The sequence below is a fragment of the Lactuca virosa genome, chromosome 7, assembly GCF_052849685.1.
Source record: "Lactuca virosa cultivar CGN04683 chromosome 7, Lactuca_virosa_CGN04683_v6, whole genome shotgun sequence".
In the NCBI taxonomy this organism is placed as follows: domain Eukaryota; kingdom Viridiplantae; phylum Streptophyta; class Magnoliopsida; order Asterales; family Asteraceae; genus Lactuca; species Lactuca virosa.
The window spans coordinates 204,744,428-204,816,516 of NC_136432.1; the positions used below are offsets into that span (position 1 = coordinate 204,744,428).

The following is a 72,089-nucleotide window of genomic DNA, read 5'->3' on the forward strand; positions in this document are numbered from 1 at the left end:
CTTCCACACTATTGGGGCTAAGCTCTTAAAGCTTGAAGACATCAAGCTACATCAAAAGGTATGTCATCTAACTAGAACTTTGTATTATAGGTGCTTCATAATATGCTAGTTAGGATGAAACCTTGGAATATTTAATATTTGCATGTATAATAGAGAAAACATAGATCCAAGGTTTATAGGGTTGCATGTACACCATAGGAGTGTTAGAATGCTCAAAACCCAACAGTGGTATCAGAGCCAGGTTGTTTTCTGTTATATTGATGCAAATGTTTTATTTTCAAAGTTGGAAAAAAAAGGAAAAAAACATGACGTTTGTCAAATTTTAAGATAATTACTTGTTTTTGTGAAAAACTAATTATTTGTATAATTTGAATCATTTGCTATATGAGTTGAATTAGGTCAAATTTAGTAAAAGATAAAATGATATGATTATTTTATTAGTTTTAAAAGTTTGATCTAAAGAGTTTTTTGAAACCTCCATAAGTTATAGATATGAAAAAGTTTTTAAAAAAATTGATTCAAAGTTTTTTATGGAGTTACAAAACTTAGTCTTAATGTTTTAAAGAATTCCATAACTTGTTCTTAAGTTATGGAACATGAAAAGTTTCATCATAAAACAAGTATTTAACTCCATAAGTTATGGAATCCAAAAGTTTTCAAGAGTTACAAAACTTGCCCTCAAGTTTTGGAATTTGGAAAAAGTTTTTTATGATAAAAAAAAAGAATTGAATTCTAAAACTCTTAGGTTCATAACTTAAACAATTAATTAAATGGTTTTAATTTTGAATTTAATAATTGGAATTATGATGTTTTTATTGAATAATTCAATTAACTCTTATGGACTTTATTAATAGATAATTAAAGTGTTTAATTAAAAGAGAATTAATAATTCCATAATGACATGGTTTAAATTTAATTAAATTAAGAGTATAGTTTAATTAATAGATTAAACCACCAAGTATTTTAAATGTCTAAAATACACCCTTATACTATTATAATATTAAAAGTTTAATATATTATATGTATAAGAGCAAGTCGTCTTACCATTAGTAGGCCTCATTCACGAAGCCGGTCTATAAGGGGGTATAAGGTTACTGCCTATAAAATGGCAGTTTAATGGGTGTCCACTCTCACTCACCGCTTCCTTGACCGGTGGAGGGTCGTTAGCCGAACAGGTAGGACAAGGACTATAATTCTCCCTTCATTATAAGTATAATGATAAATACTAAGTAACTAAACACTTATAAATTCCCAATCTTAGTTACTTAGGAAAATGTGAATAAGGTGCTAATCCATGAAATTACACTTTGCACTTTGTTTAAGCTGTTAGTGGAGCGTGTGTGGTTAACCGGCACACTAACCTGGAGTTAACAAGGTAGGCAAAGGGTAACTTAATGTTTATCATAGTATCGTTGGAGCGTGTGTGGTTAACCGGCACATCGATTGAAGGGTAAATATTAAGGGTACCAAGTATATTTGCATGGTTACTTCACACCTTGTTTTGTGATCCTCGGCATCCCATTCACAAAACCTGAAGGGCACACTCGAGATTGAAACATGCCATTGAAAAGTTCAATGAATCTCAAAAGAATCTAGGAGTTTCAAAACCAATTAAAACCTAATAATAAATTTCGTTTATCTTGGTGGAAATTGGTGAATCGTCATTCACCTACCTTCAAATATTTATAGCTTGGATTACGGCATCCCTCTTCCAAGTTATAAAATAGTTTGTTGGGTCCTAGCCTTAATATATCATATTGGGTGTTATATTAAGGACTTAAATCAACTTTACGTGAATTTCTCCCATTGTTGATGTCTGGTTTAGACAACAATGATCTTCCCAAACCAAGCTTTCCTAATGAATATGACTTCCCGAGTTTGGCTCATGGAAGTCATACTTCTCTTCCTCCACCTCCTCCAATTATTCTCCCTAACCCACAAGTTCAAGGTCACTCAAGCCCTAATGGAAAGCAAGGTCTATGTGTGATCACATCTTAGAGATGAAGTCACATATTGACAAGCCGGGACAGTTGGGTGTCAAAGTCTTGAGAAAGTTGGATGTTCAATCACTTTCTAAGTCACATAGTGAGTTCCTTTGGGACTACTATGAAACAGACTATGACATGAACCTTAATGATCATATCTATTTGCTTGGTGCTGCTGAATCAGCAATGATTTGGAACGATAGTAAAGCAAATTTGATTAGAAGATCAACTTCCCAAAAACTTTATGGACAGTGACAATGGTGACACTGGAAATCTAGAAAAAGCATTCTCTTCCCAATGGAAAGGGATTGGCCATAGTCAACCCGGTTGACCAAATGGTAAATAGAAAGGCTAAGTCTGAGATAGTCCCATTACCAAAGGGTCCATATGTTTATTTTGCCAAAGGAAGGGGCTTTGATTGCAAAGCTGCCAAATTTACCTAAGGATGTTAAAGTCAATAAGTTTGACTCTACATCAGGTAGAGCCCATTATCTAACTCTGTTAAGTTCTATTCTGAGATCCTCATTACATGATGTGACTGGGTCACATGTTGATGTTTTAAGAATCAAAGAATAGAGAGAAATCTTAAAGGAAGTATATGTTGATTCTGATTGCGAAGGTGGATTTCGATCGCATCAGAATTTTGAGCAGTTGCTTAAGAAGTTATGATATATTGCTAAGGAATATATAACAACAATTTTCCATGTGGATTGTAAGGATAAGTTTTTCCGCAAAGTTTTAAAATAAAAGAAAATTGTTTAATTTTATTTATTTGAAGTATCCTTACAATGGCATTTGTGGAAAATTGTTGCTTATATGATTCCACTGACAGCAATATTGGAAAATGGATTTGATTCTTTCATTTGTGGTAGTGTCTAAATTTACCAAATCAGGAAAGTTCCTCATCGCCCAAGTTTCAATTGGACCGAAACTTGGAATCATGCAAGTTGAATAGTATGATGAATGAGAACTTTCAAGCATTGGAAAATCAAGACTAATTACTTGTTCACATGGATGTGTGAGTCAAGTGAAGGACTAAAGGGATCGAGTACACATTCTTGTGCACTGGTCATGTCCACCACAAAGCTCGTTAAGACTATTTGATTTACTAAAGTTTAGTAAATATGGTTATACTTACAAGTTTAAGTATAATTCTGAAACATTGGAAAAGTCTCAATGTATGGCAGAACGAATGGGAAGAATCAAATTAGGCAGAAAGATAAAAGTTTCTCAAATCTGAAAAGATGGGAGAGTACTTTAGTATCATGTTTGTGATCATCTTAATGATTTAGAAATCATATCACAATTAGTCCTCTAAAGGTCATCTTAGTGCATTCTTATGACTAAGAAGAGGAGTCATGAATTGTTGAAATGGTTAGATCAGGAAGATGAGTCATACTTCGTTCCAAAACAATTCTTAGAGTCATACTCCAAGATTGTAACTTGAGTGACATATCTTAAAGAAAGGTTTAAAACACTTGTCAAATGTAAGAGTAAAAGTGTCCTACTCTTGTACATTTGAAATTGGTAAGTTGTGATGTTTTGGATAAAACAAAGACCAACTAAGGCCAATTGTGTGAAGTGTTTGTCTTGATAAAGAATCCGCACTATCTCTTGAATATTTGGCAAGATAGTCTTATATGTCAAGAGGATAGTGGGAGTCTTAAAGATCCTAAAAAGAATTTCAAGAACTAATCAAGAATAAAACCTGAGGTTCTTCACTAGCACACGACTTGAGGTTTATAACCTATCGTGTTGACATATTCTATGCCCATTCCAGTTAAAGTTGGCTTTGCATAGGAGTTCTGAAAGTTCTCAATTGGTTGCATAACAACTTGGAAGCAATGGCAGGCCCTGTACTGCCAGGTGGCAAGAAGTTAAGATTGCATAAGTTCAGTCCATATGAGTTTGGATTTGTCATTATCCTTGTCTTGTGACTATGGTTTTGACGATTCACATGGATAAGAACACATACACCATAAAATCTAAGGGTCATAAGGTTTCTCTCCGATTCATGAGAATGATGGTGAGGAAACACTTCCACCAAGTAGATTTGAAGCAGATGGTAAAAGTTCTAAACAATTGAGACTATGATTACGGCATCCCTTTTCATAGTTCTGAAATTGTTTTGACACACATGCATGCTATCTAAGGAAAGGTGTATGATTTTGATAAAGTTTTATCAAAGCATCTCGTATCAGAAATCTGAACTTTGGTAAGAAAGTCAATAAAGTATTGATTTCTAGAAGTCCAGCTGATTTCTGAGTACATGTCAAAGCTAGTGGAGCATAAGTGTTATGCTAATAATCATCATGTTAGTGGGAGCATGATAATTATTGTTAGTGTTGCAAGTTAGCAATGTTAATTATAGAAAACAAAAGTTTCAATTCGTGAGGCTGCAGGGATTGAAAAAGTTGTTTTGCTATAATTAAGGGAAAGGATATACTTCATTTCAGTTCTAAAGGCTTAGATTGAGACCTTAATCATCTTTAGTCAAGAATATATATATGAATTTCATGTTGGATTGGTTCAACTTAAGGAAATTCTATATATTGCGTTCTCAAAATTCGATTATGATTACGGCATCCCTCTTCATAGTCAAATTTTGAAAACATGGAAAATAAAAATATTGTAGCAAAAGACTGGTCTAGAATCATGTATTTATGTGAGACATCATGAATCGTGTACCATTTGCTTTGGGTACAGGATCGATTGCATGTGCTATAATATTTGTCATTTCTAAATTTTTCCAAATGCCCAGAGGCATTAAGAAGGGAAAAGGTCTAGAATTGGATATGACTAAAATGATTAAGCAATTGTCGAGGACAATCTGAGGTTTACCAAAGATTGGTTGCTCAGGGACAGTTGGAAGTATAGTGCTAATTTTGGAAGGACCATATTGACATATTCTGAAAAGAGGCATCTCTTATTCAGAAGTGATAGTCAAAATGAGAATATGGAGTTGTCTCCATAGGTGGAAGTTATCTGTGTAAGATTAGAAAACTTAATGCAAGAAGCATGTCCAAAGCAATGTACTTTGAATATGAGACTTAGTTTCCATGGAGTTGATCTCCATTGGAATACCTTATAATGACTGTTGACAAGTCTTTGTGACTTTGTACATATTCATTAAAGGAGGGTCAGTGCATATAAGTTTAAAATCTAAACAGATTTCGATAAATGATAGGAATTTGAAATTCTCACATTTTTCGATAAGGGTTTGGGAGTGTGAAATTAGAATCATTGAAATTATGTTCAATTGGTTTTTTCACAAAGTAAGGATCATAGACAAACATAGAGTGCATACTTGGTGTATGGCAAAGCTATTGTTTAATAAAAACATAGTGTACATGCTTGGAGCATGGGACAACTAGTGTTTTTAATTCAAGTATAAAGTTGTTAAAACCGAAACAATGAATAATGAGTAATCAGTATGGTGATAAATAAAAGTGTTTATTTATATTCATAGGGTTTGATACCATATTTGATTCATTTATTCTTGTGTTTCACTTTGCATGTTTTGACTTCCAGAATAACTAAGTCACTCTTCCTGAATGATTAAGTTATTCAAACCATCCACAGTCGGTCATATATTGGAAGTAGATATGAATCAAGACTGTCATGGGTTGGTTTGTAGAGGTCCAAGTTGGTGGACAAAGTGGTGCTACAACACTCATGAGTGCTCATAAGTTCTGAGTATTGGATTCAACCCGCGCTCATTTGAATCACTTCATGGATTTTATCACAAGTGATCATGAGACGATAATATCTTATATTCTTCAAACCTAGAGATATGAGTTGTTACTATGAGTTGGTTATACATTGATTGCACGAAAACGCATTGGTAACTCGATGTTATAAAACGTGCCTTTGTGTATGATTCAACAAGTAGTAGAACAAGCCATATGAGTCGAAGTTTATCCATTCCTTTTACCTTCGGGATAAAAGCGATATCTGTGGGCCCCTCGATGATTTAGCGATGACACATGTGAGTGCTTGGCCAAGCCAGGACTGATTTGATTTGTTCAATCAGTCAGTCATCATAAATCAAAAATCGGGAAACAACAAATGGACAGAGAGAATGATTATAATCCATGTCTCAGTCCATATGATATCTAGAATGGAGGAATATATGATCCCTTATCTAATGGACAAGTCATTGACAAAGGTCAGAGTTCATTGACAAGATCAGAGTTCAACAGCGGCTTTAAGAGCTACGATTGCAAGTTGGTTTTTTGAAGTCATACTCAATAATAGTTTTAGACTTATCCAAGTGGGAGACTGTTGGATTAATGTCTAAGTCCATAACTATATTTGGTATGTACTTGACCCGACCCGGCATGGTTCATTTGGGTTGCACTTCACCGACACAATTTATATGGATAGTCTTTTGAGAATAGTATATTTATGATTTATATTAATATATTATAAGTTCTAATATATTAATATATAATCATATTATTTAATTAGTATTGATCAAAAATTAATTTATAATTAATTAAGTGATCAAAAGGAACTAATTAAATATGGACTCTTAGATATATATATATATATATATATATATATATATATATATATATGTGTGTGTGTGTGTGTGTGTGTAGTGGGCCAAGTTCATTTAGGTTGGGCTAAGTCTTCATGGATAGTCCATGGAGCTTTAACCCATGGATCCTAGGAAATGAAAGGTCATGGGTATTAGGGTTTAACCCTAATCCTCCACACTATTTAAAGGGTCTTATGGTTCATGAAATTAGGCTAATGGCTAGTGTAGATACACTAAAGAGGGCAATAACCGATTTCATAGTGTGAGCCAAGTATCCATATTCTCTAAAGGTTTTCCAAGGTGTTTTGGTGATTTGTGATTCCACTTGAGGCTTCCACACTATTGGGGCTAAGCTCTTAAAGCTTGAAGACATCAAGCTACATCAAAAGGTATGTCATCTAACTAGAACTTTGTAGTATAGGTGCTTCATAATATGCTAGTTAGGATGAAACCTTGGAATATTTAATATTTGCATGTATAATAGAGAAAACATAGATCCAAGGTTTATAGGGTTGCATGTACACCATAGGAGTGTTAGAATGCTCAAAACCCAACAGTAAGACCCTGGAGGGTTTCCATGGCTTCCTTATATGTTGTATGCATGTCATATGTGATATGTGTAGCTTTATAGCTAATATGATATGTGTTATGTGGATTTTGTGTGGGTTATGCTCTGGGGGACTCACTAAGCATTAGCTTACAGTTTGTGGATTTATTTCAGGTACATCTGAGCCCAAGGGCAAGGCTTGATGGCGCGACGTGCACTCTCACACGAGCATTTTATGGGACACTATGATATTTTGAAATAAAGTTGTATTTGATATGGTTTTGAAAACAATTGTAACTGGTTTTTGTGGATGATGAAAATGTGATTTGGATAATTAAAAATGAAAATTTTCTTTTGAGAAATTGGGTCGTTACACGTTAAAGAAAAAAAGGCACCAGATGTTGACTATATTTCTGCTTTATTGGATGCAAAGCTTCAAGCCCTATTCTTAAAGCTCTCACTTACTGTGGTGTTAGAAATAGAAATTTTATTTCGTGACAACGGGGATGGGGGTAATGTCAATATTGAGAACCCTTATGTGGTGCCAAATATGCAAAAGAAGCCTGAGGATGTAAAGAAGATTGTTATTGGTCATCAACGTTTGGGAAAACAATTGGAGTGTATTACTCATGTTGTTCTAACTAAAGCTTCAGGATATGCTATTGTGAAGATTGTTAATCAACCGGAAGTCATTCCTAATGATGATAAAGCAAAAGAAAATAATGATGAAGAGGTGGAAAGATTGAAACAATTACATATAGAGATCAATTAGAAATAAGTTGAGAAAAGGGAGAAAGAGGCAACATAACTGATGTTAAAAAATCTATGGCCTAAATGGACTGTAGAAAGAATGAATGACGAGGCCATCAAGAGCGTTGAGAAATACTGGCTCAATCCAAGATCATCATTTGCTTTGGAAAATAAGAGTGATTGTCAATTAGATTTTTTGATGATAGCAAGGGCATTCTTGTTTAGATGTTTCCCAAGTACTTATGGTATCATAATGAACAATGGAGCTTTGAACAAAAAACTTGTTGAATTCTACACTTCGCAATCAAGGCCACAATATGAAGTGTAGAGTTTTATGAAGATATATGTTGTTGTTGAATGCGAAGCTGAGAGCATTATGAATGATGAGTGCATAAACTATAAGTTCAAAGCATTACAAGGGAGCAACAATGAAGATTTCATGTTTTCTTTTGTTAATCTACCTCTCAGGAATCCTTATGATTGGTTTATATTTTTTACAATCTTTCTAAGGACAAGACTAAGTATGTTAATCAGATTTTGCATATGAAGAAGATGATCATATTCTACTTTTTGGAAATGTGCAAAATGGATGAAGTCCTTAAGAAGAAGATATATGTTGGTCCCTGTGATCAACCATCTGGGATTAAAAGTATGAGAGATAGACAGATTCAAAAAGAACCTTGGGGAGTGGTTTACAAAGAGAATATAAACAAAGTGTTGAAAAACCTAATGATGTATCTTCAAGATATACATTGTTACAAGACAACAACTTTGAATGAGATTCTTGCGAAGGTAGAACTCTGTAAGATGAATGCGAAGAATGAACTCAAATGTGTGTCTGACATGCTTAGATGGTGGATAATTGTTTGAACTGTGGTGATTGCTTATGTTCCTCAAGTTTTTGACGACATTAAGTGAAGACTTTCTTTCGCAACTCAACACAAAGGGGAGATTGTTATGTCTTAAAATGTATATGTGTTGTGTTTGAGTTGTAATGTGAAAGGTTTCATAATTGTTATATCATATGTCTTCTTTGTATAGTTGTGAATGTATTGTTTAGTTTCGGTGTTTTTGTAACCTAGGTTTCGTAGTGAAAGGGCTTAACTATTTTACAACTGTCATTGTCTAGGTGTCATGTTTTTATTGTATTTTCTCTAACCGAATCCCTGGGTGTGAACCTATATAAAGGGATGTTAGTTAGATAGAGAGGATACTTTTTGCAAAAGTTCTTACGATCAATATTGTAACGAATGTATTCTCTAATTGAAAAGAAGATCTTATTTACTCTTCATGTGTTCAATAGTTTCATTGTTTAAAGCATGATTTTAATCTTTTAGAATCTATTTGATCCTACAAATCCCTAGAGTAGTCTCGATTACTATGGCGTCGTATCGCCTTGCACCACCTGAGATGCAAGAGTTTTCATCTCAGCTTCAGGAGTTGTTGGACACCGAGCTTATCAGATCGAGTAGTTCACCGTGGGTAGCACCAAATTTTTTGTCAAGAAAAAAGATGGTTCGTACAGGATGTAAGAAGAGAGGTCAAGATCAGATGCACTTATTATATTGTTTTCACTTTGAATTTTTGATCGACAGGGGATCATCTTCTCTGTTCAGGTCTTCAATCCACATAGGAGGTCGAGATGAAGTCGGTGATGACAGTGTACTCCGACGAACGAACTGATGATGAATATGTATACGGACGTGAGAAGAGAGAGAGAGAGAGAGAGAGAGAGAGAGAGAGAGAGATTTGATGAGGAATAGAGAGAGAATATTGTGTGAGAAATCGAAGATCGATTATAAAGAAAGTCATGGAGATTTGAGAGAGAGAGAAATGGTAGGAAAAGCAAAAAAATCATGAGAGAGAGAGTGAGAGTCGGGAGAGAAAACGAGATTTGGTTCAATTAAATTTGGGTTCCCTATAATGTCTTTGCCTTTTTAAGTTAAGATACCCCCACTCTTATAAATTTCTATTTATTTACAAAACTGCCACAAGTGATCTTGGACATCCATTTTTCTGATCTAACGTTCCACTTTTAATTTCTGTAGGGAAATTTAGGGTTTGTGGTGGAGATCTGGATACCAACTTGGATCGTGATATCACTTTCTGAACTGATATTTCTACCCTATGTATGGGTTACAAGAAATTCAGCCTGGGATAATCCAAGTGGACACTTACGATTCTAGGCACAGAAATCGTAAGCCAATATGCTAGAGGATTCTGTGAAAGTATGATGAAAAACGAGAGCTTAAGATCGTATATCTCTTCTGAAAAGAAGAGTCGTTTCTATAATAAACGATATTAGGGTTTTATTAGGGTTGGTCCATTATGGATTCCTTTTGAAACAAGTCAGGGTAATCCGGATTTTAATGAGAATTTAAGGTTACCAAAACTAACGAGTTTCGTTAGTTTTACCATAATCACCCTTAAGAATCGGAATATCCCACTATGTACCCATATGACCTGGCAGCGGGACCCCTGCCAGGGGCTCTGCCCCTTGGACCCCGCTAGGGGTGCTGCCCCTAGACCCCGCCAAAGGGGCGCTGCCCCCGGACCCCCGACTAGTCGTCGAACCGACTACTAATTTGATCTTATACATGCGTGCACTCCGCACCAACCCATACACATATTAGAAAACAAATTAAGAAGCCCCTTAGCTCACATGCTAATTCCAGTTACATAAAATGACATGGTGCCACTAAAATCACCAACAATCCTCCCCCATTTTAGTGTAACCCTTGAATAGACATAACTTTATCAAACAATCCAAACTAGTACATAATGAAAATATCAAAACGACTGAATTTCCAATTAGTATCATACATTTGCAAACACTCAAGAATCAGGGTGTTCTAAGAATTGAACCCATCAACCCATTTGAATACCAGAAAGTAAAATACATACTAGTTTATTGAATTTCTAGCAAATTATAACTTGACACTGTTATAAAGTCATGTGTCCCAATCTTCTCATGATCGTATCAAGGTCAAGTCCACAACCTCTTGAAATACGGCTACAGTTCAAAATCATGTAGGTAACTCCTTTCCATGTATCTGCACATACATTTATCAAAGGAACTATTAAGAAGTAAAACTTCAACCTGGCTAACATGTAGAACCGAACACATACCTGGGAAGAATACTTCATGTGTTCCAATCTATAAGTATGAGCTTTCCACATTGAATTCAACTCCTAACATTATATTAGGAGGGAATTGGGTGTCTCATCATTACAGAATTAAATGGACTTTAATCCCATCCCGATTACAGACTTGAGCACTAAGTCTCTTGTTAGACCTTTAGTCAAGTGATCTGCAAAATTTTGTTGCGATTTCACAAACTCAACCGAAATCACACCATTCATGATTAGTTCTCTAATCATACTAGGTCTAACACCTAAGTGTCTAGACTTGCCATTATAAACCTGGCTATATGCCTTAGCCAAAGCGGCAGCACTATCACAAAGGATAGAAATAGGTGCAATCGGTTTAGACCACAAAGGAATCTCATAGACTAAATTCCTTAGCCACTCTGCTTCTTTACCAGCAGTTGCTAACGCAACAAACTCAGATTCCATTGTCGAGTTTGTAATTCAAGATTACTTCTTGGAAGCCCAAGAAATGGCACCTCCCCCAAGCAAGAATACCCAACCAGAAGTTGAGGAATGGTCCTCCATGTTGGTTATCCAACTTGCATCTAAATGACCTTCTAAAATCGAAGGACTCCCCAAGTAACTCAAACCATAATACATGGTTCCCTTGAGATACTTAAACACTCTATTCACTGCTTGCCAATGTTGAGCACTAGGATTACTAGTGTACCTGCTCAACTTACCCACAACAAAAGCAATATCAGGTCTGGTACTTGTCATGGCATACATCAAGATACCAATAGCCTTAGAGTATTCCAATTGTGAAATGGGAATGCCATTATTTGGCATTAATTTCACACTTGGGTCCATAGGAGTACTCACAGGAGAACAATCGGTAAAATTAAACCGCTTGAGAATTTTCTCAATATAATGACTTTGAGTCATCACCAAACCTTTGTTCATCCTTTTAATTCTTATTCCAAGAATTACATCAGCGTCTCCCAAATCTTTCATGGAAAACTTATATGATAACAATTCTTTGATTCATCTACTTGATTTTGGTCGGTACCAAAAATCAACATGTCATCTACATATAGGCAAATGACCACCCCAGCTTTAGTAGCATCATCAAATCTACTGTAAACACATTTGTCACATTGGTTTGTCTTGAAACCAGAGGACAAAATAACTTTATCAAATTTCTGATGCCATTGTTTAGGCGCTTGTTTCGGCCATACAAAGATTTGACAAGTTACAAACCATATGCTCCTTACCGGGCATAATAAAACCTTCAGGTTGTTTCATGTAAACTCCCTCGTCAAGATCACCATTTAAAAAGGCTGTTTTCACATCCATTTGGTGAATAACCATATTGTGGATACTTTCCAAAGCAATCAACAATCTAATAGTAGCAATACGTGCAACCAGAGCATACGTATCTAAATAGTCAATACCGGGTTTTTGTCTAAAACCTTGAATAACTAACCGGGCTTTGAACTTGTCAATAGTCCCATTAACATTCATTTTCTTTTTGAAAATCCATTTGCCACCAAGTGGTTTAGAACCTGGAGGCAAATCAGACAACACCCATGTGTTGTTCTCAAGAATTGATGACATTTCATCATCAATTGCTTCCTTCCAAAAGGCATTATCATGAGACTCCATGGCCTCTTGATAAGTCTTAGGATCATCTTCAATACTATAGCAATAAAAGTATTCAAGATTAATTTCATCCCTTGAACGTTCCACTAAATACAGTTGGAAGTCAGATCCGAAATTTTTCGCAATATGGCCTCTTTTACTTCTACGAAGCTCTTGTGGTTCTAGCACATTACCACCATCTTGAATTTCTGAATTTTGCTCTTTATGAGCACCAAAATTCAGATCCTTAGGCCTTTGAATCGATGAAAACCACATCTCATCAAAAATTGAATCTCGTGATTCGATAACAGTGTTAACCGAAACCGAATCATTAGGTTATATTACATAAAACCTATATGCCTTGGAATGTTCAGCATATCCAATGAATATACAATCAATTCCACGTTCTCCCAAATTCTTCTTTTTGGGCTCGGTGAGTTTTACAACTGCCCGACATCCCCAAACCCGAAAATAACTTAGATTCGGCTTTTTCTTGAACCAAAGTTCATATGGGACTGTTTTGTTCCTTTTATTTGGAACCCTATTTAATAAATAGCATGCCGTTAACATGGCCTCTCCCCAGAATCCTTCACTCAATCTCGAGTAAGACAACATTGAGTTTACCATTTCCTTTAAAAATCGATTTTTGCGTTCAGCAATACCATTCTGTTGGGGCGTGTAAGGTGTCGTGGTCTCATGAATGATACCCACTGATTGGAAGTATATGGGATCCATATATTCACCTCCCATATCAGTCCTGAGAAACTTAACCGGAATGTTAATTGCAATTCCACCTCGGTTTTGTATATTTTGAATTTATCTAAGGCTTCATCCTTGGAATGTAACAAATACACATAGCAAAACCGATTGCAGTCATCAATAAAAGTGACTACATACTTTTTATTTCCCAAAGAAGGAGTGGAGTGAAAATCACACAGGTCACTGTGTACAAGTTCTAAAACAGCTGAATTTCTAGTGACACTAGGAAAGGGCTGTTTTGTCACTTTTGTAAGCATGCATGTTTTACATTTATCAGATGTCATATCAAAGGCCGGAATTAATCCATCTTTTGACATCTCATGCATCTCATGCAGAATTTTGAACAGGTAATGATTTGTCAACAAGATTTAAACGAAACATTCTATTATTTAAATATCCAAAGCCAATAAACATTCCACCCTTAGAAAAACAAACTTATCTGACTCAATTACTTGTTTAAAACCAGCAGAATTCAAACAACTAGAACTAACAAGATTCTTGCGAATCTTGGGAACAAACAAAACATCAAATAACTTAATTGTCTTTCCAGAAGTAAATTCAAGACACACGACACCTAAACCACATATAGGAATAAAAGAATCGTCTCCCATTTTCAGCACCGACCCATCTTCAAGCGGAGTTAATGATTCAAACATCCGTTTATCCTTGCATACATGGTTCGTTGCTCCGAAGTCGATCCACCAAGCAACATCATCATCCTGCATATAGAATGATTCAGGGATAAATGAAACATAATAAACATAATTCTGATTAGAATTATCAAAGTTAGTCAAAAACTGACCTCCTTTAACTTGGGCCGAAGACCCGTTCACTTTCCCATTGGCTCCACTGCTTCCAGCACCATTGTTGCCCAAATTCACACGACAATCACGCTTGCAATGCACAACCTGATTGCACCTCCAACAAACCAGATCCTTTCTCTTTTTGTTGGAGTTGCTTGGGACATGTTCCTGCTTACGTTTGCCATGTCCTTTGTGGTTCTGGTTCCTTGGTTTGTTTTCAACTATATGAACCGAGGGCTGTCCAGGTTCAACTTTTCCTTTGGGTTTTTCAGATTTGTCACTTTCCTTTGCACGAAGAGATTCTTCAATACGAATGTGACTAGCAAGTTGAACCAAAGACAGTTCCTCCTTTTGATGTTTCAAGCTGTGTTTGAAGTCTTTCCAGGATGGAGGCAGTTTGTCAATGATGGTTGACACATCAATAGACTCATCCATAGTCATATGGTGCAGTTTAAACTGACCGTGTATGCCAAGGAGTTCATTGAATTGTTCAGTAACAGACCTTGAGTCGTCCATCTTATAATTGTTAAAGTCACTGACCATAAACTTCTTGCTAGAAGCATCCTCGGTGATATACTTCAACTCAAGGGTGTCCCACAACTCCTTGGCACACAAGGCTTCACTATGGATATCAAATAAAGCATCAGACATACCGTTCATAATGTGACCTTTGCAGATGTAGTCATCGTTGTCCCACTTCTGTCTCCTTCTTATATCTTCAATAGTCTCAACAGCACCTTCCTCTGGCTCCGCTGGTCTTGGAGTAGTCAGCACGTATGCTGCTTTCAGAGTAGTCAGCATGAAGTGCATCTTCTTCTTCCAGCGCCTGAAGTCGACACCTTCGAACTTCTCTAGCTTTGCAAACTTAGTGGTCATCTCGCGGATTGAGTCACCCATCTCCAGGAACAGTAAATATCAGTTCGATTGTAGGGAAATTTAGGGTTTGTGGTGGAGATCTGGATACCAACTTGGATCGTGATATCACTTTCCGAACTGATATTTCTACCCTATGCCTGGGTTACAATAAATTCAGCCTAGGATAATCCAAGTGGACACTTACGATTCTAGGCACAGAAATCGTAAGCCAATTTGTTAGAGGATTCTGTGAAAGTATGATAAAAAACGAGAGCTTAAGATCGTATATCTCTTCTGAAAAGAAGAGTCGTTTCTATAATAAACGATATTAGGGTTTTATTAGGGTTGGGCCGCTATGGATTCCTTTTGAAGCAAGTCAGGGTAATCCGGATTTTAATGAGGATTTAAGGTTACCAAAACTAACGAGTTTCGTTAGTTTTACCATAATCACCCTCAAGAATCGGAATATCCCACTATGTACCCATATGACCTGGCAGCGGGACCCCAGTCAGGGGCTCTGCCCCTTAGACCCCGCTAGGGGCGGTGCCCCCGGACCCCCGACTAGTCGTCGAATCGACTACTAATTTGATCTTATACATGAGTGCATTCCGCACCAACCCGTACACATATTAGAAAACAAATTAAGAAGCCCCTTAGCTCACATGCTAATTCCAGTTACATAAAATGACATGGTAACACTAAAATCACCAACAGTTTTTAGGTTCTCGGAAAACTATGAGTTCTCAAATGATCATTCCTCTCTCTCTCTCTGTGTGTGTGTATATATATATATATATATATATATATATATATATATATATATATATATATATGTGTGTGTTCTTATTACACATTATAATGGATTTAAACTTAGTAATTAAATCGTACCGAATGACAAAGTGAATGTCATGACAACACCAAATAAACTCAATTAAACAAATTATATGACAAAATGGATATCACTTAATATTCAAAACCACTTTATACGTTTTGAAACTTTGGTGTAATAATAACCCAAAAATTTGTCTATTTTCTATTTATTAGAACTAAAAAATAAATGAGCTAAATAGCAAATTAAATACATTGTTTGTCAGCATCATCAAAATGACTTGGTGTTATTACTCTGTATACAACATTTTAAAATAAAGGTTTAATATTATTATCCTTCATAATAAATAAAAAAAATATGTGCCACATTTCATTATCTAATGAGTTTTGACACTTGTCATTTTGTGATAATTTTTAAATAAATAATATCAACATGTCAATTTATGGTTTTTTTCTAATTTTTAAAATAAAAAAGTCACATAATACTTATAGTTATATATGTAAAGTATAAATGTAATAAATATTATATTAAATTGCAATTAATATGTTTCTTCATTTCTTATTTCAAAATTTTATTTTAAAAAATACTTATTATTTACATTTTAATATTTTTTTAATTAACTCGTGTATTACACGAATTTATATCTAGTTTAGTATAAACAAGTAAAATAAAATTGATTCACATTCAAAAATCTCAAAACTCATAACTTAGTGTTAAAAAAATATAATCCGTTGTCATTATATAAAATTAACCTTTATAGTTAAACAATCAGTCTAAGTTCTTTTAAATGAAAGTGAGATTTGGCATCTTTAACATATAAACAAACCAAATACAATAATTTAGAAACCAATTAGTGATTCGTTGTAGAACGATAATAAAAGGAAATGAAATTTTTAAAAGTGGTGCGTGTGGGTGTTTGGATTTGACACTTGACAGGAAACAGGTTATGGGCAATGGGTCGCACCACCATTTTGTACTTTTGAAATGGGCCATGGCTGCGGCCCAGCCTTTCCAGCTTGATGCAGCCACTCTAACATAGTTTTCTAGTTTTGGTAGGCCTAACGACAAGCATTAGCTTAGTCAAATCATTTTCTTTTTTAAAACATAATATTAAATATTAAAAAACTAGAATATATTTTCGTTTATGTGGTATTGAAATGCAATGGGTTTAATTTTTACAAGGATATAAATTTTATATATCATCTCTTTATAGCTGCAATTATATATTATTTATGGCCCCTCAAATGGATATTGTTAAATTGGAGTTGTTAACATATGGGACACACCTTCTACATTCATTTTCAACCTTGATTTTCTTTATGAATTTTTATTGTATTTTAAATAAGCTCATAAAGCTGAACATGTACATATATTAATATATATTAACATATCAAAATCTTCATTATTATTAAAAACAAACATTAACATTTTTAAGTAAAGACAATAACTAAATTATTTTTAAAATCATGCCTTAATTTTAGTCTGGTTATGCTACTTTTTTTATCGTTTCAGTTTTGATTTGATATTGTTCAACATTCTTTTTAATGATGACACTTGCAAATATATAAAGAAATAAATTCATGCCATCCTTATATTCATTTAAAATTGTTTTAAGTGTATAAGTATGCGAAATAATAACAAAAACATGATTCATAAGCATGTACATAAATAATAAAAAAGGCCATGTTTATAAACATATATAAATAATAATCGACAAAGATTGAGAAAAAAAAAACTAGTTAAATAAGTGGAGATTAGATTGAAATCTAGTCATTCTTTAGGCTTACATAGAGACATTACAACAATCTATTCAAAGTAGGAAAATATATATAAAGGTTATTATATTTTGGTTTTATTTACAAAAAAATAACCCTTGATTTTATTTTATTTTTGTTCCAATTTAACCATTATAACCAGCTATTACTTGCAATTTGACTCAAGTTTTAGGTTATCGCAGACAATAACAAGTTTCGATGGTTAAATTTTAAACAAAATATCAATGATGACTTTTTTGTCAATAGGCTAAAATATAAGTCATTTTTTCCAATGCATCACAATTTTTAACCTCAAGTCTTATTTATTTTAAGATTAAATATAATATATTTTTGCTGAAACAACCATTATCAATGATGATTTTTAATATATAATAATAAAAGCCGAATAAAATATAAAAATATATTGTTATGAAATATATCGTCAGTTCTTTTATGATGAAATTAAATGAAATTTTGATATGAAATACATGCAGGTTCCAATTACTTGGTTGAAAAATCTTCATATATGAGTTGGTGTATATTCATGTAAAATAGTTTTAAGTGTATAAGTATATGAAATAATAACAAAAACATGATTCATAAGCATGTATATAAATAATAAAAAAAAGGCCATTTTTATAAACATATATAAATAATAATTGACAAAGATTAAAAAAAAAAAAAAAAAAAACTAGTTAAGTAAGTGGATATTAGTCTATTAGATTGAAATCTAGTCATTCTTTAGGCTTACATAAAGACATTACAACAATCTATTCAAAGTAGGATATATATATATATATATATATATATATATATATATATATATATATATATATATATATATATATATATATATATATATATATAAAAGTTATTATATTTTGGTTTTATTTAAAAAAAAATAACCCTTGATTTTATTTTACTTTTGTTGCAATTTATCCATTAGAAGCAATTATTACTTGCAATTTGACTCAATTTTTAGGTTATCACAGACAATAACAAGTTTCGATGGTTAAATTTTAAACAAAATATCAATGATAACTTTTTTTGTCAATAGGCTAAAATATAAATCATTTTTTTCAGTGCATAATAATTTTTAACCTCAAGTTTTATTTATTTTAAGATTAAATATAATATATTTTTGCTGAAACAACCATTATAATTTGTTTGATTTTTAATATATGATAATAAATAAATACAATTTTGTAATTATACTTCTATTTAATAATATATAAAAACCAAATAAAATATAAAAATATATTGTTATGAAATGTATCGTCAGTTTTTTATGATGGAATTAAATGAAAATTTGATATGAAATACGTGCACATACCAATTACTTGGTTGAAAAATCTTCATATGAGTTAGTGTATATAAAAAACGATTAAAACGAAGATGATCTACAGATGAATTTTTTTGCGAGTTGCATAAATAGTTTTTTAAATAATTATGAAATATTTGTTGACATTGGTAACCATTATGAAATCCAAGAGAAAAAGACAACCATATGACGTTTGTTGTTTGGATTTTTAAAATCATGGGCAGATTGCTATTAACGTGGTATATTGTAATCTATATATTCTATATAAATTAGAATATTTATTGTTGAGTTATCGCAAGAGTTGAGCTTCTATGTCATGCGGGCAAGACTGTTTTGCATCTTCTCTATCTATCTATGAATGAAGTAACGTATTGTTTTCAACCAAGTACTTGGTATGTGGATGTAAATTTCGTATCAAAGTTTGATTTAGTTCCATCATCAAAAAGTGACAGATACATTTCATAACAATATGTTTTTATATTTTATTAAATAGAAGTATAATTAAAACATGCTCCTATTTAACCCAAGTGAACTATCGTTCTATAAAATTGCGTTCCAAAATATGTACCACGAACATTTCCCAACATCTTTAAAATCATCATAGGGACCCCAAAAGGATAAAATAAATGCACACTTTTACTTTCCAATACCATTTTAAGAAGCAGTATTAGATAAACCCCCAAAGATAAATCTTATACTTTCTATTTAGACAGTTTATGATAATTTTTTTGTTAGAGTAAGTAACCAAGCTTATTTTTTGATATGTTTTTGTTTCTTGGAATCTGCAAGTATGGAAAAGGGAATTTTACCCTCTTTAAAACGCAACACCCTCTCTAATATCATATTCACCTCTATATTGCTAACACTTACTCCAAATATATGCTACTTTTGGATAAGTTAATATGAAGTCACGAAGCTAAGTAAAATAATTGTAAAGATATGAACAATAGTTCGAGCGTTTTCAATAAACCAACCACCTACAACTAACTTGTAATTAGGCCTGGCAATTGGGTTGGGTTCGGGTTGACGGGTCACGAGTTGGCGGGTTGGCAGGTCAGAAAACATAAACTCAACCCAACCCATATAATATATGGGTTGGCGGGTCACGGGTTTGTGGGTTGGAAATTTCAACCCAACCCAACCCATATAATCCGTTTAAGTATATCGGTTCGCGGGTTCACAAGTTAGTGGGTCAAACCCAACTCATATAACCTGTTTAATAAATAAGAAAAACATTTCAAAAAATGAGGTTTTTTCAACATAAAGTTATAAAGTGATTAAAATAATTAACATCAAAAAAGAGGTTTTCAGCATAAATTCATAAAGTCATAAACATCCAAATAAAATTGAAAATTGAAAACATTCATACAAAATGGATGCGTTCTTCATTCGTGACTCGTGAGTATCTAAAAATAACGGCATGTGTTTTTTTATTTTTTGAATAGGGCGCCGCAAATATAGACTAGCGACATACGAATAAGAAATGAATACAATGATATGAAATATTACGAATACGGAAAGAAATCAGATTTCATATATATATATATATATATATATATATATATATATATATATATATATATATATATATATATATATATATATATATATATATGCGGGTTGGCGGGTTGACCCGCGAACCCAAACATGTAACCCAACCCAACCCATAAAATAAACGGGTTGGCGGGTCAAAAATCTCAACCCAAATCCGTCTATTTTCAGGTTGGGTCAGTGTCGGGTTACGGGTTGGATCGAAAGTTGCCACCCTTACTTGTAATCGACAATCGACATAAGTATATGAGAAAACTCTATCTTATTCTAACCCATTAGAAACGCTTTGAGGATTCTCTGATGACATACCTTCTTTATTTTCTTGTGAACCCCCTTCCATCAAAATAAGAAATGGGAAACATAGAAAGATGGTTACTAACCATGCTCGAGAGAAAATTCTTTAAAACGAACATTGTTCACTAGAACAGAAGCCCTTACTGATTTTACACAAGAATCGATTCAACCCCTCCATCTTTTGCCAAATCTTGTAACTTTCATATTATTATTAGGTATATAATCCCAATTGACTATGTCAAAATATTTTTAAATCAATTTTGAAAACTATTGATCTTTTTTTTTCTATGTCCATAGCACTACCTCGTTCACGAGAAACGGGCCATCAAGAATTCCCGATTCTTTAAAAACTTTGATTTGACACATATTAATCGCCAAGGAACCAAAGTAAATGGTTGTTTGATAACCTCTTAATTTGTAAATTAAGAGGTAGGCATTTGTAAATTCAGATTTTTGCCAGCATTTTTTATTAGCATGAATCTTTGCCACCATTTTTATTGGCGCCTAGTTAAGCTAATAGGCCCATAATCTTCATGAACAAAAGATCTTGACATTTTGGGATCAATGCACTAAAAGAAGAGTTATGACCATGAAAAATCTAGAATTAATTTGAAATTATTTGACAAAACTAATGGAATCTTCCTGGAGGTCCATTACAATTTTATAAACTCAAAAGTGAATTCATCTGAGATTTCTCATTTTTTAATTCCAAACTACTTATCTAATTTCATCATATGTGAGCACACTGTCCAAATAATAAATAATCTCAAATGATAATCGTTTGGTCGGCTGATGTCTTAAGAAGTTTTGAGATAGTGTATCACAACAAAGTTCTCCAAATCCACACAAAAAAACAAGTAATTCTTTTTTTTTTTTTTTACTCTTTTGACTTTCACAAAACAAGACTCATCGACCATTATCCCTCGAACCGCTAAATGTCCTCTTCGACGATTAAAGATCCCATAAAAATATCTAGTAGTCTCATCACCATCAATGACACATTACAGTTCATTTTCTTGAACCAAGTTCGCCCTTTTTTTTTTTTTTAATCCTACAATTTTTTAAGAATACCAACCTCTTCTTTCATTTCAGAAGTCGAAAATCTGCCTAAATCAATCTTCCTATCATTATTCTACGATAGACTACATAAATAATTTTCTCTTTCGCCTCCACATTTGCATCTTTTCATCAAGAATTTAAATGTTTCCTAATTAACAATATCTCTAACACCCGATATAGAGGTCCATGAATTGGAAAGAAAAATGGTGCTTGATTGAAATGCGTTGCAACCTCTTTTAATTAGAAGAATGCATACTTAGGTCCAAGATTTTTTTTATCCAAAACAATAACTAATGGATTAGGCTATACCTTATTAATAGAATGAGTAAGAAGGAACATGTCCTACTTGCTCTATTCGCATACAAAAGAAATAACAAAACTTAGTAAATATAATCATGTAACATCCGAAAGTCAAACCATAACATTTATATGAAAGTTACACATCTTTATTTTATCTAAATTTAGTTATGATAACATTTCAAAATAAAATCATGAGATGCGATAAATTCATGATAATATTGTGAATATCATATGAGATAAAAAAATTCACTTAAACATAAATAACTAGAAAATTACACTTAATTGAATTTAATGAAACACATTACGTATTTGTTTTATCATATTGGAACATCCTTATATTGTTCTAAATAGTTTTTTATTGTCATTTATATTTTCCAACTAGTTTATCAATTAGTCTTTATCAGCTAACGATTACATTTTAAACTAGCACTTAATTTTTAGTTATTCTGTCAAACATAGTCTAAAGGTCCAAAATTTTGACAATCTCAATACGGTCAAGATCATTGATTATAAAAAAAATTGTAAGGAAATTTCAAACTAAACAATATTCGTCACTAATCTTTGTGTGAATTTGAATGAATTTAACTAAATTTCAAATAATAGCATTTTTTTTTTAATTTTAAGTAATTATGTTTATTTTAAATTCACAAATCTTCATAAATAGTCCATGTAGTTTTCCAAATTATCAAGTTTAGTCCATAACTTTTCTTCGGTCAGGTCCCTGTGGTTTCAATTTTTATCGTGGTTGGCCCCTCACTCATATGAATAGACTTAAGCCCTTTTTATTTTTTATTTCTTATTTTTTACCTACTTTCAATTTTTTTTTTGGAACGGCGAAATTTTATTAAAAAAACTAGCAAGAAGCTAGAAAAATGAAATTACAATAAATTACAAGCAATGGCAGGATCATGAAGCCATGAAGTCCAAGATATATTAGCTTTACTACACCTATTTGTGACCCAAACATAAGAATTTTTTACCACATCATCAAAAATGACCGATTTCCTAAGTAACACCGTTCCAAAGATAATGGAATTACGGAAATTCCAAATACACCAAGAAGCAGTTATGATCACCGCATCAAAAGCTTTCCGTTGACCACTTCTCCAAGGGAATGAGTTTGACCAAAACAAGATCGAATCCATGGAAAGATGATGAGGAAGCTGAACACCACACCAAATGGCAACCCTAGTCCAAAGATCAATCAATTCACTACATCCTAGAAACAGATGATCGATGGATTCAACTGTAGTGGAACAAACTGGATACAAGATCGAATCCAACAAAATACCCCTATGAGAAAGATTTGCTCGAGTAGGCAGCTCGTTTAATCTTAATCTCCAAATGAAAATATTCAACTTAATTGGAACCCAATTATTCCAATAAGTTACGCCACCACCTGTAGGCAACATACCATTGTCAATAAAAGACCTAGCTGAAGCAACCGTAAAGTGGTCAGACGAATCCAAGAGCCATCCCAACCGGTCAGGACTGGTTAAGTTGTAACCCCTGGCATCATAATCAAAAAAGCCTCCCACTGAGCCTGCTCAATACCACCCTGAGGCAATCTCCTAAGAGACGAAGTATGCCAGCCCATCTCCACCCTATCACAAACTGAAGCAGATTTATGAGAATCTAAAGCAAAGATCCTATGAAAAATCTCTGCAAGTGGCCTATCCCCTTTCCAAGTATCCTGCCAAAAAGAAGTCCTGTAACCATCACCAATCCGAGTCGGACAAAGAGAAAGCAAATCAAAACCACGATCTCGCAGGTAAGACATCATACGGATAACACCATTCCAAGGACCCATCCAATCTTTTTTTTGGGAGTAAAGAACCACAACCTCCATCCGACCCATAGATCACTTTGACTAAGCGAACCCAAATGAGATCAGGGTTGTGAAAAAAGCGCCACCTCCACCTAAAAAGCATAGCCCTATTAAAAGATAAAAGACTACCAACTCCAAGGCCACCTTCTTTTGTACAAGCCAGCACCCTATCCCATTGGATCCAATGCATACACCTGTCATCCAACTCTGCACCCTAGAAAAATCTAGAACGGAGCATCTCTAAAGATTTAAGAACCGAGAGGGGAGCCATGAAGATGGACATTAAATAACTTCCCAGGCTCCCTAGAACAGACTTTATCAAAGTTAAACGACCACCAAAGGAGAGACTTTTCACCTTCCACCCCGATAACTTGGAATGAAAACGGTCAACAATAGGGGACCAAGCCGAGACCCTGGACATACATTGACCTACTGGCACACCCAAGTGAACAAAAGGTAGGCAATCTGGGGCACAACCTAAATTGCAGGCAACCAACTCCACCTGATGATTAGAGATGCCAACCCCAATCAACTTACTTTGTTGCAAATTAATTTTTAGCCCAGAAGCTAGGTAAAAACACCGCAAGATACGAAGAACTGAATTAGCATTTTTAGGATCCCAAGGAGAAACCAATACGACATCATCCGCATAAAAGAGATGTGAGATATCAATCCCACAAATAGAAACACCCCTAAAAACATTTTAGAGATGGGATTTTTGCAAAGCAACGTGTAAGCCCTGCATAGCCAAGATAAAGAGAAAAGGAGACAAAGGATCTCCTTGTCTCAATCCTCTATGAATCTGAAATTCTCCAGTAGGCGAACCATTCACTAAAACCGAAGCTCTAGCCGATCTAAGGAGCTCCAAAATCAAAGAACACCAAATGGACCCAAAACCCATGATTTGCATTATCTCCAAAATATAGTCCCAAGACACCGAGTCAAACGCCTTTTCAAAATCCACTTTAAAAATCATCAGCGGAATTTTCAAAAACTTGCTCCAAGCCACCACCTCATTAAGAAGAAGCCTACCCTCACCCCATTCTTCTCTCCCATAAAACTCACAGGAGCCCTCACTCTTACCCCTTGTCGGTAACTCTCACATCCGGCTACCACCACCACCATAATGATTCATCCTAGTCAGCGACTCTTACATCTGGCTACCACCACTTACATCAATTCAGCCACCACCACCACTACACATTGTCGTCAAAAACAACTTGCATCAGTTCTGTCACCACCACCACTACACACCCTTAATTTCAATCCACACATTCAACCCTATGAAATCATCAAACATACATTTGATAAAATAATAATAATAATAATAATAATAATAATAATAATAATAATAATAATAATAATAATCCATTTTAACCCAAAATAACCCTTATTTCAATCAAGGAAAAAATCCACTTCCGGCAATCATCATCGTTCACCTCCGGCAACCACCACGGTGGCTTGCTCAAACCCAAAAATTATGTAATCATTTCTCAAAACCATGACTTAAACCCAAAAACTATAGATGAATAGGTGTTTAAACAGAAAGCATAGATGAAATCAAACCCTAGAAAATCATGGATAAAATCGAAATCAAACCATTCTAAACCAAATCTAAACATGATGAAATTTAAAGGGAATGAACTAGAATCCAAAAATTAAGTCGATATCAAGAAAGCAGGAAATGATGGTGGTTTTCTAGGGTTTTAGTTGGTGGTTGTGGGAAGAAGAAATATGAATAATAGTGGGTATGTGATGGTGGTTTACAGTAGGAGAATACGGGAGAGGGAGAGAGAGACAGAGATAAACAGAGAGAGTAGAGAGGTGAGAGAAAAATCGAAAGCAACATGGATGGTGACAGAATGCTGACGACCTAAGATTTAAGGGGATACCGACGAGGATCATCAGGAAGAGGATGGTGTTTGTTTGACGACATCAAGGAAAAAGGAGGTAGTTGTTAGTTTCATCATTGTTCATAAAACAGGTGAGTGGAGGTTGTTGATCTCACCAGAGAGAGAAACAAGAAGAGGAGGGAGAGCACTGGTCACGTCGTAGATGGAGATATATGAGGAAGAAAGACATACATGGTGTGGAGTGAGGGGGAATACATAAATGTTTTACTTAGGGTATTTATTTTATTTATTTTTAAATAATTTTTATTAAAGAAAAAAAGGGTATAAAAGTCTTTTTATATAGGCGATGGACCAATCATGTAAGAAATTGAAACCACATGGACCTTCCATAAGACCAAAAAAAATTAAAGACTAAACTTGATATTGTAAAACGCAAACCATTGATAAATATTTGTGCTTTAAATTTGTTATATTCAAATTTTGATCAAATGTGAATAAACTTTCAATAGATGATAATAGCATCAAATCCTAAAATTCAATTAAGTCATAATACATTACTAGTATAAATTAGTTTCACTTTATTGCAATAAAAAAATAAGAAACCATATGAGACTAACCTGCTTGGTAGAAACTTTCCATTTTAGATCGGAGGTCTTGGATTCTATTTCGAGCATTGACGAATTTTACTAACTTAATGATATTAACTTCTAACCACTAATCAACCGTTCAAATATATATATATATATATATATATATATATATATATATATATATATATATATATATATATATAACTTCGAAACATATTTCCAGATAATAAGTAGCATATATATTGTCCATATAATAAGTAGAATATATATTGTCATCTTTATTTGTGATTAGACATATTAACAAGCTTATAAAAATGTTTTTTGGAATATCGTTACAGAACATGAGTGTGTTCAAAGTGACGAATAAATCGGTACACCTGGTAAAGTGGTTCCTACATCTACAATAAATATGTTACCAGTGATGTAGTTCGATGAGTCATGGATTAGGTATCTAACCAACGAGGTCAAAGCAGGGTCGATAGTGCCAAATTCTCTCAATGGTATGATTGTTGAGGCCACGTTCTTAAGCTTTTTATGTTGAAAGAGCACATTTGTAATCTCGGATTTAAAAAGGCCAGGACATATTGAGTTTACCCTTATTTTGTGGTTCCCAAGTTCCATGGACATCAATTGTGTCATGGTATTCAAGGCTGATTTTGAACAAGAATATGCGATACTTCCAGGAAACTGAACACGATTAAGACCCGAAATAGAAGACATGTTGATTATGGATGCTCCTTGATTGAAAGCAAGCATCTGACGAGAAACATACTTCGACACCAACCATGATCCTTTAAGATTTGTTCTAAAGGTTTTTTCCCAATCTTCTTCTGATAAATCCATTGCGCTATCTACCGGGCCTAAACACATGATGCAACATAAAATAAAAAGTAAGTGAAGATTGAGATAAAGATCCTAGAATTTTACTTATGTTACATTAAACATAAATTTATAACTACTTTATAGGGAACTGAAACATCTAATAGATCGAGACAATTCCAATAAGAAAGTGATCTAAATCTCAACCCCATATAATGTTCTTAATTGACATATATAACAAATCTAAACTTAAAACAAAAATGGATATAAATATATCACCGCTATATAATAATCATATTAGATAGTATTAGACATTAATAGAGATTATCATACTTTACATACTTACATTTAGTATAGTTTCCATATTTAAGTATTGTACTCTATAAATACCTTTGAGATCAATGACAAATATAAAATAATATTTTGAATATACTTTCCATATTTAGGTTTAGTTTAGTATAGTTTCCATATTTAAGTATTGTATTTTATAAATACATTTGAGGTCAATGAAAATCATAAAAAAGTATTTTGAACATATTATATGTTATCATCGTATCAAAGCATTACATTAAACCATGTGTCATCGACCACCACGTCCGGCGACATTATTTAGCCATCGCCAAAGGTTCCTTCCCTATTCACCTCCTATCATTTTGTCTCTTAAAAACCTTGTCGAAAATTACTTTTCTCTACAGTGATATATAATTTATATACCTCTCTCTACTTATTGTATCTATCTTTCTCTAAACCAAGCCATCAACCATACACCACACCATATCCTTATCTTTTTGTGGTGTTATTTTCCTTTTAATAATACCACACCCAACCCTCTTATACAAAATTAATAAAGTCCTAACCTTTTGTTCCTTAATCCATCTCCTACTTCTATCAGTTAAACTTCTTTTATTAGTTTCTTTTATTAACATCATGACTACTCCAAAGCCTCCATCTTCCTTTCTTGTTCCTAAGGTCAACACTGATTTGGTTCTTCATCTTTTTATGTTCTCAAATCACGCTTCTTAGTATGTGGTTTCTAAACGAAAAATAAGTTTTTTTTTAATTCTTTCTACCCTTTTTATCCCTCGGTCCATATAAACCCACAGAACAAGCCATTCATATACATGCATTATATATATATATATATATATATATATATATATATATATATATATATAAATCATTCATGAATTCAACAAAATCTCTAATATAATATCTTGCATTGGTGATAAATAAGCCTCCATATGACATTTATGGTGTATATCTCTGCCTTTCACTCTCTAACCTTATCTTCTCTTTCTTTAAGGATAAATCACAACTCAAGAACCAAAAAGTTCATTACAACCTTCAAGGATTAGGTCACTACATCCTAAACATTACAAATACTATCGTTAAAGAGCAAGCTATTATGTTTTTTAGATCCATTTTCTACAATCCAATGATTACATATTCTTTTCAAGATTAAGACAACACAAGAGCCACTTTCAAGCTCAAATTTCAACATCAACAAGCCAATGTAATTTGAATATAGTTGCAATATATGTTCACCTCCTACTTATATATATATATATATATATATATATATATATATATATATATATATATATATATATATATATATATATATATCCAGTAAGAACGAAATATTTGGTAGAAAATATAAGAAGTGCATCATTTGTATGAATTTTGGCGAATCAACAAAATGAATCTTTAGATAATACAAAAACATTCTGATTTGCAAAAACAATTCCCAAAAAACACATCAATGCTTCATTTTTTAGATAAGTCACTAAAGTTGTCTGAAAAGTGAATTAAAACTTGATTTAGTAAAAAAAAAAAGAATCATCAATGTTTTTTTTCGAGATTGTTTTATGAATCATGTTATTTTGTATCATTTAATGATTCATTTCGTTGATTGACCAAAAAACATGCAAATTGTGCACTTTCTTACCCTTTAATATATATATATATATATATATATATATATATATATATATATAGTCAATATTTTTATTGAAACTTTGGTCTCACACAAACAATGAAGAATATATATATATATATATATATATATATATATATATATATATATATATATAGTAATGTGTCAGGTATAAAACCCTAATGTTAGGGTTGTACCCTATATAAGCTTAATGATTAGCCTCCTTCTTCATTTCTAAGTCATCCTCTTCCCTCTAAAACCCTAAAAATCGTCCTTGAGCCTTCATGGTGACATTTTGAGCTAGTGGAGTCCATTTGTGGGCGTGTTGGGTCCATTTCCATGAAGATGGAGCATGGTGCAAGGATAGGAATCAAGGAAGAGCTTATGGATCTTGCTTGTGTGTCTCATTTCCAGTTTGTTGGAGGTATAAAGCTTTGAACTTGATCATTGATGTCTTAGATCTATCATTTATGAGTTTTGGTTCATTTTGGTCCCAAGAATGAGATCTAGTGGTTTTGATTCCATTCCAGGAGCTTTGAGTTGCCCCTCTTAGTGTTTCTGAGGTTCAAGGTCCATAAAGTTGGCACCTTTAGAGTTTAAATCCATCCATGCATGAGTTGGGGCCATTTTCATGACAGTAGAATCTTATATTTTGAGTTTGGGTTCATTTGGGGCATGCAAAGTCACCAAGTAAGTGGCTTTATGGGTCTAGACATTGTTTAGGACTCAGATATGTGGTTTGAACCTTTGGTCTAGGCATTAAGTGCTTAATGGAAAAAGTGGGCTTAAAAGAGGAGTACGTTGAGCGTAGAAGCAAGTACGCGCATCGTACAGCTGGGTATGTCCTGCATACTCAGTCGGAATGGACTTCACATTTGTGGGCCTCGGGCTGGGCCATTTATTGGACTTAGTTGTTGTGGGCCTTCGTGGACCATCTGGAAAACAGGTTTTTGGACCAAGGAAATTATTGGGCTTTAGGATAAGGCACATTGGAGAGGTTTGGGCCCAATTTGGAAAATTAGGCCATAAGTGGGCCATAATTGGGCCTTGGTTGATTATGGGCTAATGGGCCATCGGAATGCCAAGTTTTTTGGACTAGAAAGATGGTTGGGCATTAAGGTAAGGCCCATATAGAGGCTTGGGCCCAATTTGGAAAATTGGGCCATTGATTGATTAATTGGCCTTTGGGCCTTTCAGATTATAGTTTGGGCTATAGTTTTGGACAAGGCCAGGTTAGGGGTAAAATGGTCTTTTTACCCCAAAGTTTGAAGTTATGATTATGGATTAGAATCCAATTGTTAATTGGGTATTGTTTTGTTATTGGTAGTTGACGAGCTGTCGGCCAACAACCAAGGGTTTTATGTGTGATTCAGCAGTGCGATGTGAGTCTTCTCACTATATCCATGGGTCGAAGGCACCAATGCCGGCCCATTATGTGTTATGTGGTATGCTAGTTGTCTCTGTGATACTTGCATGGAAGACCCCGGGGGGAGCCCGTGACAATTGGATGTCAGACCATAGGGGGAAAGCCCATGGCATTCCAGGTAAAGACCATGGGGGGAGCCCATGTCATAATAGATAAAGACCATGGGGGGAGCCCATGGCAACTATATGTATGTGCATGATAATTTGTGGTATGGTATTTTGGGGAACTCATTAAGATTTGAGCTTAAGGTTTCTAGTTTTTGTTTCAGGTACTCCGGTTTTCAAATGGAAGAGCTCGGGAAGATTGCAGAGCACACACCACATGGTTCCGCATTTTGTGAATTACTCTGGTCAAAATATGTTTTGCTAAATATTGGTTACTCTGGTTTTATAGAAACACTCTGTATTAACGATTTATTAATTTTTTTAAAAAAATTTATGTCGTGATTTTCGGGTCGTTACAAGTTGGTATTAGAGCCTTGGTTTGAGGGATTCAGACGTAATCTCGGGTGTGTCTGAACTCAAACTGAGGGCTTGTTAAAGTTTTCAAAAGAAAAGTATTTTAAGAAAAGAGTTTTCTAAGATAAGAAAGGGTGTTGTGGATGCAATCAGCAGGGCTCAAGTAAGTTTTCCCAAAATACCCATACGTGTTATTTGATATGATTTGATTTATGCATCTGTGAATTGCATGCTAGTTAGGACTAAGGATCTGCTCAGTTCTTGCACGATAGAATGCTAGGACATATGCCTTTGTATTTATATCGTATGAGCTGGTAGACTTGCATGCTCGTGTTGATTAGTTAGTAGTAGTCTTATATGATATGTGATACCTTGTTGCTTTGGATGTACTGGATGCTATGTTAGGATAGGAATATCTACGAGAATCAGTAATTGTTAAGTGTATGCTTTAAAAATTGTACACGGTTAGGATCTTATTTCCCTAGAATAATTGATTTGGCCCTATTTCTTGTTCCTTGTCTGGTTGTGGATCTAGGGTAGAGCCTGTTCTTCGACAGTCTATTTGATCATGTTATGTTTATAATTTGCATGCATAAGGCAACCGGTAGTAAGGGTGGAATTTCTAGCATAAGTGGTGGTAAGTGGGTTGATCGTTGTATGATAATTCTATGGATTGGAGCGTTACTGCATGAATGTTGCTTGCTTTGTGCTTTGTGGAACTCTTAGATTATGGGAGTCAACTACTAAGTAAATATGATGGTATTCATGAGGTGGATGAATGACATTATGGGAGTTCCTCAGCAGCTGATGGCAGGGTGAGGTCGAGAGACTAGGAGAGCCTAGGGATTTCTTCAGTAGGTTTTGTTGCATTGTTTAGTGAGCTCTGGTGTATTAGTGGAGTGGGTGACTTAGAGGATTTAGGATGATTCTTAAGGAAAGTATGGATAGGTGTGGAAGGTAGTATTGGCCCATACTACTGAAAGCAAAGGATCCATACTCGAATCAGGGAGAGTCTTGGAGAATCTAAGAAGTTGGGGAAGAGGATTCTTGAGTATGTTTTGAACTTCTGCATGATCGTATTTCAGATTGTTGATGAGTTTCTAGGAAGGAGGTTTAGGTTCTGGTTCCGGCCCATGTAAGGGTATTGGCCGATTAGTGTGTAGATGCGGGAATTCATCTCGTTGAAATCTATCTGCGGTGTTTTGGAGCAGACTCCTGTGATCTTTGGTTCGGTCAAAGAGGGGCTTTGGAGATCGTGGATGAGCATTTGGGAGTGTTCCGTGTTGAGGTTATGGTTATCATTGGAGCTCGCACTTTTTCTTTTAGTGAGTTTCGTGCTTGTGGAGCTCCTGCATTCTATGGGGAGAGGGACCCCATTTCCAGTAGGAGGTGGTTAGTGGGCATGGTTAACGCGTTCGGGACGAGTGTCTGCTCAAGGAGGCGAAGGTCAAATATGCTTCCTGCCTATTGGAGGTCAGAGCGTGAGATTGTTGGAGAGAGATTGGTCATGAAGTGGGTGATGATGATGTGATACTATGTCAGGGGATGATTTCCCGATCAGGTCAGATGTGTATACTGGAGGGTCTCAGGAAGAGATCCAAGACTTCTGATTAGGGTTTGAGAGGCCAGCATGGCTGGGATCAGTGCAGCACGTGCAGGAAACGACACGATGGAGTTGTCGTTCCACGGGTATAAGTTGCTATAAGTGTAGCAGGATGGATCATGTCAGCAGGGATTGTCCTCAGGGGCAAGCCCGTTATGTTTTCTCTGTGACTAAGTGGGCCACAAGAGGGTCGTCTGTTTGAGGAGAAGGGGAGGAGCAGTGAGTGCGCCTGCTCCGACTATTTTGCGGATTTCTGATAGTCGTGAAGATAGGGAAGGAGCCCCAGCAGAGAAGAGTCAGTCATTGCAATGTCAGACAGGGGAGGTCCATGCTTCGTCAGGTGATTTTGCAGGCATGTTATCATTTGCGTTCTTTTCGGTTATTATCAGTTTTCATGTTGCTTGGGATTTGATATTGATTTGGGTAAGCGTTATCTTCGGTTTATTTCTCTGTTATCGTTGGGGTATATTTTCGAGAATTTATTTATATCTTTTGCATGCCACGAAACATTAGTGGGCTATCGAGGGGGTTGTATCTTGTGTAGCGGGTTCCAATGTGTTCGGTTGATATTTTGGGTTTGATCGAGATCAGTTCAGGGGAATTATGTGGAAGGTATATGGTCAGGATTCAGCGAGTTAGTTCTCTAGTAATCGTCAAGGTTCGGTGGTTCTAGTATTTGTTTCGGTAGGAGCGGATTTGCTTATGGAAGAACTTTTGGGTTCAAGAATTTTTGTTGCTAGGAGGGGAGCGGTGGCAAGAAGATGGTAGTGTCATATGTATGGGTTGTTTGGTCATCGGAAGTGTCAGACGAGCTTTATATTCGCCTGGGTTACAGTCAATTAGAATCCAATAATTCTTTGGTATTAGAAGTGGGATAAGATCTGTCGGTTCAAGGCAAGGGTTATAGTTTTAGTCACCACCGTAAGAGATCAGGAATTGGTATAGTATCGTGGGAGGTGATCTGGATTATCAGGTAGGTTGAGATTTCAAGGGTATCCGTCAGGGTTTCAGGAATCGGGTGATCAATGAATTTGGATAGCAATGGAACGCTAGTATTATTTAGCGCAGGGTATGGACGGTTCACACAATTTGAGAAAGATGGGTCGAAAATCCATAGGGATTAAAAGGTGGCAGACCTTCGTTGAGACCAAGTAAGGGAGAGTTAAGTGGCTGTTTAGATTGAGGTTGTGTTGGTTTGAGTATGGTAATACGATGAGTGGTAACCATGGTTGGTAGAAGGTGTTGTAAGACTGCGATGGGATCGTAGCAATCACCAGTTCGAGGGAAACTATTATTAGAGTCGGTCGAGTGTGATGGGGAATCAGTTCGTGCCTTGGGCACGTCGGTCAGGATTGTCGAGGAGTATTCTCTGTTTTGGGTTGAGGACCGTTGGTGTCCGGGTCAGAGTCGGGCCTGTATAGCTTTAGATGAGTAGGACCCATGAGCGAGGCCCGTGTGATTATGATAGATCAGGCGGTCCTGGTAGATACCGTTGGGTCAAGGTATCAGATCTTGAGTTGCAGGATCATGTGGGGGATCAGTGTGTGATGCAGAGGGGTTTTAGGCTGGGTAGCCATGCTGTTTGGACTCTTAGGAACCTGATGGTTGGACTAGGTGCAAAACTGGTAGTCTCAAATGTGGTTTGGGGGTAATTATTTATCGGTCAGGTGAGGGTTCATCGAGAATCAGAAGGGTGTGGTGTGAAATGCAAGTGTAAATTCGTGAATCTCGGGTTATGATTGGAGTGTTAAATTAGTTTTGGGTAAGAACTTGATGTCGGGTATCGCGCATGATTTTCGTTTCAGTGGAATAAGAATTGGGGGTATCTATATGCCTAAGGCATCGCTCGCAGGGTTCAAGGGTAATGAATGAGTTTAGTTTTGATAGCAATTGAGCCGTTGTGTTGTATCTTTAGTTGGTTCTGTCTGCGATAGGGCCTCAGTGTGTTTGGAATCAGGAGAAGGTAGGGCATTGGAGACCGGGTATGTTATGAGACTGTAGTTGGTCTTGTGGCATTCTTTTAGCAGTAGGTTTGGTGTCAATGTGGTTTTGGGTATTATCGCCAGATAAGGTTGCTCTCGGAAGTCGTGTGGGGATACTGTGTGTTTGAGTGTCTTTTAGCTCAGCAACCTGGTAGGAGTCTGATGTTTCTAATAGTTGGCAGACAAGTTGGGACCAGGGAGGTCCCGACTGCCTTTGGAAAGCAGATAGGTGGCAGCAAGGCGAGTCAGAGTGGTCTCAGTGATTTGGGCTTCAAATGAGGAGTCGCTTGTATCTCGGGGTATATGTTAAGTCGCTCGCAGTTGGATTAAATAATATCAGAGTCGTTGATTAGACCCTGTTGCACAGCTCTCGTATGAGTCTAACTGTTGCAGGGAGGAATTTTCTACTCGAAGGATTATCTGAACCTTCTGGCAAGTGCAATTATTTTGCAGTTGTTTACGATCAGTGGTTTTGTTCCATTGGAAGCATCAAGATAATCAGGGTTAGAAGTATTGTGTTAGTATGATAATCATGAGGAAATGGTATGATAGTGTTTCAGCATGGGCGGTTTGTCAGGAAGGCAGATCGATTTGAGGTTTCGAGTTTCGGGAAAGATAGAGGTGGTTTTTTGCAAGGGGTTTAAGGTTCGTTCCTTTTCAGGTTTGGTAAGCTCTGCTAGGGTTGGTTTTGGTTGCCTTTGGATGGTTCGGGTATTCGGTTTGTGTTTTGGAATCAAAGGGGCATTTTGGTAATTTGTCAACTCGGGTTTTATGGAAAGTGGATGTTCGTTCGGGATATCTTATGGTGAGTATGAATTGATATTAGTGTTGAGTGTCTCGGTACCTTTTTGTGGGTACAAGGATGGTCGGATGCGGAATGGTATTAAGAAAGATATGGCCTTCAGAAGAATTAGGGTTTGGGAAGAACCTTAGTACGCGGGGCGTACCAGGGAGGTACACAGGGCGTACTAATGCGAAGCCGGTTACGCAAGGCGTAGTGTAGAGTACGCGCATCGTAGGTGCGAGATTTGGGTCGGGGTGCGAGACCCTGTACGCGGGGCGTGCGAGGAGGTACATTCGTCGTACGTGGGTCAGGTGGAAAACCCTAATGTCAGGGTTGTACCCTATATAAGCTTAATGATTAGCCTCCTTATTCATTTCTAAGTCATCCTCTACCCTTTAAAACCCTAAAAATCGTCCTTGAGCCTTCATGGTGACATTTTGAGCTTGTCGAGTCCATTTGTGGGCGTGTTGGGTCCATTTCCATGAAGATGGAGCTTAGTGCAAGGATGGGAATCAAGGAAGAGCTTATGGATCTTGCTTATGTGTCTCATTTCCAATTTGTTGGAGGTATAAAGCTTTGAACTTGATCATTGATGTCTTAGATGTATCATTTATGAGTTTTGGTTCATTTTGGTCCCAAGAATGAGATCTAGTGGTCTTGATTCCATTCCAGGAGCTTTGAGTTGCCCCACTTAGTGTTTCTGAGGTTCAAGGTCCATAAAGTTGGCACCTTTAAAGTTTAAATCCATCAATGCATGAGTTGGGGCCATTTTCATGATAGTAGAATGTTATATTCTGAGTTTGGGTTCATTTGGGCATGCAAAGTCACCAAGTCAGTGATTTTATGGGTCTAGACATTGTGTAGGACTCAGATTTGTGGTTTGAACCTTTGGGCTAGGCATTAAGTGATTAATGGAAAAAGTGGGCTTAATAGAGGAGTATGCTGGGCGTACAAGCAAGTACGTGCAGCGTACAGTTGAGTACACGTACTCGGTCAAAATGGACTTCACATTTGTGGGCCTCGGGTTTGGCTATTTCTTGGACTTAGTTGCTGTGGGCCTTTATGGACCATCTGGAAAACAGGTTTTTGGACCAAGGAAATTATTGGGCTTTAGGATAAGGCTCATTGGAGAGGTTTGGGCCTAATTTGGAAAATTGGGCCATAAGTGGGGCATAATTGGGCCTTGGATGATTATGGGCTAATGGGCTATCAGAATGCCAAGTTTTTTGGACTAGAAAGATGGTTGGGCCTTAAGGTAAGGCCCATATAGAGGCGTGGGCCCAATTTGGAAAATTGGGCCATTGATTGATTAATTGGCCTTTGGGCCTTTCAGATTACAGTTTGGGCTATAGTTTTGGACAAGGCTAGGTTAAGGGTAAAATGGTCGTTTTACCCCAAGGTTTGAAGTTATGATTATGGATTTTTAATTGGGTCAATTGTTAATTGGGTATTGTTTTGTTATTGGTAGTTGAGGATCTGTCAGCCAACAACCAAGGGTTTTCTGTGAGATTCAGCAGTGCGAGGTGTGTCTTCTCACTATATCCATGGGTCGAAGCACCAATGCCGGCCCATTACGTGTTATGTGGTATGCTAGTTGTCTCTGTGATACTTGTATGGAAGACCCTGGGAGGAGCTCGTGGCAATTGGATGTCAGACCATAGGGGGAAAGGTAATGGCATTCCAGGTAAAGACCATGGGGGGAGCCCATGGCATAATAGATAAAGACCATGGGGAAGCCCATGGCAACTATATGTATGTGCATGATAATTTGTGGTTGTATGTGGTATGGTATTTTGGGGAACTCACTAAGCTTTGAGCATACAGTTTTCAATTTATGTTTCAGGTACTCCGGTTTTCAAATGGAAGAGCTCGGGAAGATTGCAGAGCACACACCACATGGTTCCACATTCTATGAATTACTCTGGTTAAAAGATGTTTTGCTAAATATTAGTTACTCTGGTTTTATAGAAACACTTTGTATTAACGATTTATTAATTTAAAAACAAAAAAATTTATGTCGTGATTTTCGGGTCGTTACAAATGTCGAAAATGATATATCTCACTTTCAAATTTCTTTTACAAGCTTCATCAAAAATCACCATTCCGATAAATCACAATCAACTTTCAAATAACGATATCAAATTTTCCTCTTTTTTATAATCAAAATATGATTATAAAACCTTCAAGTGAGCATGAGAATATGCTCGAATCAGATATATCAATGGTATACTCCACTTCGACAAATGGAATAAATGTGAAGCTTCAAATCCGAAAAAGTCAAAAAAATATGACACCTTTCAAAAGTTTGACTTTCAAAACAGCCTTGACTTGAAACAAAATCCAATATGTACTGTTCACGTAAAATAGGTTTGCGAAAAAATCAGATTTAATCAACCCGAACATCAGCCCTTGAAATCCTCTATAATAAATCAAAATCTTTTTGCCACGGGTTAATGTCATAAAAACCCTTAAGTTTTCAAGTTTTTTTCGGTTTTGCCCAAAGTTGAAATTTATGTTCGTTTTTGCCGCAAACTTCCAATTTTTTTTTTCAGTTTTGCCCCTTTAACATATTAAACCGGTTATTTGTAAATGTGGCAGCCACGTATGCGCTGATTGGGATACTTTTGCTGACGTGTCAGCCACACATTTGTTTTTATATAAAAGGCTTCACAAAAATTCTTTAAAAAAAGGAAATGAGGTGAGCAGGGTTCGAACCTGCCACTTCAAACTCACAAATGCAAAGGTTTACCACTGAGCTACATTGGTCTTCGTGACTTATTACCTGAAGATATAAATATAATGTATATCACGGAAACAAGTTAAATTGCTTTTCATTTAGATTATTATTATTTATTTATTATTTTCAATATAAATAGGTATTTTTTTGAATTTACACTATAAATATTTTTTTTTCGTATTTTCAAAATAAATAGGTATTTTTTAAAATTATCACTATAAATTTTTTTTTCGTATTTTCAATATAAATTCATATATTTTTTTGTATCATAGGTAGTTAAATACATGCATTTATTATTTTCAATATAAATATCTATATTAGAATGTATAATTACTTTTTTAAATATAAATACCTATATATAGGTATTTATATGTATAAAATATAAAAATACCATATAAAATATGTTTAAAAATGTCTATACATTTTATATGTATAAAAAAATATTTTTATACGTATAAATACATTCAAAAATATCTCTATATGTTTATATATGTATAAAAATGTTTTTATACATATAAATAACATTTTTTACATCTAAATAACGATGTTATACATATTTAGATGTATAAAAAAGTTTCTCATACAGATAAACTGCATCGATATGTTTTTATAAAAAATAAATACATATATACCTAATATATATGTTAAAATACATTTTTATGCGATTTATATGTTTTTTTAATAATAATACGGTTTTCAATATATAAAACGCTCGAAAAAATGTAATAATATTAATAATAATAACAAAAACAATAATAATAATAATAATAATAATAATAATAATAATAATAATAATAACAAAAACAATAATAATAATAATAACAAAACAATAATAATAATAATAATAATTTGTTCCAGTGGTAGAAAATATGTATATTAAGTTTGTAAATAAAATGTAAGAATCCTTCTAGCTCGATGGTTGAAGTCTGTGCCGGATGAGTCGAAGGCCCGGGTTCGAAACTTCATGCCCTCAATTTTGTTCAAAATATGCGTTTTTCATTTAAAGGCAGCAACGCTGACGTGGCCAGCCACGTCAGCTCCTATTCAGCATCTTCCCTCCAATCAGTTGAGGATTGACCGGCAATAGAAGGTAAAGGGGCAAAAGTGAACATTTTATCCGGTATTTGAGGCATAAACGAACATAAATTTCAACTTTGGGCAAAACCGAAAAAAACTTAAAAACGTAAGGGTTTTTATGACATTAACCCTTTTGCCACATGTCATCTTTTTATTCATTTGGACACATGACATTTTCTAGAATTTTTGAATTTTCTATTTTCCACTTGTCATTTTATTGTATTTTTCATTTTATTAAATTAAAATTCTACATTTAAATGTAAGGTAATATATATGTAAGGTATTTATTAGAAAGGGTTTATATATGTAATTTATTCAATGTATTAAAACCTCATTAATTTTAATAGTTTAATTTTTTTTTATTTTTATTATAAATTCAAACTTCTCAAATTGTAAAAATTTCATATTTAATTTTTTTTAAATAAACTCGTGTAATACATGTCTCACACCTAGTTTGTAGATATTTCTGAATTTGGATCAAAACTATGACGACCAAAAGTGAAAAATAGTAATCTTCTTCCCCAATTGATCGATTTATGCGAGCAGCAACTGCGAAACCCAGAAGATACAATCTGATGTGAGACATTGTAACTACGAAGCACCAGAAACATTTCAATTGCGAAACACATCTATCAAATTGCGGGATCCAGCAACTACAAAGCATCTGATTACGAGTCTGAACACATACGAAGCACCAAATGCGAGACTGAATCAACTGCGAGACATAGAAATTGTGAAGCATTCATTCCAATTACAAGACCATCATCACTGCGAAGGTATTATTCAAATCTGCAAGACAATTGATTTCAATTAAGAGACCTGCGCTCCAATAGACTATGTTCCGACTTCCGACTGTCTTCATAGCTTCGCACCAACTGCCTTCGCAATTCCGATTGAGGGACAATTGATTTAAATTGTTATGCATCAGATACGAAATTAAGATACTGATTGTGAGAACTTTATTAACTGTGAAGGCTTATTCCAAATGCGAGACCAACAAACAAAATTGCCAGTCCATCGCAACAACTGCCTTCGTTTATTTAATCTGATTTTGACTTTTCTTTCTTTGACCATCGAAGAAAGAAAAGTGATATTCCCTGACTTAAAATTCTAATACGAGTTGAGTTGACCTGATTTGATTGAGTGGGTCTGATTGAGTGGGTGATTTGAGATACATATATCTTTATCATATCAAAGAACTGGCTTGAAATCGAATCAATTATAGATTGACACAGGATCACAACTGAATCTTCAAATCAATTTCCACAATTAAATTTCATAACAAATCAATGAGCTCATGAGATCGACAAAATCAGATCGATCACAAGAATATTAATGTAAACAATTGAGCAAAAGAATGATGAATTTTAACATTCAATTGATGAATCGCAATCCGACGAACAGTTCAAATATATAAAACTGAATCACGATCAGATGAGAGATATGAATGAGATAATTTTAGAGAAAATCAAGCTTTGAATTGAATCGGTAGACAATTTTGATCTTAAACCACATGAAGTCGTGAATCACTTTTGACGGAACAACAGGAAGAAGTAGTCAAGTAGATAGCAAAATTTATTTGATTTTGGGCCTAGAATTGGATTCAATGAACAATAAAAAGATTTAATTGATTTGGACACAAAATAGATCAAATGAAAAGAATAGATCAGAAAATTGGATCGGGCTTTGAATTAAAATAAATCCAATTAGATATGAATGATGAAGAGTATCATGAAAATAAGAATATGATTCAAAAAATCAAGAAACATATCAACATCTTTTGAATTGTGAAGAATTTGTCAAATCATGAATCGATACTCGAAATGATCACCCAGATCTTCAAGCACCACTCTGATACCAATTGTTATGACATTAAACTCGGATTTGACATGCGGAAATTATAAGAACACAATCCGAATGATATGATTTGGTGAACAAGATATTGTAATCAACTATTGAGAGGAAATTAAAAAATAAAAGGAAATTGCAATTTATCTACTCTAGGCTAAAGCATATCAACTCACATAAGGACTATATCTTGCCACACACAGGGAGTACAATATGTCTATTTATAGGCAAATACACAAGTCAAGGTAAATAACACACATAAGTCATAAAGAGGACCCTTGTCATTATCCATATAGAACTTTGCATCAAATATTTGGAATTACTTTAGTTATACTTTTCAAATTTTCTTTCAAAGATTGTTCACCGATAACCATCATTCTTACGAGCTTGGGCTTTTTCTGCATTTCAGGGACTTCATAAGGATTAACAATGTTAATGTTAGACCCCCCCTTCTCCTTCTTGTTGCGAAGTAGCAACGCTACTCGGAACACCTTCAGAAGTATGGGGCTATGACAATAGACACGATGAGGGATGTAATAATCATATGTGAATATAAAATTAAGTATATTTATATATGCATATTACTTGGTATATTCTTATATGTATATTCAAGTGATGATTCATATATGATTATGTTGATTGATGACAAAGATGGCTGTGACAGATGTGTTGGATGTGGTGGCGGAGGAAAAAGGAGGTGGTGACGCTTCTTATCTATAGATGAATATAACATGTCTTTTACAACGTCGAATCACTGGAGCGACTATATATATATATATATATATATATATATATATATATATATATATATATATATATATATATATATATAATCATTGTCATATTATTAAAAACTATATGTGATTGTACAATGCTTTATTATACGAATAAATGCATATATATTTTATATCTTCTAAATTGCTTTTTTTTTCTTAAACTTTATCTATAAAATTATAATGTAAATAAATATCTAACACCATGTTAGTTAGGTAAAATGATATTTTCCATAATTTTACCTTTTTAAAATATCACTTTCACTCATTTATCTTCAACTTTGTAAAATGTCATTTTCACCATTTCATTTTCTAAACTTTTATGTTTATCTTGGTGCTCATAAAATTTATTATAGCTAATAGTACAAGTGGTAATGCACAATATACAATCATATCAATGCTTAAAGTGCACTTCAACTTTGTATAATCTATCACTTTAAACCCCTCTATTTTTTAAATTGATATTTTTCATCCATTTACTTTTTAAAATATCACTTTCACCCTTCCACCTTCAACTTTATAAAATATCACTTTCACCCATTCGTTTTCTGAACCTTCTTATCCCGTAGTATATATAAATACGATTCCCCCCTTTACTTTGTAAAATGCATTTTTCACCCCTCTCTTTTTTAGAATGTTACTTTCACCATCTCAACATGAAAATCACTATAGCTAACACTACAATTGTTATTGTACAATGTACAAGTATGTCAATTCATAAAGTGCAACTTCAATCCCTCAACTTTGTATAATCTGTTACTTACAACCATTCTTTTTGTTAAAAGAATATTTTCTATTCCTTTACTTTTTAAAATATCATTTTCACCCCCTCCACTGTCAACTTTGTAAAATGTCACTTTCACCTATTCATATTTCTTCTTCAACTTTGTATAATCCGTGACTTGCAGCCCCTCTATTTTATAAAATGATACTACCTCCGTCCCAAATTAATTGTCCACATTTGATTTTTGAAATCTTTATTCTTTAACTTTGATCTTAAATATTTTTGTTTTCGATAGATAATAATTGATGCAAAATATATGAATGGTTGTATTTTAAATTTATTTTCATTGTTATAAGTTTTATCAAGTAATATATAACACAAGTAATAATATTTAAAGTCAAAGTTGAAGAAAAAAAACTTCAAAAATCAAAAGTGGATAATTAATTTGGGACGAAATGAGTATATTCGCTCATCTACTTTCCAAATTCGCAACAAAAACACGTAAAAATCCATGATAAAACGCAGACTCAATTACTAGTAATATCTGTAGTACAAATGTTTTATTATATGCATAAATACATAGATATTTAATATCTTTCAAATTATTATTTTTATACTTCGTTTACAATATTCTAATATAAATAAATATCTGATAGTATTTTACTTAGATGAATTTGAGACTTTTAACTTTTAAGTGATTTAACATCTTCCTATATATTTATTATGGTGATACGTTTACTTTTAAAGTTATTGTAAGTTTTTGTATATATATATTTATCAAACAATTTAAGTTTGTCCTTAGTTGTTATAAGATTAGATTAAATAAAATGAACCAAATCATTATTTTATGATAAATATATGCCAAACATTGATTAACACAAGGACATGTATTTTCCAATTGTATATGGTATATATATGTCGTCGAAAGAATCAAAAGAACGAAAAAAGTTTTTTGTGGATTTATTATTAGTTTGTTGATCTAACTGACTTCCATGAGATAATTTTGTTATTTTGTTCGATGTAAAATTTATTATTAATATATGATATTTATAGGACAAATGATGTATTGATGTACTCTATGCATAATACATAGATGTTTTGTATCCTTCAAATTAATTTTTTTCTTAACTTTATTTACAAAAATCTGACGTAAATATACATTTGATAGTATTTTAGTAAGGTGAATTTGAGACTTTAGTGGGTATATATGTATGTCGTTGTAAAAAAAAGCTTATCTTCTGTAATATTCATTACAATGATAAATTTATCTTAAATAGAGTTTTGTGTATATATCCATTAAACAATATAAGTTTGTCATCACTGTTACACGATTAGATTAATGTATCGAATTAACCAAATCATTATTTTTATGACAAATATAGGCCACACATTGGTAACACAAGACTATGTATTTGCCAATTGTATTTAGTATGTGAAACATAATTTCGTCAAAAAAATCAAAAGAACATACAAGTTTTTTATGGGTTTATTATTAGTATTTTAATAAAGTTAACTTTAAAAATATAATTTTGTTATTTTGATCGAACTTGTGATGGAAACTTTATTATTAATAGATGATATATAGGGATGATCGACTTATAAATAATTTTATATATTCAGATTAGATTCAAAGTTTTCAAATTCATCAAGGATAATGCCAAATTTTACCACATATTTAGCTATTCAATAATAGATACGTTTATATAAAGAATTTAAAACTCCATATAAATTGCAAACGAAAACTCACACTTTCTTTATAACTTAATATTTCAAACTAAATTTTGTATTCAAACCCCGTTTCAAATAAAAAAACTTTTGTATCTAAACTCTTCAATAATCACCATTGATATTTGATAAAAGGACGACTATGATTGCCCTTGGGATTAATAATTAGTCTTGCTTAAACATAAATTACGACGAGATATATAAAAACTTAACTCGAGAGAAAAGACTAAAAAGAATTTGAAGTTACCTCTAAAACCGGCGTTGTTGATCAAAGTATGGATGCAGCCAAAAGCCGCCCAAGCCTTTTGCACAACGGCTTCGATGATAGGACCTTTGGCACTGATATCAAGCTCAAGTGCCACCGCCAAGACATCATGTGTAATTGCTTCACCTTCGTTTGCATGAACATTAGAGATTTCCATGTTGTTAATTTCATGGCATAGAGCCTTGAGTTTGTTGGTTCGACGTGCAGCAGCAATGATCTTGCAACCAGCTTTGGCTAAGTCGATACACAACTCCCGGCCAATACCTGAGGATGCACCCGTAACCATCACAATCTTGCCTCTAAGGTCTAGCCATGGTTCAGACACGCTTGTTGCAATTTGTTGAGTAGAAACTGCCATTGATCTTTAAACTTTGATAACTTGTTTCCAAGTTTTAAATGAACTAATAACAAAAACAGGAAACTATAGATTTTATAACGTAGCTATTGGTAGTGTACATGTGTAGTCCAAAACTTTCATGTGTTCGTATTTTTTCGGATGAAAAGTTAACTTTATATCCTTTTGATCATGAATTTAATAATAAGTGTGAATTGTTGGGTAACTCTTAATCTCCTATCATGTGTACTGCACAATAAATTTTGGTCGATTGATTTCCTGATTTTCAACCTCGGACAACTGCAACTTAAATGGTTAAAAAAATTCTTTTTGTATTTTTTGTTCAAATTTTATAAACTTAAATATACAAACACAAATACAAAGAAAAAAGAAATCTAAAACTACAAACATAAAATTGCAAAGGAAAATAAATGAGGATAAAAAAGCTTTTGAAATTTTGAAAAAAACCCAAATCAACAACTACCACAAATCATAAAGAGTCATACCATATTCATTCAAGGTTGTCAAAATCATGATCCTATCTTATATTTTTCGGATAATGCCATAAAAAGCCTTAAGTTTTGTTGAAAATGTTGGTTTTACCCTTCGACAGATGTTTGGTTTGTTAAAATTAAATAGTTTTTTAAAATTTAAATAGTTTTTTAAAATTTAATAAAACTAAATAGTTTTTTAAAATTTGATAAAACTAAATAGTTTTTTAAAACTAAATAGTTTTTTAAAATTTAAATAGCAAACTAATATAATTTTTATCGTACTTATATTATGACAACCAAAATCAAAATATATTTTTATCTTTAAGTACAGTAAATTTTATATTGATTCGATATAAACTTTTGATATTTAAATTTTAAAAAATTATTTAACTTTATCAGGTTTTGAATATATTCCTTAATTAATACTTAAACTTTTCAAAGCAAAATTAAAAAATATTTGTTAGCTAATATATTTGTGTAATAATTTAGACAAATATATTTATATGTTTTATGTTTAAAAGGTTTATGTTTGTGGTTCAAAAATAATAACTTATACAACCATATTTATTTTTATAAAAAAATATACAATATATTAATATTTATGAAACACAAACTTTTTAAACATATAAAAGATTTTTATTTTCCTTTAAAAAGATAAGTGCATGGAAATAATGCCACGACATAGTCTTTATGATCACCTTCAAAATTGTTCTACAAGCCATGGATATATACAACGAATCCAAAAAAACCACATAAATTATGGATAAGAATAAGATTAGATAAGTCTATATCACAAACTCACAGAAAGATATCCGACATGTGCTCACCGAGTGTGATCATAGTCTCTATATGGTTGCATTATTTCCTTGTAATTATTTATTAAAGGAAAATAAAAAATATTTTATATGTTTAAAAGGTTTGTGTTTCATAAATAATAATATATTATATTTTCTTATAAAAATAAATATGGTTTTATATTATTATTTTTGAAGCACAAACATAAACCTTTTAAACATATACAATATAAATATATTTGTCTAAGTTATTATACAAATATATTAATTATCATTTTTTTTTTAAAATTTTGCTTTGAAAAGTTTAAATATTAATTAAAGAATGTATTCAAAATTTCATAAAGCTAAATAATTTTTAAAATTTAAATATCAAAAGTTTATATTGAACCAATATAAAATTTAACGTATTTAAAGGTAAAACTATGTTTCGATTTTGGTTTCATAATATAAGTACGATAAAATTTATATTGATTTGATATAAAATTTTGATATTTAAATTTGAAAAAACTATTTAGTTTTATCAAATTTTGAATATATATATATATATATATATATATATATATATATATATATATATATATAATCTTAAGTGCTTTTTTTGCAAAATATTTGTAAACTCAAGGGCTTTTTTGTAAATAATATTTCATAGTAACCTGGAAACCTGCTATTACAGGTAAAAATGGCAAAACCGACAAAAAAAATGGCAAGTTTGTGGCATAAACGAACCAAAAATCTGTCAAAGGGTAAAACATATATTTATGGCCAAACTTAAGATTTTTTATGGCATTACCCGTATATTTTTTACATATATTAAGATCGTGACCTTAAGATTGAAATGAGATCAGAAAATCCTATTAAAATGAATTAGTCTTCAAATTTCCTCGCAATATCTTGTTTGTGGTGCACCCATAATAGCTTGATGTTGAATAATACATCCATGGTGTAATCAACTTTAACTTCTTAAACATAATGTATAATTGTTATTGCTACAACTGAAAAAAAAAATTATAAGAAAAAAAAAACAAAATCTTAAGCTGTTACGCATAAAAGAAAATAAAAAAAGCATCGTGACCATGATCAAAATAATAATATCACAAAGGGAATAGTATGAGTACGTTCTATATTATAATAGATGAAATGATGATACAATATTAGGCTTCTTTACGACAATGTCGGTTGATTTCATAGTTTAAATTTAGTGGAGGAATTTTGAATATACTCACGAAGGGAAAAGGTTGTCATTATCGCATCCGACCATTATCATTTTGTATAAATTTATATATTATATATTTTCTGACATGGTTCTAATTTTTATTATATAATTACTTTTTTAAGGTGTAATATAAATTAAATTATAAAATAAATTATTTCAATAGTTAACTATTGCATGTAAATTTTGAATAAGAGGATAATAAATAAGAAGGGATATATTGACGGATTAGCCTATTAGATTGGTAGGTTAGATGTTAGCCTATTAGATTAGTAGATTAAATGTTCAAGAAGCGTGGCCTAATATTATATATAACTTTAAAGTAAATTGCAGAATTTGTTAGACTATTAGATTATTAAATGTTCAAGGAGCGTGGCCTAATATATAACTTTAGGAGTAAATTGCAGAATTGATCTATGTAGTTTACCAAAAATGTAGTTTCAGACCATTTTTTTTTCACATACTAATGGTCTAAAATTCTATCGACTTAACTCTTATTAAATTGGTCGCATGCTCTTCATGTAAGGGCATATTTGTCATTTTCGTGGTTTCTCTCCTATTATTTTATTATTTAAAAATATCATCCATTTTCTCTCTCTCTCTCTCTCTCTCTCTCTCTCTATGTGTGTGTGTGCGCGCGTACGCTTGTGTGTGTTGATGTTTTGCCGGAAACCATTATCGCTACTGCCATTTACGGCGGATTCCACCTAGCCACCTGCTCGTTTGCATGTTCGTCCTCCAAATTTTAACATAACTAGTAAAGAACCCGCGGCTATGCCGCTTTTGGGGTAATATGGAAAAAATCGGCAAACTTTAAAAGATATGTGCTGAAATTGTAAATCACCATAACAAGATATTTTTACAAACTCGATTTTTCTATATCTTAAGAACAAGACCATATTTTTCCAGATCTGCAAAATCAAGAACCCTAGAATCATGAACTAACAAACTCGATTTTCTGGACATACAAATGAAAACGAAAACAAATCATTGGGTTTTTGAGATCTACAAACAAAGACTTAGAAACTCGTTTTTCCATTTCTACAAACCTCTAGTAAACAAAAATGAAAACCAACTTGATTATGGTTTTCTAAAAATAAAATTGATGGAGAAGATGATAGATGCTTATGGTTTCCTGATATGGAACATTGCATCTTCTCCCGTTGCAGAAACCTAACCCTAGTGTCGCCTTCATCCTCTTTCAACTATCGCCTTTATTGACTGAGCCGTGGATCGATTTTGCCACCACTTACAATAAATTCCGCCATCACCACTGTAACATCCCAATTTTCAAGACCAAAAATTTTGTTTTTAACATGACGATTTATAAATCAATTTATAAGAAAACATCATTGAGTTACTTCTATTCATAAAACCATAGTCACATGTCTCAACCATATCATCAAAATAGTAATAATGTCAAAGTACAATCCCATGGATCTCAAAATACGGAAATCATATGCGTGCGATGCGCTGCAACCGTGTCGGCTCCTTCCCCTTCGCTGAAGAGGTACCTGAAACAAAACTGAAACTGTAAGCACGAAGCTTAGTGAGTTCCCCCATCATACCACATACCATACAACATACATACTGCCGAGAAATTCTGGGGTGCCCGACCTACCCTGGCAGACATTTATGGGGTGCCCGACCTACCCATGTCAAGCGGTTCTGGGTGCTTGACCTACCCTATCAGGCAATTCTGGGGTACCCGACCTACCCTCAGGCCCTTACGGCCGTGTCACGGGGACTATTCCCCCTACTGCTACTATCACGTATCATCATATCATGCTAGCACATAAAACATATCAGGGAGTAGCAACCTAGATAATTATCACAAAAACAATCATCTAACATACAACTCCTAATAGTAGGCCGACATTGTGGTCGTATACCCACCGTTACTGGAAGGTAACTCACCTCAATGTCGTGAAGTATCCGAACTGTCCTCGATGCTGGGATCAACTCCTCTCAAACTCCTACACATAACAACCTTCCTTAATTAAAATTTCATACTCTTAACCCTTCCAAGGGTCAACTCAAGTCAAGTCAAATTCAAGGTCAACACCCTGGTCAAAGTCAACATCAGGTTGACTCAACTCGCCGAGTTGGTCCACCAACTCGTCGAGTTCCATAATCCACTAACAACCTAGAACTTCGCTCCTACTCGTCGAGCCTTTCAAGAACTCGTCGAGTTCTTCTTCATACGGAATCGGGACCTTTAGTCAATGACTCGCCGAGTTCGTCCTTGAAGTCGTCGAGTCCTTCCTCATGCAAGTTGGAACATTGGTCCTTGACTCGCCGAGTCTGTCCTTGACTCGTCGAGTTCTCCTTCATGTACATTGGGACATCGCCTTGAACTCACCGAGTTCATCCTTGAACTCGTCGAGTTCTTCGATCTTTAAGTCCATATTCAAGCCCATCTTGTTGAGTCCTCTTCTAGACTCAACCTGATTCCTCATAAACAGAAAGGATCGGGGGAACCATTACCTGACTCGCCGAGTCCCCTAAAGTCCAAGTCCACCCAGTCGATTTCAGTCGGGCGTAATGCATCCAGAACATAAATCTAGCCTCCTAGGATCAATATAGCATGTAAAATTACAAACTTTACGTGCATGCATGGGTTAACTAACTCATAAGGACCTAAAATGAAGTCTACAAGGTGCATGAGACTCCCATGGCCATAAACTTGTCACCTTTATGCTATGGGAATCCTTAAAGGTTCAAGATCTGAAGTGAAACTCCATGGATGCTCACAATCTCGAGTATGGCTTCACTAACACTTAGAAAATGTAGAAAATAGCCCTAAATGAAGATCTAAGAAATGAATAGTCAAGGTATCAACTTTATACCTCAAATGAGCTAGAAATGTGCCAAAACCTCCGGATCTACTAGCTTTCTCTTGATCTCCCAAGCCTCATCCTTCTTCTCAAGCTTCAAAGACACATAAATGGCACAAAAGGTTCAACAACACTCAGATGGGTTTGAGCCATAAGAACTTTCCTATGTGCACATGCAAACCCTAATGCTTGGATCTAGGTTTCTCTAATTTGAACATGCAATGTATACAAGTCTTGCAATCATAGATCTAGAGAATACAATTCAACTTTGACATAAGAAATCAGATCTAGATGATTACCTTTTGTAGCTTGCTTGAATTTTCTTGTTCTTGGAGCTTAGAGTCACAATTGTCACTCCTCTAATGGCTTACAAACACCAACTAGCAAGAGGATGATTTAGAGAGATGAGAGAGAGGTAGAAATCGGCCCTAGGGTTCCAAGGAATCAAGTGATGGCCGATTTCCACAACCCAAGGGTCTATTTATACTATGAGCTTCTAGGGTTACATCATTAACCCTAATTGAATAACTTAGTCCCTAAGCAATCCAAGGATCCTTCTAGATTGAGGCTTGGACGAATTCAAGGAGCACATACTCCTTAATTTCGGCCACCCTATACTCCATAAGAATCCATAGCCCAAAATCAACTATCACACAATTGACAGTTCCAGTCCCCTTTATTTAATTAACCTCTTTTAGTCACCAAATTAATTCCTAATTAATCTATGACTAATATTAATTAAATAATGTAATTATTCCTTTAATATATTATTCTCATAATATATTAATATAATAATATCTTCTCTCTCTCTCTCTCTCTTCATAAATCACCCTGTCAAGTTGCTATGGTGAAGGCAACCCAAAAGGATCATGCACAATCGGGTCAAGTACTTACCAAATATAGTTACGGGCTTAGACACTAATCCAACAGTCTCCCACTTGGATAAGTCTAGTAACTATAAATGCAAGCCTAATCCGATTAGCAATCGTAGCTCTCAAAGACGTCGTCAAACTCTGATCTTATCAGTAACCTGTCCTTCAGATAAGGGATCGTATAATCCTCTGTTCTAGATATCATGCGGACAATTACATGGAACATTGTCATACTTATTGTCCAGAAATTGGTTTCTCGATCTCAGATTCATTTGACATAGAACTTAATTGAACACATCAATTCAGTCCTGACCGGGCCCGACACATAAGTCAAATCAAATCATCGAGGGGCCCTGATATCGCTTTTACCCTCTTAGGATAAAAGGAACAGATAAACTTCGACTTATATGCATTTACTATCCACTAATCAAATCATACATAACAATGCATTTTATAACATCAAGTTACTGATGCGTTTACGCATTATCAATGCACAACCAATTAGCAAACAATAAACCATATATCTAGGTTTTAAGACCATATGATATTATCATCTTGCGATCACTCGTGATAAATTCCATGAAGTGATTCCAGCAAGTGTGGGTTTATTCCAATGCTCAAATCAAGTTCATAAGCACTCATGAACGTTGCAGCAAACCTTTGCTATGTCTAATACATTTTAGACAATCTACACACCAATTCATGACAGTCTTCATTCATATCTACTTCCAACATATGAACGACTGTGGACCGTTTGAATAATTCGATTATTATCAAATAACTCAATTATTCAGGAAGTCAAAACATGCAAAATGAAACAATAGGTAAATGATTAACATAAGACAGTAACATTACTAATAAATAATACTCTTTTATTTAATCATCAAATGTTAATTATAATTTATCTATTACACGTTTCCAAACCATCTAATCTAAACTAACATCGTCCTTCAGCCCAATGCTTCTAGCGTGCTGCAAGTGCTTAACCCTGCTCAGTCCCTTCATAAGCGGATCTGCTGGGTTATCCTCTGACGATACTCTCTTCACTAAGAGGAGTCCCTCTTCCACCCGATGTCGAATAAATTGATATTTTATGTCGATATGTCGAGATCTACCGTGATCTCTTGGTTCCTTGGTCAAGGCAACCGCTCCTTCATTATCACAGAAAATCTCCATGGGCTCCTTTATGGCTGGCACAACTCCAAGGTCTCCAATGAAGTTCTTCAACCATATCGCCTCCTTTGACGCTTCGCTCGCTGTAGTGTACTCTGATTCGCACGTTGAATCAGCTACGGTTTCCTGCTTGGAACTTTTCCAAGTCACTGCTCCTCCATTGAGGGTAAAGACCCAGCCCGACTGCGAACGATAGTTGTCCCTGTCGGTCTGAAAGCTGGCGTCATTGTACCCTCGCACCTTTAAGTCATCACTCCCACCGGGGACTAGAAACCGTTCCTTGGTCCTCCGAAGGTACTTAAGAATATTCTTGACCGTGATCCAATGCGCTCTGCCAGGGTTCCCTTGATACATGATTGAGCCAACTGCGGAAGCGTATGGTACTCGGCTCATTTCTGCTATCTCGACTTCAGTACTCGGACTTTGAGTCTTACTCAACTTGGCATTACTTTGGATTGGTAACTCCCCTTTCTTTGAATTATCCATACTAAAACGTTTTAGTACCTTGTCCAAGTAAGTATTCTGACTAAGTCCTATTAGTCTCTTACTTCTGTTTCTCACTATCCTTATTCCCAAAATATAGGAAGCCTCTCCGAGGTCCTTCATAGCGAAGCACTTCCCGAGCCAGGACTTAACCTCCTACAGTGTCGGGATGTCGTTTCCTATGAGTAGTATGTCGTCGACATATAATACGAGAAAGCTTACTACACTCCCACTGGCTTTGACATATACACACGATTCATCTTCGCTTCGCAGAAAACCAAACTCTTTGACCTTCTCGTCAAAACAAAGATTCCATCTGCGAGACGCTTGCTTAAGTCCATAAATGGACTTCTCAAGCTTGCACACTCTATTGGGATGCTTCGCATTGACAAAACCCTCTGGCTGAGCCATGTAAATATCCTCAGCCAACTTCCCATTAAGGAAGGCGGTTTTGACATCCATCTGCCATATTTCATAGTCATGAAATGCAACAATGGCCAGCATCACCCTGATAGACTTTATCTTCGCAACTGGTGAGAAGGTTTCGTCGTAGTCAACTCCAGGAGTTTGAGTGAAACCCTTCGCAACCAATCGCGCCTTATAAGTGTGCACATTTCCATCCACGTCAGTCTTCTTCTTGAAGATCCACTTGCACCCGACCGTCTTACGACCTGGTACATTGTCAACCAAATTCCAAACCTGGTTGTCATACATGGATTGGATCTCGCTGTCCATAGCCTCTTTCCATTTCGCAGAACTCCGGGCCTGTCATGGCTTCCTTATAGCTGTTAGGTTCGTCCATATTCACTAGTGCACTATCACTAATGAACGTATCCCCTTCCATAGTAATATGAAAACCATAAAACTGGGGTGGAACACTAAGCCTTTCGGAACGTCTAAGAGGTAAGGATTCGTCCATCAGTTCAACCGGAGTTTCCTCCTCGGGTTGAGCGCCAGTGTTAGAGGTTCCTTCATCGCTCGACTCTTGAACCTCTTCAAGATCGATTTGCCTCCAAATGTCTCCTTGGCTTATGAGTTCTCGATCTCAAAAAACCCCTCTCCTCGCAACGAAGACAACATTGTCACTCGGTCTATAGAAGAGATATCCAAAGGATCTCTGCGGGTAGCCGATGAAAATATATCGCTCACTACGAGGTTCGAGCTTGTCGTGAGTTTCTCGTCTTACGAAAACCTCGCAACCCTAAACCTTGACATGTGCCAACGAGGGAGCCTTCCCTGTCCACATTTCGTGAGGTGTTTTGGCAACCTTCTTCGTAGGGACTAAGTTAAGGATATGGGCGGCAGTCTCTAAGGCATACCCCCAGAATGAGATAGGTAGTGAAGCACGACTCATCATGGAACGAACCATGTCTAGCAAGGTTTGATTACGCCTCTCAGCCACACCATTTAATTGTGGTGTCCTAGGTGGCGTTAATTGCGAAACTATTCTGCATTCCTTGAGGTAGTCGTGGAATTCAAGACTTAGGTACTCTCCACCTCAATCAGATCGAAGCATCTTGATTTTCCTGCCCAACTGATTCTCCACTTCTTGTTTAAACTCTTTGAACTTTTCAAAGGTTTCTGACTTGTGCTTGATTAAGTAGATATACCCATATCTGCTATAATCGTCTGTGAAAGTCACATAGAAGTGATTCACATCCCTTGTGGTGGATCTAAAGGGTCCACATACATCTGTATGTATGAGATCCAATAAACCCTCACCCCTCGCACAAGTGCCAGTGAAGGGTGACTTGGTCATCTTTCCAAGCAAACAAGACTCGCACACGTCATCGTCCCTAAGGTCGAATGACTCCAACACTCCATCCTTTTGGAGTTGGGCTATGCGTTTCTTGTTGACATGTCCAAGACGACAATGCCACAAGCATGCTTTATCCATAGTATTGGAAGAATCCACACACAACACATCATTTCCTAAGTTGTCTACAACCATCACAGTTTCATATATTCCATTACAGGGCAATGCTTCAAAATATAAAACATTGTTAAAATAAGCATAAATAGAACCCTTTTCATTATCAAATGAATATCTAAAACCTTGTCTATATAAACCATGAAATGAAATGATGTTTCTAGACATATCTGGCGAATAGAAACAATTATTCAAATTTAAATCTAGTCCATTACTAAGCACTAAGGAGTAAACTCCAATCTTGGTCACAGGCGACGATCTTCTGTTTCCCATGATCAGATTCATCCTTCCACGCTCCACATCCTTATTTCTTTTTAGTCCCTGCAAATCAGAACATATGTGAAAACTACATCCTGTATCAAGAACCCAAGAAGTAGCATGTGATAAATTATTAGATTTAATTGTGTAAATACCTGCGAAAGATGGCTTGATCTTCCCATCCTTGATGGCCTGCATATATTCTGGGCAGCTTCTCTTCCAATGCCCTATCTTGTGGCAGTAGTGGCACTCTGCCTCTTTAGGGTTTGAGTTGGGTTTAGCAGAACCAACTTTGGTTCCACTGGAAGAGGTGCCATCATGAGACTTTCCCTTGTGGTGGCCCCTTGAGGAAGCCTTCCTCTTCTTACCCTTCCCTTGCCCTATTGCCAAGATAGGGGCAGCAGCTGGAGTTGGAGTTGATGCAATAGATTTATCCTTGAGGTTGCTCTCAACAGTCCTCAACAAGCCCTGAAGCTTGCTCAATGAGACCTATTCCTTATTCATGTGGTAGGTCATGAGGGACTGGCTATAGCAGGAAGGCAATGAGTGAAGGATGATGTAAATTGCCAGCTCTTCATCGAAGTTCACATTCAACTTCAGCAGGCGATCAACATATCTCTGCATCTTTTGCAGATGGACAGTAAGGGACTCTCCATTGCCCATTTTGGTACTAATCATCGAAGTGATGATCTCGTACCTCTCTTGCCTAGTGCTCTGGTGGTAGCGTTCCAGCAGATCCTGATGCATCTCGTAGGGGTACTTGTCCTCATAGGACTTTTGGAGTTCAGCAGTCATAGTCGCTAGCATGATGCAATGGACTTTCGTGGCATCATGCTCGTAGGCCTCATAGGCCGCGATCTCTTCGGCGGTAGCAGTATCGATGTCAATCTCCTTTAGCTTCTCATCGAGGACATACTCTTTGTCCTCGTAACGAGTGACCATGCGAATGTTGCGGATCCAATTGCTGAAATTGGTCCCATCAAAGATCACTTTCCCACACAAGTTCATGAGTGAGAATGGACCAGAGGAGTTTGACCCAGAAGCGTTGTTGTTTGCGTTCAACATCTGAAAAGGAAAAAGAACAAAGTTGATTAGAAATGAATTTCCCAAATTAATCACCAAAATGAAAAATTAGGGCTAGGAACCAACAACATTATTCACAAATTAGAAAAGGGATGCCGTAATCTAACAAGTAAATAATTTGAAGGCAAGTGAATGTCGATTCACTAATTCTCCACCATGAAAAACGAAAAGGAAATTAGGTTTTAAGTGTATTGAAAACTCCTAGATACTTTGAGAGTCATTGAACTTTTCAATGGCATGTTTAAATCTTGATATGCCCCTCTAGTTTGTGACTGGGATGCCGAGGATCACAAAGTGGGTGTGAATAACCATGCAAATGTACATGGTGCCCTCATTGTTACAGTCACCTATTCGATGTGTTGGTTAACCACACACGCTCCATCGAACTATGACAAACAATGAGTCACCCTTTGCTACCATTGCTTAGAACCCAATTAATGTGCCGGTTAACCACACACGCTCCATTAACGTCTCAGCAAGGGTACAAAGTGTAATTTCATGGAATTGCATCAAATTCACTTTTTCCTATAGTAACTAAGATTGGGAATTTTGTAAAAAAACATTTAGTTACTTTATATAGATTCATTATACTTTTAATGAGGAAAGGTTTGCCCGATCCTACTCGTTCGGCTAACGACCCTCCACCAATCAAGGAAGCGGTGGGTGAGAATGGACACCCATTAAACGGCCATTTTATTGGCCATAACCTTATACCCCCCTTATAGATCTGCTTCGTGAATGAGGCCTACTAACGGTAAGACTAGAATTTAAGTTATACATATATATATATATATATATATATATATATATATATATATGTATATATATATATATATGTATATATATATATATATATATATATATATATATATATATATATATATATATATATATATATTAATCTTATAATATTATAAGTATAAGGGTGAATTTTAAAACTTGTAAAATTCTAAGGTTTGAAATTTAAATAGTCCAAATTAAAACTTTTAATCACAAAACTTAAATTTCAAAACTTGAGGACAAGTTTTGAACTTTTCAAAACATAAAGGATCAAATAGCAAATAATTTAAATTAACTAATTAATTTAATGATTATCTAAATTTGACCCAGTGAATATTACTTGTAAGACAATTTAACAATTAATTCAAATAATCAATTATTATCAAATAAGGAAATTATTATTTAAACAATTGGTAATTATCTTTTGTTTTGTCAAGGATATAGTCATACATATGATAAAATTCGGATTTTATGGACCCAAAACGATTTAGGTAAGTATCCTTAAGCAAAAAAACAAGAAATCCCGAAAATCACTCTAACAAACGCTCCGACTCGCCGAGTCCCATTATGGACTCGTCGAGTCCACAATGGGACTCGCCGAGTCTGTCAGTCAGGGGGCATAAAAAACGATTTTTCAAGGCAAGAACAATCAAACAATGCATCAATTCAATAGAAATCAATCAAAGCTCTGATACCACTGATGGGTTTGAGCCATAAGAACTTTCCTATGTGCACATGCAAATCCTAATGCTTGGATCTAGGTTTCTCTAATTTGACCATGCAATGTATCCAAGTCTTGCAATCATAGATCTAGAGAATACAATTCAACTTTGACATAAGAAATCAGATCTAGATGATTACCTTTTGTAGCTTGCTTGAATCTTCTTGTTCTTGGAGCTTAGAGTCACAATTGTCACTCCTCTAATGGCTTACAAACACCAACTAGCAAGAGGATGATTTGGAGAGAGGGGAGAGAGGTAGAAATCGGCCCTAGGGTTCCAAGGAATCAAGTGATGGCCAATTTCCACAACCCAAGGGTCTATTTATACTATGAGCTTCTAGGGTTACATCCTTAACCCTAATTGAATAACTTAGTCCCTAAGCAATCCAAGGATCCTTCTAGATTGAGGCTTGGACGAATTCAAGGAGCCCATACTCCTAAATTTCGGCCACCCTATACTCCATAAGAATCCATAGCCCAAAATCAACTATCACACAATTGACAGTTCCAGTCCCCTTTATTTAATTAACGTCTTTTAGTCACCAAATTAATTCCTAATTAATCTATGACTAATATTAATTAAATAATGTAATTATTCCTTTAATATATTATTCTCATAATATATTAATATAATAATATCTTCTCTCTCTCTCTCTCTCTCTCTTCATAAATCACCCTGTCAAGTTGCTATGGTGAAGGCAACCCAAAAGGATCATGCACAACCGGGTTAAGTACTTACCAAATATAGTTACGGGCTTAGAAACTAATCCAACACACTCAATATTCGATTAGGGTTTCATGAAGAGAGTCTGAGGGTGATGGAGGCTGGAGTGGAGACCCTATAAGTTGTTTAAATTGGGTGCAAACCCTCAAATTTAGGGTTTCATCCAGACAAGTCTACTCGTCGAGTCGGGGCTTCTGACTCGGCAAGTAGACTCTTCCATCCGCGTCCAATCCTTCGCATCTACTCGACGAGTTGGGCCTCCAACTCAACGAGTCCCTATGTAAATATGCAAAAACTTGTAATAAAATACGTACCGGGAACCGGGCATTACAAATCTCCCCACTTATTTTAGATTTCAGCCTCAAAGCCTGCCACTGCATCTGGAAAAAGCTCGGGGTAGTGCTCCCTCATCTCGTCCTCCGGCTCCCAAGTCCATTCTGAGCCCTTGCGGTGCTGCCATTGCACCTTCACCAGCTCGACCCTCTTGTTCCTCAGATCCTTCGACTTCCTGTCGAGGATAGCTACTGGTCGCTCAATGTAATTCAGGCTGTCATCCACCTGAATATCCTCTAGAGGCACTACTGCAGAGTCGTCTACCAGGCACTTCCGTAGCTGGGAGACGTGAAAGGTACTATGAATCTGACTGAGCTCGGCTGACAGATCCAACCTATATGCCACCTTGCCCACCCGGGTAGCAACCCTGAAAGGACCGATGTACCTGGGGCCTAACTTTCCCCGCTTCATGAACCAGATGACACCTTTACAAGGTGACACCTTTAGGAGAACCATATTGCCGACTTGGAACTCCAAGTCCGAACGACGCTTGTCGGCTTAACTTTTCTGCCGACTCTGAGCAGTCTGAAGCCTGCTCCGGACCTGTTGGATCCTCTCCGTCGTCTTGAGTACCACTTCGGTACTCCCCATGACTCTCTGTCCAACCTCACCCCAACAAATCGGGGTCATGCACTTCCTCCCGTACAACATCTCGAAGGGAGGACGGTCGATGCTTGCATGGTAGCTATTATTGTAGGAAAACTCTGCCAAGGGAAGGCAGATATCCCAACTACCACCGAAGTCTAAAACACATGCCCGCAGCATATCCTCCAAAGTCTGGATGGTCTGCTCGCTCTGACCATCCGTCTGCGGGTGAAAAACGGTGCTAAAGTGCAGACGAGTACCCAAATCGTCGTGAAACTTCTTCCAGAATCTGGAAGTGAACCGCACGTCTCTGTCAGAAATCATGGAAACTGGCACTCCGTGTTGAGCTACTACCACTCGGATGTAGATATCGGCCAACTTCTCAGCCGAGATGCTCTCATGGATCGGTATGAAATGGGCACTCTTGGTCAACCGATCCACGATGACCCAAATTGAATCCACTCCCTGTGCGGTCCTGGGAATCTTCGTGATGAAATCCATGGTAATATCTTCCCATTTCCACTTAGGGATATCCAACGGCCGTGTCTTGCCGTGAGGCCTCTGGTGTTCCGTCTTGACCTTCCTGCAGGTCAGGCATCTCTCAATGTACCACACTACATCCCGCTTCATGTAGGGCCACCAGTACTCAAGACGAAGATCTCTGTACATCTTCGTCGCCCCGGGATGAATCGAGAATTAGGATTTGTGCGCCTCCTCCATCAAAACTTGGCGCACTCCTTCATGATATGGAACCCACACTCTACGGTGTAGTGTCAGCAAACCACGACTATCATAATCGAAGGAGGAAACCTGACCCACAATACGCTCACTCTTCCGATGTTCCTCCTTTATATCCTCCTGCTGGGCCTCTCGGATCTGCTCCAGAAGCGGAGTCACCACTTTCATCCACAAGCAAATGTATATGATCGGGGCTGCCTTATGGTTAAGAGTATCGGCCATAACATTGGCCTTCCCCGGGTGGTAGAGGATCTCACAATCGTAATCCTTCATCACAGCTAGACACCGACGCTTCCTCATGTTTAGATTCGGCTGATCCATGAGGTACCTCAAGCTCTTTTTATCCGTGTAAATGGTACACTGGACCACATAGAGACAGTGTCGCCAAATCTTGAGGGCGAAGACAACCGTCCCCAACTCCAAATCATGCACCGGGTAGTTTGCCTCATGAGGCTTTAACTACTTCGAGGCATAGGCGATGACGTGCCCCCTCTGCATCAGTACTGCGCCCAAACCCGAAATGGATGCATCACTATATACTACAAAATCCTCCACGCCCTCTGGCAGCGCTAGGATTGGTGCCTCGCATAGTCTCTGTCTCAATGTACCAAATGCTGCCTGCTGCTCAGGCCCCCAACGAAAGACCACGACCTTCTTCGTCAACCGGGTCAATGGTACGACTATCTTGGAGAAGTCCTGAATGAATCTCCGGTAATAGGCTGCCAATCCCAGGAAACTCCAAATCTCAAATGGAGACTTCGGAACCTCCCATCTCATCACGGCCTCCACCTTGGTCGGGTCAACCAAAATCCCGTTTTGCTTGACAAGGTGCCCAAGAAACTGCACATCGTGCAACCAGAACTCGCACTTGGAAAACGTGGCGTACATGCTCTCCCTCCTCATGGTATCCAACACCTCTCGCAAGTGCTCCTCGTGCTGCTCCCGTGTCTTGGAATAAACCAAGATGTCATCAATGAAAACTATTACAGGTTGATCCAGAATCGGTCTGCACATATGGTTCATGAGGTCCATGAATGCGGCAGGAGCATTGGTGAGCCCGAAGGGCATCACCATGAACTCGTAGTGGCCATAACGAGTCCGAAACGCAGTCTTCTGTACATCCTCGTCTCTGACCCTCATCTGATGGTATCCTGAACACAAATCTATCTTGGAAAACCAAGATGCCCCCTGTAACTGGTCGAAGAGATCATCAATCCTCGGGAGTGGGTAACGGTTATTCATCGTCACCTTGTTCAGCTCCCGGTAATCTATACACATCCAATGCGACCCGTCCTTCTTCTTCACAAATAGGATCGGGGCTCCCCAGAGTGAACTGCTAGGTCTAATGAATCCCTTGTCCAACAGCTCCTCTAGCTGTGTAGACAGCTCCTGCATCTCAGGAGGAGCCAACCGATATGGTGCCTTGGCTATCGGAGCCGCACCAGGGACTACGTCGATCCGAAACTCCACCTGCCTCTCCGGCGGTATCCTAGGCAGCTCCTCTGGATATACGTCCGGGTACTCTTGCACCACTGGCACATCACTCACAGTCGCCTTACCCGCTTCCCGGGTATCCATAACATAGGTGACGTACCCTGCGCAACCCTGCTGAAGGTAGTGCCTAGCCCTCGCTGCTGAGCACAAAGCTGGTCCTCGTTGTGGCCTCTCGCCCTGAATCACCAGCTCTCCCCCACTTGGGGTCCTGATACGCACCAGCTGCTGTGCACAGTCGATCACCGCCCCATTAGGGCTCAACCAATCCATACCGATGATAACTTTATTCCCACACAATGGTATGGAAACCAAGTCTACCAGGTAGTGCTCCTCGAACAGCCTCAAAACACAATCTTTGAAAACCTATGATGCTCGAAATGATCGGTCATCAACAATCTCGACCTCTAGAGGGTAATCCAACATGCTTGAAGGCTCAGGGAACCTCTTGCTAAGTGCAATAGAGACAAACGATCGGGTAGCACCCGAATCGAACAACACCTGAACTGGAATACCGTTCACATGGAACGATCCCGTCACCACATAGGGTGCGGCGCGTGCCTTCTCGGTGGTCAAATGGAAGGCTCGGCTCCTCACCAATCGAGCCTCTGACTTGCCCTGCCGGCCATCAGTAATCTGCAGGGTCACTGGAGCTGGCGCCACCACTGGCACTGATGATGTTAATGTCAAGCAATCGGCCTTTTTATGGCCCTTCTGATTGCAATGGAAGCAAATCAGGTCTGATGTCTGAAATGTGGGGGTAGGGGCAGTACAATCCCTGCTGAAGTGCCCCGTCTTGTCGCACTTGTAGCAGCCCGATGATCCCAATCTACAAGCTCCCTCATGCGGCATGCCGCATTTCCTGCAGCGGCTCTGGCCCGGCTGGCCCTTCGACCTAGTGTCGGATCCCTTGGGTTTCTTCTCTGAAACCCAGTATCCTGCTCCGTCTCTGCCTTCCTCTTTCTGAGGAGCTCTAAATCAATCTCCCTCTCCCTCGCTCTAACAATTATGGAATCCAGGGTCGGGCATGCTGAGTATCTGACATGATCCCAAATATCAGCTCTCAACATGTCATGATAGCGGGTCTTCCGCATCTCCTCAACTCCTGCATATTGAGGCACCAATAAGGCCCTCTCCCGAATCTTGGCGGTAATCTCTGCCACCGTCTTAGTAGTCTGTGTCATGTCAAGAAATTCCCTGGCCAGTTGTTGAAGCTCCACAGCTGGCGCCAACTCAGCCCTAAACATGGTCACAAAGTCAGAACAGGTCATAGCCTCAATGGATGAGGCTCCCAAAGAATCACCAACCGACTCCCACCAATCACTAGCCCTGTCCCTCAAACAACCTGCAGCGTACTGGACCTTCGACCCCTCAAGGCAGAAGCTCGTCAACTGGGCAGACTCCATATCTGCAATCCATCTCCTGGAAACAGTGGGGTCCTTCACCTCGTGAAAGTTTGGTGCACCACATCCCCTGAAGTCCTTAAAGGACAGTGTGCGCTCCCGTGATTAGCTTGACGCACAATCACTCCTAAACGCCCAGAGGCGATCCTCCATCATCTTGATAATCCCCTCCTTGATTGACCCAAAAATCACCGGGGTCGACTCAAGGATGCCTCTAGTGATCTCAAAAGCAATGAAATCACGTAGTCCCTCATCAACTGGCTCGACACCCAATCCCGAACTTGATCCTGAACCTGATCCTGACCGTGAACCTCCTCCTCCATGTCGCGTAATCATCACCATTCTGAAACAAAACACATAATCGTCAGGGTCATACATAACCTCGAGAGGCCGCACATACTACGAGCTCCCTGGTTCTATCTCATCCCTCCTTGACTCGAGTACGGATCCTCCGTTTTCAGTAGCACGGGCCCATACTACCTTCCACATCTATCTGTACTTTCCACAAGGATTGCCTTGACTTCACCAAGTCCCCTTCCCTACTACTTCTCGCTGCACTAATCTCGTCCTAGGCTTACCCTAGGGTAACCCTCCGTCCTACTCTCTGCCATCAGGTGCATAAGGAATCCCTGCTACCTTTACCTAACTAGCTTGCGAATACCATTACATATCACTAAGACCAGATAATTCTTCGAATGAGAGGTCCTACCTTACAATGGTTGGACTCAAACAAGAGTTGCGCAATAGGGATAGACCTAACCTTCTGAAATTATTTAGTCCTCACAATATGTAACTTAACGTATCCGTTTACTAGTTAGTTAAAGATAACTAGAACTCTTAAAAGCACGAAGCAAGCAACATTCGGGCATTGAGTATCCATACCAAGCATATCCTATGCAGGCCATCATATTATTGGCTAATCAGTTCTAGCATATAACTCAATAAGCACATATAGCAGGCACATAAGGCATCTTCCTAGATCCTTAGACCTAATCTAGCATGCAGTTATCATACACACATGGTAGGCATTTAAGGCATCCTTCCTAGATCCTTAGCCCTAATCTAGCATGCAGTTCTCATAATCATATCATATCGTAATATAACATGTATGGGTATCTTGGGGAAAACTTACTTGAGCTCGGCCGGTCGCACGCATCACACACCTTGTTCTTTCTCAAAACTCCTTATTTTAAATTTTTAGAAAAACCATTTTCTTGTAAAAATCTTTCAAACCCTCGATTTGATTCCAGTCACCCCCGAAGGTGTGTCCGAATCCCTCAAACCAAGGCTCTGATACCAACTTGTAACATCCCAATTTTCAAGACCAAAAATTTTGTTTTTAACATGACGATTTATAAATCAATTTATAAGAAAACATCACTGAGTTACTACTATTCATAAAACCATAGTCACATGTCTCAACCATATCATCAAAATAGTAATAATGTAAAAGTACAATCCCATGAATCTCAAAATGCGGAAATCATATGTGTGTGATGCGCTGCTACCGTGCCGGCTCCTTCCCCTTTGCTGAAAAGGTACCTGAAACAAAAATGAAACTGTAAGCACGAAGCTTAGTGAGTTCCCCCATCATACCACATACCATACAACATACATACTGCCGGGCAATTCTTGGGTGCCCGACCTACCCTGCCAGGCATTTCTGGGGTGCCCGACCTACCAATGTCAAGCAGTTTTGGGATGCTTGACCTACCCTGTTAGGCAATTCTAGGGTGCCCGACCTACCCTCAGGCCCTTACAGCCGTGTCACGGGGACTATTCCCCCTACTGCTACTATCACATGTCATCATATCATGCTAGCGCATAAAACATATCAGGTAGTAGCAACCTAGATAATTATCACAAAGACAATCATCTAACATACAACTCCTACTAGTGGGCCAACATTGTGGCCGTAGACCCGCCGCTACTGGAAGGTAACTCACCTCAAATTCGTGAAGTGTCGGAACTGCCCTTGATGCTGGAATCAACTCCTCTCAAACTCCTACACATAACAACCTTCCTTAATTATCATTTCATACTTTTAACCCTTCCAATGGTCAACTCAAGTCAAGTCAAAGTCAATGTCAACACCCTGGTCAAAGTCAACTTCTGGTCAAAGTCAACATCTGGTTGACTCAACTCGCCGAGTTGGTCCACCAACTCGTCGAGTTCCATAATCCACTAACATCCTGAAACTTCGCTCCTACTCATCGATTCTTTCAAGAACTCGTTGAGTTCTTCTTCATACGGAATCGGGACCTTTAGTCAATGACTCGCCGAGTTTGTCCTTGAACTCGTCGAGTCATTCCTCATGCAAGTTGGAACATTGGTCCTTGACTCACCGAGTCTTTCCTTGACTCATCGAGTTCTCCTTCATGTATATCGGGACATCGCCTTGAACTTGCCGAGTTCATCCTTGAACTCGTCGATTTCTTCGATCTTCAAGTCCATATTCAAGTCCATCTTGTTGAGTCCTCTTCTAGACTCAACCGAATTCCTCAGAAACAGAAAGGATCGGGGGGACCATTACCCGACTCGCCGAGTCCTATGAGCGCCTCGTCGAGTGCCCCAAAGTCCAAGTCCACCCAGTCGATTTCAGTCGCGCTTAATGCATCCAGAACATAGATCTGGCCTCCTAGGATCAATATAGCACGTAAAGTTACAAACTTTACGTGCATGCATGGGTTAACTAGCTCATAAGGACCTAAAATGAAGTCTACAAGGTGCATGGGACTCCCATGGCCATAAAGTTGGCACCTTTATGCCATGGGAACCCTGAAAGGTTCAAGATCTGAAGTGTAACTCCATGGATGCTCACAATCTCGAGTATGGCTTCACTAACACTTAGAAAAGGTACAAAATAGCCCTAAATGGAGATCTAAGAAATGAATAGTCAAGGTATCACCTTTATACCTCAAATAAGCTAGAAATGTGCCAAAACCTCTTGATCTACTAGCTTTCTCTTGATCTCCCAAGCCCCCTCCTTCTTCTCAAGCTTGAAAGACACACAAATGGCACAAAAGGCTCAAGAACACTTAATATTCGATTAGGGTTTTGTGAAGAGAGTTTGAGGGTGATGGAGGCTGGAGTGGAGACCCTATAAGTTGTTTAAATAGGGTGCAAACCCTCAAATTTTGGGTTTCATCCAAACAGGTCTACTCGTCGAGTCGGGGCTTCCGACTCGGCGAGTAGAATCTTCCACCCGCGTCCAATCCTTCGCATCTACTCGACGAGTTGGGCCTCCAACTCGTCGCGTCCCTGTGTAAATATGCAAAAGCTTGTAATAAAATATGTACCGGGAACCGGGCGTTACAACCACCACCACACATCGTCATCACAGACAACCTGCATCAATTCTGTCACCACCACGATTACACACCCTTAATTTTAACAGAAACATTCAACCCCATGAAATCAAACATACATTTGATAAAAAAACATAAGAATCCTCCATTAATTTTAACCCAAAATAACCCTTATTTCAACCAAGGAAAAAATCCACTTCTGACAACTATCATCGATCTCCTCCGGTAACCACCACGGTGGCTTGCTTAAACCCAAAAATTATGCAATCGTTTCTCAAAACCATGAATTAAACCCATAAATCATAGATGCATAGATCTTTAAACAGAAACAATAGATGAAATCAAAACCGTAGAACATCATGGATAAAATCAAACTCAAATTATTCTAAACCAAATATGAACATGATGAAATTCAAATGGAATGAACTAAAATCCAAAATTTGAGTCGATATCAAGAAAGTAAGAAACAAAGCTGGATTTCTAGGGTTTTAGTTGGTGGTTATGGGAAAAAGAAAGATGAAGGAATGATGGGTACATGATGGTAGTTTTCAGTAAGAGAAAATAGGATAGAGGGATTGAGAGAGAAAGAAAAACAGAGAGAGAGAGAGAGTAGAGGGGTAAGAGAAAGATCGAAGCAACAAGGATTGTGATGAAATAAAAACGAACTAGGGTTTAAGGCAATACCGAAGAAGATGATCAGGAAGAAGATGGTGTTCGAAGACATTATGAAAAAGGAGGTAGTTACTAGTTTTATTATGGTCCAGAAGCAGAAGCATGTGGGTGGAGGTCGTTGGTCTCGTCGAATAGAAAATGAAGAAGGAGAGGAGGAGCACCAGCCACGTCGTAGACGGATAGAATGGAGGAAGAGACACATACATGGTGTGGAGTGATGGGGAAGACATAAACGTTTTTACTTAGGGTATTTATTTTTTAATAATTTTTATTAAAGAAAAATACAAAAAAAAAAGGTATAAACATCTTTTTATATAGGAAATGGACCAACCACGATAGAAATTAAAACTACATGGATCTTCCATAAGACCGGGAAAATTAAGGACTAAACTTGATATTTTAAAAAACAGACTATTTATAAAGATTTTTCCTTTAAATTTGTTATATTAAAAATTTGATCAAACTTGAATAAACTTCGAATAAATAATAATAGCATCAAATCCTAAAATTCAATGAAGTCATAATACATTACTAGTATAAATCAATTCACTTTATTGCAATAAAAATGGAATTGGCCCACTTGGTAGAGCTTTTTCATTTTAGATTGGAGGTCATGGGTTCTAATCTAAGCGATGACGAATTTTACTTAGTGATATTAACTTCTAACCAACAATCAGTCGTTCTCTCTCTCTCTCTCTCTCTCTATATATATATATATATATATATATATATATATATATATATATATATATATATATATATTGTCACACACCCCCGGACCAGACGGCGGAATCGTCCGGAGGCGGATGACTTCATTGTGCAGTATCATAACAATTGAATATAAATGAAACATAGCAAATCCAAACATCATACATTAATATTAAACTTTCATTGTTTACAATACTTGTTCTGTTCAAAAGTTAAACATGAAACAACACAAGTAGAAATAGCATAATGCAGTAACGCCAGTCCTTGATCGTGGTGATTACCTGCTTACTAGATCTCAGAGAATACAAGTCGTTTTGAAAAGTGTCAACTAAAAAGTTGGTGAGTTCATAAGCAATTTTGTATAAAAATAGTTTTACACTTGTTTACAATTGTTCTTGTTGTACTTTCAGAAAATCTGATATTTTCCAAGTCTTGTCCGGAAAATTGTGAATATATGCATGCACGTCATTACTTTTTATTCATCTTTAAAAAGAGTGATTATCGGAAAGCCTTAACATTTATAAAGGCAAACTGTATTTGAGAATAGTTCCTTTTAGTCGTAACAATAGGTAGTATCCAGAAAATCCCATGTTTTCTTAAAGAATATAGTTGTAAGATTCGTTTCCTTACTAGGTATAGTTGAGTGAGTGTTTTAGTTTATCATTTTCGAAATCATATCAATTCGTTTACCCCAGAAAATCCTATATTTTTTGATATATAAAATGGTGGTCTTAAAACCCTAAGATTGGTGTGGTGAAAGCTTCGTTTTTCTTACTAGGTATAGTTGAGTGAGTGTCTTAGTTTATCGTTTTCGAAATCATATCAAATCGTTTACTCCAGAAAATCCTATATTTTCTGATATATAAAATGGTGGTCTTAAAACCCTAAGACTGGTGTGGTGAAAGCTTCGTTTATAGTATCCAAAACAAAAGTTGTTTATAACTTGAGTAAATTTCTAAAATCATACTGTTATATTCTAAGTGAGTCGTTATAACCATACTAATATGACGGAGTGCCTGTCCAGGCGTTCTTCAGGTACCAGATTTGATTAAGACATTTGTCACCCTAGACTGGCCGGTCTAACTGTAGCGAACAACGGAGGTGCGGGGTATCAACCCAGTATAAATCTATACACAAATTCTCGCTCCCCCTCTTGGAGACTCCGGTTATAACTCTTACAGGACTTTAAGCGTACGCTATTATTTATATATATAGGTACTGTGAAGATTCGTCTGACTAAAAATACTAACAAATTTTTGAGCAAATCGTTGAAATCCATTATTTATTAAATAAATAATAATAGTTGTAGTCGTTGACTAGATCTATCGTTTTCGTTTATTGAAATTAATCCTCTTTGAATCACAATTATCAAATATGACCCAATATTAGTCAAAAGGTGTCATAAGTAGTTCAAAACTAGGTGAATTGTTGAAAATGACCCATTTCTTCTAAAATGTTCATTTTAGACTTATATTTATGTAATATTCAAAAAGGCCCTTATTTATCCAAAAATTCCATTTTTGGTCCTTTAGAAATTTCGGTGTCCAATGATTCCTCTAATCTATTTCATTTTCCAAAAACGATATATATATATATATATATATATATATATATATATATATATATATATATATGACCGAAAATAGCCTATGATATCAATATTTTCATAATTTAATATCTTCAAAATATTTGTTCCAACCTTTTGTTTAAACAATTTCCTTGAGCAATCCTTGTGACTTTTGGCATAAGATTTTATGAATGATAATTCATATAAATACTAGTTTTTACTTCAAATCAACAATAGTTAGTGAAATTAAATTTAAGTTCTTGGGACTTAACCTAAATCTTAAATTTTGGACTTCTATAAGGTGTTTCATGATTTTAAACACATATATCACAACATGCAATTATAGACAAGCAAATATTCTATGATTTCACAAGACCCTTGACTGTATCCTCCCCCCAAAACAATGAAAACTCAAAAGATAGGGGTATGAAGCTCACCTTGAGTTGGTTGATGAGTTGGTTGGAGTGATGAGGGTGAAGATCTCCAGCCTAATCTCTTGGATGAGAGGAGGTGATTTTATCCTAAGGGTTTAACACATTTTATTGTGTGTAAATAGAATGACATGACATGAAAAATGTATTAAATCACTAGGGATTTACAAAATACTCACCAGAGATTAGAGCAAGTTTGAAGGTTTTAACTCCTTTTGAAGCTTGGAGTTTCTCTTGAGAGAAAATGGGAGTGGACAGGAGGTAAAATGACAAGAGGTGGTGGATCTTTTTGAAAGGGAATCATCCAAATATAGGGAGTAGAAAGTTCTGATGTGATATTTACTTGGGAATCCATTGGCTAATTTCATGGATACATGTTGAATATTAAAATACATGGGGGAAGTGGGGAAAAGTGTCTAATCAACAAAGTCAACACTCTTATCCTTATCTTATTCACATCTTATGATTTAAAATAATATCTTTAGAAATCTTAAATATTATTTTAAATGATCAAATTTGGCTTAATATGGGGGTTTAAGGGTCTAAGTTATGAAAAATACGTGTTTGGTGGGATTCCGACGTCAAAATACCTCAAAATGATGAAATGGTCCGAAGTTGTTCAAAATCCAGAGCCAAATGGTAAATTCCGGAGCTAAATGGTGAATTCCGGAGTCAAGGCATGAGTTCCAAAGTCAGCCCTTCAGGTTCCGGAGTCAACCAGGAGTTCCGAAGCACTTCTCAGATTCTGGAGTGGGCTCAAGAGGTTCCAGAGTGCCTTCTTCCGAGATGCGAAGGGTTCCGGTGCGAGATGGCTTGGTGTCTGGTCCTTCCGGAGTGATGCGAGACCTTCCGAAGTCAGCACTTCCGGATCAGCAGGTCATCCGGAGCGAGATTGTCCGGGTGAAGGATTCTGGAGCCAAATCCGAAGGTTCCGAAATAAGAGGGTTCCAGACCGAGTAAGGAGACTCCGAAAATGAAAAGTGTATTCCAAAATGGGCTCGACCTTTCAAGTTTTCTCCTTTCATTTTGAGTTGATTTTGACTAAGGAAAACTACATAGGGAGATTTGAGATACATAGAGAGATTTGGGAGAGATTTAAGATACATAGAGAGATTTGAGATATTCACGTTTCAGCACCAGTCTTATAATAGTCGTTGCTTACATAAGAGCGGAATTTCCTAGCTAAAAATGCTAGTTGTGACATCATCCCCCGTTAGAGGGAATTTCGTCCCGAAATTCTTTCGAAAGGTAGGATCATGAAGGCGAGAATAAGTGAGGGTACCTCTGCTTCATCTGGTCTTCGCGTTCCCAAGTGAATTCCGGTCTACGCTTAGCGTTCCATCGAACCTTCACAATCGGGATGCAAGTTTGTTTCGTGCGCTTAACTTCCCTTTCCATAATCTCGATAGGCTGCTCAACGATTAGAATGTTCTAGCTCACTTCAATCTCGTCTAGTGGAACTGGGAGGGTTTTGTCCGATAGACACTTCCTTAGGTTCGACACATGGAATACAGGGTGTACATTACTGAGTTCTGAGGGTAGTTGGAGTTTGTAGGCTACCGAACCGATCCGGGAGAGGATTTCGAATGGTCTGATGTATCAGGGATTTAACTTACCTCTCTTTCTAAATCGTATCATCCCTTTCCAAGGGGATACTTTTAAATACACTCGATCTCCTACTTGGAATTCCAGAGGCTTTAGCCTACTATCTGCATAGCCCTTTTGTCGGTCTCGTGATGCTTGGAGTCGTGCTCTGATTAGGATTATCTTCTCTGGTGTCTCTCGAATTATCTCGGGTCCAGTGAGTGTGCTGTTGGGCGTTTGCCCTTATATGTGACAACCCGAAATGTTTTTGCCTTGTAAAGTCCAGCGATTCAATTCAACTGAGTGTCAGACTCGTTTCTGCTATCTTTTAGCACTGTTTAGAGTCTGTTTGAGTGTTCTAAGCCTAGTACATTCAAGGAATGAGTGTTAGGCAGTACCGGTTAGAGTCACTGTACAACATTCAAGCCATAAACTCCATCACTTGGAGTTTACGACCGTAAAATCAAGGCTGGCCGTAAACTCAAGGTTGGCCGTAAACTCTTGCCAGCCGTAAACTCATGCCCATAAGTGTCATACTCCTTCACTTTTCTTCATTTCTTACACTTTCACCTCAAGAACACCCGATTTCTCTCTCAAGTATCATCAAGATTTTCATTCCCGATCTCCAAAAACGTAAGTGTTTCTTCCCTCTTTGAGTTGTTATTCCTCTTACTCATGAATCACCCTTTGATTCCATCCATGAAAATCGTCTTTTGGCTAGATCTTCATCTTTCACCAAGAACACCAAGAACACACACTTGTTCTTGGTGGCCGTGAACTCCATAAAGCCTCCCAAAGGTGATTATTCTTTCCCTACACGTGCTATCAAGTAGAATCAGTAGTCTAAACTCTTGGAACAAACGATTTAAGGATGATCTCCAGGAGTTTACGACCGTAAACTCCCTTGGCCATAAACCCATAGACCGTAAACTCCCTTGACCGTAAACACATAGGGCCGTAAACACATAGGGCCATAAACACCTTGACCGTAAACTCCACTTAGTGGCCGTACACTCCCCTTTGATGAATCACATGTGATTCTAACACTTGGTCCAAATGTTTCCTAG

At 36.4% G+C, this 72,089-nt stretch overlaps 3 protein-coding genes across 3 annotated transcripts; all 3 read right to left on the minus strand.

Moving 5' to 3' along the window:
• Window positions 1–13,704: 13,704 nt before the first annotated feature.
• On the minus strand, window positions 13,705–14,994 carry LOC145127480 (uncharacterized). The gene is made up of 2 exons (XM_079062670.1): window positions 14,659–14,994; window positions 13,705–14,466 (listed from the first exon to the last, which is right to left on the minus strand). Exons 1-2 carry the CDS (start codon window positions 14,992–14,994, stop codon window positions 13,705–13,707), a joined length of 1,098 nt encoding a protein of 365 aa, XP_078918796.1.
• Window positions 14,995–22,959: 7,965 nt separating this feature from the next.
• LOC145127481 (uncharacterized) lies at window positions 22,960–23,939 on the minus strand. Its single transcript, XM_079062671.1, has 2 exons — window positions 23,636–23,939; window positions 22,960–23,480 (listed from the first exon to the last, which is right to left on the minus strand). The coding sequence occupies exons 1-2, from the start codon at window positions 23,937–23,939 to the stop codon at window positions 22,960–22,962; spliced, it is 825 nt and encodes a 274-aa protein (XP_078918797.1).
• A 2,662-nt stretch (window positions 23,940–26,601) lies between these two features.
• On the minus strand, window positions 26,602–44,979 carry LOC145126029 (uncharacterized). Its single transcript, XM_079061433.1, has 2 exons — window positions 44,492–44,979; window positions 26,602–27,212 (listed from the first exon to the last, which is right to left on the minus strand). The coding sequence occupies exons 1-2, from the start codon at window positions 44,865–44,867 to the stop codon at window positions 26,704–26,706; spliced, it is 885 nt and encodes a 294-aa protein (XP_078917559.1). The 5' UTR covers window positions 44,868–44,979; the 3' UTR covers window positions 26,602–26,703.
• Between the last annotated feature and the right edge of the window lie 27,110 nt (window positions 44,980–72,089).

What these genes read in the sequence shown, in the direction of transcription:
- LOC145127480 (XM_079062670.1), bottom strand. Translation starts at nt 14,994, where the DNA reads ATGACCACTAAGTTTGCAAAGCTAGAGAAGTTCGAAGGTGTCGACTTC. An exon ending in CTTCTAGCAAGAAGTTTATG is followed by an intron (nt 14,467 to 14,658) that starts GTCAGTGACTTT and finishes AAACATCAAAAG; the next exon opens with GAGGAACTGTCTTTGGTTCA.
- LOC145127481 (XM_079062671.1), bottom strand. Translation starts at nt 23,939, where the DNA reads ATGGGTCGGATGGAGGTTGTGGTTCTTTACTCCCAAAAAAAAGATTGG. An exon ending in TAGGAGATTGCCTCAGGGTG is followed by an intron (nt 23,481 to 23,635) that starts GTATTGAGCAGG and finishes TGTTGCCTACAG; the next exon opens with GTGGTGGCGTAACTTATTGG.
- LOC145126029 (XM_079061433.1), bottom strand. Translation starts at nt 44,867, where the DNA reads ATGGCAGTTTCTACTCAACAAATTGCAACAAGCGTGTCTGAACCATGG. An exon ending in CAACAACGCCGGTTTTAGAG is followed by an intron (nt 27,213 to 44,491) that starts GTAACTTCAAAT and finishes TCATGTGTTTAG; the next exon opens with GCCCGGTAGATAGCGCAATG.